Genomic DNA, 71643 nt, shown 5'->3' with positions numbered 1-71643 from the left:
TTTAATAAAAATTGTGATATTTCTTTCTACTGTTTTGAATATTTAGACATTGTAAAATTCATGTGCAAATGACTGCCTTATTATTTAAAAATTGACATTTTTGTAATTGATTATAGTATTGTTGTGAAATGTTTATTTGTGAATTGATATTTCATAAATTGTGATAATTCCGTATTCTTGAATTTTTATAAGAGTTTTTCTATACATATTAAATTGGCAATTATGCTAGAATGCCTTTACAAACTGCTACTTTTCTAAATTTGAGCCCAAAATATTTGATTGGTTATTTTAGAAATGTTATGGAAAGTGACTGTTATTAATGGTTTCAGTGAAATTCATATTAATGATTTCAGTGATATATTGAGTACATGATATTGTTGCTTTCGAATGTTTAAAGAGATTTAGAAATAATTTAAGTATGCAAGTGGACTCATCCGGTACGCCGGTGAGGTATAAGTGGACCTATCTGGGATGCCGGTAGGGATTAAGTAGACTCATCCGGTACGCCGGTGAGGTATAAGTGGACTTGCAAGGATTAAGTGGACCTATCTGGGACGCCGATAGGGATTAAGTGGACCCATCAGGACGCTGATGGGGTATATAGGTGACCTACTTGGGATGCCAGTAGGGTATTTTGTGAAATCCTTTGAATTATGCACTACTGTTAAAGTGTTATATGCATTTCAATTATTTGGATTATACTTAATTATGCATTTATTGAAAGTGAAACTTTTGATGCATTTCTGTTAATAGATTTCATTTTGGAAAATATTGATATCTTTCAACCATGATTATTTTTAGGATTATGATGATCACTTACTGAGTAGCCAAACTCATCAAACTATGGTAAACATTTTTCAGGATAACTGCGGCTTGATTTTGAGTACTCGTCAAGGGCAACTTTGGAAGATATTGTAGTTGTGTCTAAGCTTTTTTCTTTGTTACTTTGTAAGAATTCGTCAGTGTAAATTTGTCCTATCAAGAGATGTATATATGTTTTGACTGTCACATCTCAGAAATATCAGTATTGTAAATTCTTGAGGTGTGACAATTATGGTATCAGAGCAATAGGTTTAATATTATTAAGAAAAGTTTAAAAAACAAAAATGTACTTAAAATAATAATGAAGTTGAAAGAATATGAGAAAAAAAAAAATATCCCTATCTTTTTCAGTAATCAGGTACACAAATTTAGAGGACTAAATTTTTTTAAGGGGGGAAGAATGTAATAATTCTAAAATAAAAAATAAAAATAAAAAATAAAAAATAAAAAATAAAAAATAAAAAATAAAAAATAAAAATAAAAAAGAAAGAAAGAAACTCTTAATAAGTGATGGTCTATATGAGCATGATGGTCCTTAGGGACCATCACTGTTTTCAAAATCTTTTGGTTCCTGCCTTGCCACGTCAAGTGGACGTGGGCTTTAAGCATATAAGGGGTATTGTAACGGTTACACCTCGTTTATGAGGTGTCACTTAATAAAATATTATAATAAGGTGTCGTAAGAGTTTAAATACGAAAGGCGAGGACTCCCACTCTAGAAAACTTTTGAAATCTTTCCCTTTCTGGTCGAAACACAGTGAGCTCCTCTCTCTAGCCGAATTTTTATCGGAAGCTCCCTTTCAAATATTTTAGGTCAGTGACATCGTCTTCCTGAAAAATAGTCTGTTTTTAATAAATAGTGATATTTCCGTCCAGGATCTTTATTTTATAAGTTTTGTGTGTAAGTGACATCATCTTTCTGAAAAATAGTCTGTTTTTAATGAATAGTGATATTTTCGTCCAGGATCTTTATTTTATAAGCTTTGTGTGTAAGTGACCTCATTGTCTCGAAAAATAATCCATTCTTTTTAAAAATGAAATAAAATAATTATTTCTGCTTATTATCATGAATTTTAGGCGCGATAAATTTTATGCGCACGTGACCTCATTATCTTGAAAAATAATCTTTTTAATAAAAATTGTGATATTTCTTTCTACTGTTTTGAATATTTAGACATTGTAAAATTCATGTGCAAATGACTGCCTTATTATTTAAAAATTGACATTTTTGCAATTGATTATAGTATTGTTGTGAAATGTTTATTTGTGAATTGATATTCCATAAATTGTGATAATTCCGTATTCTTGAATTTTTATAAGAGTTTTTCTATACATATTAAATTGGCAATTATGTTAGAATGCCTTTACAAACTGCTACCTTTCTAAATTTGAGCTCAAAATATTTGATTGGTTATTTTAGAAATGTTATGGAAAGTGACTGTTATTAATGGTTTCAGTGAAATTCATATTAATGATTTCAGTGATATATTGAGTACATGATATTGTTGCTTTCGAATGTTTAAAGAGATTTAGAAATAATTTAAGTATGCAAGTGGACTCATCCGGTACGCCGGTGAGGTATAAGTTGACCTATCTGGGACGCCGGTAGGGATTAAGTGGACTCATCCGGTACGCCGGTGAGGTATAAGTGGACTTGCAGGGATTAAGTGGACCTATCTGGGACGCCGATAGGGATTAAGTGGACCCATCAGGACGCTGATGAGGAATATAGGTGATCTACTTGGGACGCCAGTACGGTATTTTGTGAAATTCTTTGAATTATGCACTACCGTTAAAGTGTTATATGCATTTCAATTATTCGGATTATACTTAATTATGTGTTTATTGAAAGTGAAACTGTTGATGCATTTCTGTTAATAGATTTCATTTTGGAAAATATTGATATCTTTCAACCATGATTATTTTTAGGATTATGATGATCACTTACTGAGTAGCCAAACTCATCAAACTATGGTAAATATTTTTCAGGATAATTGCGGCTTGATTTTGAGTACTCGTCAGGGGCAACTTTGGAAGATATTGTAGTTGTGTCTAAGCTTTTTTTTTTGTTACTTTGTAAGAATTCGTCAGTGTAAATTTGTCCTATCAAGAGATGTATATGTGTTTTGACTGTCACATCTCAGGAATATCAGTATTGTAAATTCTTGGGATGTGACAATATTCATACAATATGTAAGAAAAAAACTAAAAATAAAATACTATAAGGCGTTAGATCTAGATCAAACGGTGAGTGACTCACTTGATCTTAAATTGAACAGCTAGATGAAGGGGAAGCATATATTTTATATGTTGTAGGGGATGTATAAAAACCCTTCTCCCAAGAGCAAGTACTTAATTGGTTAGCTCTTTACAATTTACAATACTATATTCATCTTAAGTTCGATTCCCTACCAAGAGTAGGATCCCTCTCCCTGTCGACTCACCCAAAAAAAATCTTCCACTCATACAAAAAAAAGAAGAAAATGGCACAATAAAATATAAAAATAAAGCTCGGTCAAATTAGAGAACTATTTAAAACTGCACACACACGCTCCCACGTCGTCATATGTTCGGGGGAGGGCTTTCCAAAAGTCGTACAATTCTTTGCACCGACCGTCCTCGCTTTTTTGGGGAGTTGACTTCACATCGAAAAGGGTGTTAGCGCTCCTGGCGGTGGCAACGGGTCGAGTATAGGATAAGGACTCAACCCATTGAGTTCAAAAGTTGGACCCATATCCATATGTCGGGTTTCGAGTCTAATCGGATCCATTACCACTCTCATAATGAACTTTTTTTTTTTGTTTGTATACTTTTTATCCTCATATGCTCATATTATTGTAAGCAATGTTACAATCATCCACCATTAGATTTCAATGCATTTAAGATGACTACAAGTTCTTATTGTATACGATCTTTAATACACCTAAACAAATAGGGCATTAAATATTTTATCTCCAACAGCAGATCAGGTCCAATTGGATCTAAACCCAAACTCAAATAGTATTCAAGTCAAGGTTTTGGATTCGAGCTTGACCCGTCGAGTCCAAATATTAGACCCATACCAAACTTGTGTTTAGTATACCCGACAGGTCCTGAATCGGTTCGAGTCTAATGCCATGCGTTAGGCCTCCCATTGTAATCAACCAACCGTGAGGAACTCGCATAAAGAAAGGGTAGGTGCACTTACTTCCTAGGAGTCAATGCTTTAAAATCAAGAGCAGGGCCAGCGAGATGGATTGACCAGCTAACCATCAAATCATAAGTTTTTTCGGGCCATTATAACTATCTTTTCTTCAATTGGCCATGATAAAACTTCTATTGCTATTGGTGAGCAAGGAAAACGTTACTGCGTAGGACATATGCGCTTCTCCATCCATCCAACTGTCCAATTTGGACAGCCGTCCAATATAGATCAAGTGAGCCACTGATCATTTGATCTAGATCCGACATCTTAAAGTTTTTTATTTTTAATTTTTTTCTACAAATCATATGAATATGAAATTTGTTACTTGCCATCATCTCAATCGGACCCACCTAAAACATATTAAAAATAATTTTTTGATAAAACAATAATGTCCAAAATATATCTTCAAACTTTCAAGGATATTTTGGTTAGCTTAATTATTAAGAATATTTGTTTTATATTTTTTACAGGTATGACCTAAGAGATAGTTAGTGGACACTCAAAATTTGGTGTCCAAATAGTTTGTAAATGAAAATTAAAAATAAAACAGCGTAGAGACATTGTAATTGGGGTCATCTTAGCCATCCATTCAGAATGGACGATTGGATAAGGGGAAGCATATAAGTTTTATGCAGTAAAGGTAGCATAGAAAGCTTGCCTGGTGAGAAAAAGGTTTCGAGCAGGCCTTGAAATTGTGTCTGGGTCCGGGTGTATGTTTTGGACCTGGTGGGTTGGGTTTTAGATCCAAATGACTTAGACCCAATCAGGGCTAGGTCCAGACATAGGTTCAACATGGACCTTATTGGGTAAGGTCAGGTCTAGGATGGGGTCAACCTAACCCATTAAAAAAGTACACTAAACATATATTAAGTAGTACATAAGATTTTTTTTTTTAATTTTTAAACTTGGGTCCAAGTTAGATTTAGGTCCAAATGACTTGGACCTAACCCAAGTCCAATTCGGGTATGGGTCCAAGTCTCTTGGACCTGACCTAGTCCGGGTTTAGGTAAAACCTAGTCGAGTTGGTATGGCCAGGCCACCACTACATATATACAACACAATAATACATTATATGCATGGGTATAGATATTATAACAAAATAAGGAACAAATATCCATCATAATAAATGAGATAACTTCTTGGGTATTGTTAGCATAAGGCCTAGGCTTTATGTTAAAAAATAAGGCCACACCTCTAAACCGCATTGACAATGTAGATTGGGCATTAGAAAACCTTGACCTAAAATCTATTACTTGTCCCCCAAAAAAAAAAAAAAAAAAACTAAAATCTATGTCAACCCTTGATGATGAAATGGGTGCGGTTTGTATAGAGCCGAGGCTCTAAAAAATCCAAGTAAAATCTATTACTCAACGCACCTTCAAATAGTGTTGAGAAATATGGTTTTAATACTAGAAATCTTAGTGATAGCGTTAAAATAGTGTAGATCAAGCAGATCAATGAAAACTTGAAAATCTTGAAAATTGACGGTACAAAAATATGTTACAAGATGCACTATTTTTAAAACTTGAATTTTTTTCTCATATCCATGTATCTTGATGTCGAGATGATCAATTTGAGGATTTTTGGGCATCAAAACAACATCTTCTAGTGAAATTTTTGAGGTGGGCTCTAATTTGAGTGTTTAGAGTGTCGGCTCTATATAAACTTTTTCCTAATGAAATTTGATATGGTGCCCTAAAAATAATGCACATCTAATATATTTGTAAAAACTTGAAAATAAGATGGTTAAAATAACGTGTTAAAATATATGTTATTTTACCATTTGAAATCCTCTTTCCTTTTAGATCCATAATTGTCGAGATTGAAACAATTCAATACTAAAAATACATTTTCCGTTGGGGTTTTGAAGTGCAGCTTTACCAGTGAAATTTTTGAGGTGGGCTCTTCTTCTTCTTCTTCAGCAAGAGTGGAAGGTTGATGCAAGCCCTGGAGTACCATATATCATAGTCCGTTGGAGAAGGGAATGCTTTCTTAACCATATACATTTTATGCCAATAATATATTATAAGTGTGTTTGATAACTTTTTTTTTTGCTATTTTTCCAAGAAAATTCCGGTTGTTGAATTTTTTAAAAACGAGGAGGAAAGTTAAGATCGGTAGCCTAAGAGCTGATAACCCGTCTGATAGCTTGTGGTATTAGTATTTTGACCTGTTTGGTACTGGGAATGTTGGAAACTGTATATTTAAGTTCATGATGTAATTGACTTATTCATGACTGGCATTTATAATATTTCCTATGTGGATTTTCAACCGATCTAGATGTAGATATCAAGCATGGTCTGGTGCGACATAGCTTAACTGGATAGGATACAGTACTGCTAGTTGATGAATTTGCCATATTCACATTACTTAGACAATTAAGTAGTATGAAGTTATCAAATGTCAGCTGGAATAAAATACTAAAAATTTGACACATCGGCTAGAAATCCCACTATCTAAGTTAACATTTAATAATTTAACAAAGAAACAGATGAGCATATATATTAATGTACAAAGGAATATCATTTATGCTCGAATCAAAAGGTTTGCAATTAAATGAATTGAACATGACTAATTTCAAAGTGAAAATTAAAAAAAGGGTGTGGTTTCTATAAGGTTGCAACTTTAAACAATCCAATTAAGGTGCACCTTCAAATTTTATCATAACATGTAATTTTGATGTAAAACATTCATGGGATTATCTTAAAATCTATTTTCATCTCTAATTATAAAATTTTAAACTATAAAATTGGTTAAAATCAAGTAGATCTATAAACATTTGAAAATTTTGAAAATGAACAGTTTGGATAACGTGTTACAAGATGCACTATTTTTAATACTCAAAATCTTTTTTTTTTTCATTTTCATACATCTCGATGTCGAGATGATTGATTAGAGTTTTTAACATTACAACAACCTTTTCCGATGGATTTTTGAAGTGCATCTGTAATTCTACATTTTAAGGTTCCAACCTTATGTAAACTTTTTCCTTAAAAAAAATAGCTCCAATTTGTCTATTCTAAAAAATATAAATCTAGTATTCGTAGCAAGAAAAGGTGCAAAATAAAATATTGACATTTGAAGTTTAAAGATGGAGGGAGGGAGGCAGAGAGGGAGGGAGGCAGAGGGTTCTGAAACAATTCATGAGGTCGATAATTGACCTACATTTGTACTATGATTTTCTCCCCCTCAATTGTTCTTCAAAATCATCGGCTTTTTTACTTTTTTTTATGAACTTTGTAGTGAGCTCCGATTGCTCCTGCTTCTAGCTGGGTGGTTGATAAATATATGGGAAAAAGTTTATATAAGGTTGCAACTTTAAAATGTAGAATTAAAGATACACCTCAAACATCCATCGGAAAATGCTGTTTAAGTTGAAAAACCTTCTAATTGATCATTTCGATATTGAGATGTAAGAATATGAAAAGGAAAAATGATTTTGAGTCCTAAAAATAGTGCATCTTGAAACACATTATGTAAACTGTCTATTTTTAAGATTTTCATACGTGATGTACTTGATTTTAAGTTTTTAACCATTTTGGAGTTTAAAATTTTATAATTAGATATGAAAATAGATTTTTAGATAGTTCTAAGAATTTTTCATACCAAAATTACATATTATGATAAAATTTGGAGGTGAATCTTAATTGGATTGTTTGAGGTCGCAACCTTATAGAAACCACACTCAAATATATGCGAATAACTTATATGCATGAATTCCATCGTCAACATTAGAGGCATGTTGATATTGGCACTTGAAGCTAATCCCTTACCATTTTTTTTTTTTGGTCTTTTTATGTTTATGCTGCACGCTGAGAAAATACACGAGAAACCTCACGGATAAATAGTATAAAATTTACGGATAAATCAGGAACTTTAATGATTGTACTAAACATAGTACTCATAAAAACAATGTTACTGAATAGGTAGTATGGATGATAATTCAGGAAAAAAAACTTACCCAAGGGATCAGTAAAATTTTACCGGAAATGTATTGATAATAGTAGATTTTTGGTTAAGATTCAATTTTTAACAGATATTCTTTGATAAATCTGTTAAAACATTTACTGAAAATCAGTAAATTTTCAGTATTACAAAAATATCAACATTATGGATTATTCATTGTTATTGAAAACTCAAAAAAAAAAAACGAAAAATAAAAAACCCTTAACTAAAAAATCAGCAAATTTAGTAATAGCATTGAAATATCAGCATTATCGATAATTCAATGTTACTGACTAATCAGAATCACTGAAAACTTACACACAAAAAAAGTAATAATATCACCCACAAATCAGTATTTAACTTAAATTAAAAAATTCAACCTTGTAGACACCCATTTTTTAATTTGGTAAATTTCTAGTATTTTTCCACATTAGCCCAAAGTACTTTCGACCATAAAAATACCATGATCCATAGTCCTCATTCCATAATCCCTTATCTCTTTAAACCCTTATTTAAATTTGAAAAATAATCCAAACAAGGGATGAAGATCACGTTTAATTTTGAAAATAGGCTGATAATTATCCAAAAATGCGTGGAAGATAACAAGAATCAAAATCCCGTGATTCTGGTGGACTTTGACCAAAGCGACACAAAGTGTGTTGCTCATACCTGATGGCCCAAAGCGACACTCTCTGTGGTTTCTAGATCCTTTTGTGTCTATTGATTATATTTGGTCAACAATAGGTTGTCTACACAATTTGTGTCATCTAGTCAAGTTTGACCAAAATGATACACTTTGGTCGCCCACATACTCACCCCCATAGCTTCAAAATTTGAAGTCTAACCAACTAGATAAGCATCCCTAACCTTCTCCCAATCACTCAAAGTTCTATAAAAGAACATGAGTCCGACCTCTTATGGGTTGACCAACAAGTTTACTTAGAGTCTATGAGTGGAGATAGATACCTAGAATCCTAGGATCATAAACTCCTTAGAGAGACCCAAAACTCAGCTTTTAACCATAAGAAAAGAGGAGGACAAGAAGAGGGTGCCTACCCTTGGTAGGAATTGAGTTTAAGACGTAGCGTTGCAAATTATCAAGCGCAAACCAATTAAGCCCGAGCTCTTTTTCTATGTTAGTTTAACTACGTTTCTTTTGGTGCGGAGATCATGCCCGCCCCGCCGATGATCTCAGGGAGGATCTGTTAATTTGGATAGATCAACCCCTAGATCAGAATTCGACCGATCCCACGACGTCTCTACTATTTTTAATCAACAAGTTTATAGTGTTAGATCAGGGTATTTTCACTTGAAAATCTCTTAGATTTGCATTGTAACTAGTTTGGCACCCACCGTGGCGCATGTCGAGTTGATTTTCGCACCAAAATCGTCTTTCTATTTCCTGTTTTTATTCCAAAAAACCATAAAAAAGTGACTGAGTTCAAGTCTAGGATCTTTGAGTTGTCAAGATCCCTGACAAGCAAAAGAGACACACTTTGTGTCACCTGGGGTGCTTGTGCGACAAACTTTGTGTCATTTTCTTCAAGTTTCCCGAACCTGTATGACAGACCTAGTGTCTTAGAGTAGTTAGCCCAAGTACCCAAATTTCGGCCCTTTAGGTTGATTTGTGGGGGCGACAAACCGTGTGTCGCTTTTTCCAGCGACCCTGAAATGTTTGATGGTGACCCCAACCCTGTGTTATAGGTCCCTTTGATCAATTTTGCGGTCTTTGAAATAAAAAATAGTCACAAATCGTGCCACCCGAGAGTAAATGATATTAGCTTTGCAGGGTACTTTATTTTTTTTATTTTTAATTTATTATTGTTTATCATCTACCTAAAATTTATATTCAAATGAATTATTAATTTATTTTTATCTCTAAAGTGTTTTTATCATTCTTCTATCTTATTACATTTATATGCATAGGATTAAAAGATATCTCTAACTTTAGTGAGTATCTAAGCATATAATCCATACCGTTCTAGACATCCACAAATGTTTAAGCATATAATCCATACCGCTCTAGAAATCCACAAATGAACCAAAGTATCGATAACCAGAATATGGGGGCATGCCCCTTCATATTAGAATAAATTAATGAAAAAACAAACTTCCAGACTATGGCTTTTCAATTAGCCAAACATAAGCAGAACAATCTTGATCTTCTAAATAAAACAAGGGCTGGGTTTATGGGGGACAAGGAGTCCTATCCTTATCTGGGTTTGAGACGGTGGTGTAAAGGGGGCCAGGGAGTTGCTCAATCCCTCCAGAGAAGAATACATGTTACATACGCAGATGTGTTAAGGGTTGGGGACACGGCGGCTAACATGACGAGGCGATGTGGATAAGAGCGTCCTGTACAAAGGTCTTCTCTGGTTCAAAACTTTTAGTCGATCGAAGCGGGGAAGTGATTTTGAAAGAAATGAAGGAGGTGGGCTTTGCAGGCACGTTAAGCTACTAGTAGTATACAATCCTCTAAAAAATATGAGTAAGTGGTTTTGCATAAGGTTGCAACCTCAAACAATCCAAGTAAGATGCACCTACAAACTTTGTCTTGAGATGTAATTTTGGTGTAGCAAATTCTTAGGATAATGCCAGAATATATTTTGATATGTAATTATAAAATTTTAAACTTCAAAATGGTACAAATCAAACGGATCTATAAACACATGAAAATATTTAAAATGGATGGATTAGATAATGTGTTGAAAGATGTAATATTTTCGGGACTTGAAATGTCCTTTTTTTTTTCATAACTATCATTTCCACATCAAGATAATCAAATTCGATGTTTTTCTAATACCAAAACAACATATTTTCAAAAGATTTTAAAGATGCGCCTTAATTCTACATTTTAAGGTGTCAACCTTATACAAATTTTTCCAATGTTAAAAAAACGTTTATATATGTCCATGAGAAAAGGCTATTGGGAAGCTAAAAAACCCTCAATTGATCACCTCCACCTTGTGATTTTTGGATATGCAAAAAAAAAAAAAAAACAAAAAATTTCATGTCATGAAAATAGTGCACTTTGGAAACACAATATAGAAGCCGTCTATTTTCAAACTATTTAATTATTTATAAGCCTGCTCAATTTATGCCATTTGTAGAGCTTTAAATTTTATAATTAAGTAACACAACTTTTCGTACCAAAACCACATCATTCAGCATAGTTTTGAGGTATCCCTTCCACAAACCTAACCCAACTGTTTGTCTCGGAAAGTATTTTGATAAATATCCCTTCTGTCCACACTATTAACCAAAATTCCTAATATGTCTAAGTGAGAAAAACCCTAATTGTTCTTTCTGGTGTGTGCCGTTGGCTCAAGAAGTCTCGCCCCTGTTTCTTCGAGATCCTCCTGAAAATATCGCCGGAAAAAGGTTTTCGTCGAAGTTCCTTTTGAAAATCAGGTACCAAGCCGAAACTTTTCATCTGTTTCAAAGTTGGTTTCCTGATTCTATTCACTGAGCTTCACGTGTGTTTTTCGATTCTGATTTCTGAAAGCGACCAATGCCTGGATTTTGGTAATTTATAGAGAATCACACGATATATAGATGATTTAGTGGGTTTTTTATTTTTGATTTTGATTTTATGTATTTTCGATTACGAATTTATGTGGCGATAAATGAATATCTGAGAGATTTTCTCACTTGTGAGATATAGTGCATTTCTTTTATTTTTATTTCTATTATTCAGGGAAAGGAATCATTTTGAAGTTTTGATGACATAGGGAAACTCTGTAAGTTTATGCGTTTATGTAGGTTTTACTTTATCTCGTAAAGTAAATGTGAATTCCTTCAATTTACTTTCAGAAGATGGGTTTTTCTATTTTCTAGTTCTATTTTAGCTATTTGGATTTAGTTAGTTGCCGTATATTTGTTTTTGTTGGAGCCAATGTGGGTAGTCAAGTAATGGTTTTTTTTTTTCCAAACAACCTATTCCTCTTTTTCCTCTGTGTTTATAGGGTTTCTTACTGTGTTTCCTTATGCAATGAGCTAGTGATAATATGTGACTTGACCCTATGAACCATAGATAATTAACTAATAACTAAAATGAGAATTTAAGATGTGTTTGCAAGAATTTTCGATTCAGTTGGAAGGAGAAAACAGCTTTTCCATCTTCTAAGAGTACTAGAATTATGATTTTGTAATCGAAGCTAAAACATCTTTGCCATCTTCTAAGAGTACTAGAATTATGACTTTGTAATCAAAGCAATTCCGGGCAAAATCATATCACAACAATAGAAAATGTGTATCTATAGATATTCTATGTTGAATATTATGGTTGCACCATCCATGACCTTTGTGAGAGAAGCTAGAAACATATGATAAATTTATTGGGTTTTTTCCTGGTACCTCTTTTATCGTGTGTGTGATTTGGGGAAGATGCAGCTTTGGAAGCTGCATCTTTCCGAGGTTCAGAAGTGGCGGCTTCCATGGGGGCATGGAAGCACACTAGCCCCATTTTCATATTATTCTGGAAGCTGCGGGAAGTAATGGCTTCCAAAGTACCATAGAACTTCCCAAAATTAAACACATGAAGTTTTACAATTCAATCTTGACCTCAAATTGATGTTTCATGGTCATGGTTGTCTTCAACAATCTTCTAAACAGTCCATTTTCTTTTTTTTCCAAAATTTGCTTTCATGCCTCCCATATTCTGAAGGAATGGTTTGTTAATGTGCCGGATTTTCTGCAGTGAAAATGGCTGACAACAAAGCCGTTACTATTCGGACTCGAAAATTCATGACAAATAGACTTCTCTCAAGAAAGCAGTTTGTGGGTGTTGACCTTTTTACTTTATTTCATTCTTGTTTTTAACTTTTGAGGTCATTAACCAATTGATTGTTCTCTTGGTTTTTTTGTTTTATTTTCTGCAAGGTCATTGATGTTCTGCATCCAGGAAGACCTAATGTATCCAAGGTATTTCATTCCCATGTTCTATATGTATGTTTTTTCTTGGAAGAAAAAGAGTCATTTTTCCTACCCATCTGGAGAAAAGGTAAAAGAATCAATTTTGCTGCAAACTATTCGTTGGTGTTTTAAGTAGTCGTAATGGTTATTTTGGAAGGCGGAGTTGAAGGAGAAGTTGTCAAAAGTGTATGATGTGAAGGACTCAAACTCGATCTTTGTATTCAAGTTTCGAACCCATTTTGGAGGTGGTAAGTCTACTGGCTTTTGGCTTATATATGATACAGTTGAAACTGCAAAGAAGTACGAGCCCAAATATCGTCTTATACGAGTAAGTTGATGATTTTTTGTCACTTAGTCTACTTGTTTGGAAGCTCCTTAAAAATTCTTATTGATATTGGGGTTTTTCCCCTTTCTTCTTAAATTAGCCTTATTGTATTGCTTCTTTTTTGTGTCCTAAAGAGTTCGATTCTATTTGGGGCCCCAAGGACACATTTCTACGTGTATATACACATAGATGTGAGTAGGCATGGATATGTAGCACCCATATATAACTTGAACATTTATGTATACATGCATGCAATTGCATGCGGATACACAGTTACGCACAATATCACAGTTACCCCTCAGATTTTCATTACCAATCATTTTATTTATGAATCATCGCACGCACACATTAAATGTCATAATCACCTATTATTTTCTACTGCTAAACATACTTACCCCCATGAATACCCAGGTTGGGGTTGGTAGGAGATATTCTTGAAATGCATTATATGCCTCCCATATATGTTATATCAGTGTTGTAAAACTCCGCCATTTGACTCAGAACTCACCCAAGTCAAATCTCCTTCGTCCTAGTGTATCGGTACTGATGCAAGTACTCTGAATTATTACTAAAGCAAGTACGTTTTACCAACTATTGTAATTATTATGTTATGATATTATTTGAAGTTGTAACCCTGCTCATAGATTTAGATTTTTATAAACGTAAATACCTGCCTTCCATTTATATATGCATATTCTTGTGTCATGTATAAGCATCCCTTTTTTAGAAACTTAGATATGGTTTTCTAGCCTACTATCTTTAACACATATGAATTTGTTTTCGTATTTGTTACAATTGGTTGTGAGAGGGAAAGATGCCCTGATGATTGGGTTTTGGGATGATCAACAAACTGACAACGTTGATTGGGTGGTTTTCAGGAAGGGGCTTAGAAGTTGAGGTTCTATTTTGGGGGGGGGGTCAGAGATTTTGTTTGGAGAAACTGAAAATCAAGTGTCTGGTTCTTTGGTAAGTGGTGGTGCAGGGATGGGCAAGCTTCTCTCCCCTTTGGTAACTGGGGAAGTTAGTGCTTTGTTGGGCAGTGGTTAGTGGATTTGCATGTTGAGTGATTTAGGACTTTCTCTTCTATGCATCTAACGACTTTCATGGTAAACCATACTATTTTTTTTTCCCAAAATGTTAGTGAGGGATTTGAGCAGGTAGCCGACCTGTTGTATTTCTGTGTGAAATATTATATACAAGGAAATAAAGAGACCTCAAGAGCTCACTATGTACAAGTGTATTTATGTTACCGAAGTCTCTAAGCCTAAGAGGCCAATAGCCATTGATTTTGTCAAAATAAAGCCCCTGCGTTTGATTTAGAAAGACTTAAATCATGATATTCTCTCTCTCTAGGATCCTATGTTATAGACACGGAGTCCATTCTATGATAACAAATTGGTAGTTTTCAAAATAGGCAGAATAATTTGTTCATTTTAGAAGTAAAATGTTTTGATACTTGTTTCATGAGCGAAATAAAAAGGGAAAATATCTCCACACACCCTATTTTTAAGTTTCATTTCTTAATAAACCCAAAGTTTTAAAACCTATCTTCTAACCCCTGGACTGACTTTAGTCCCTTTAAACATATTTTTTAGCCGAAACAAATATAGAAAAGACATGCTCTATAAATCCCATCCTCTCTCTCTTCATATTCTCCAAACTTCTCTCTCTCTCTCTCTCCCATGTGACTTTCCCCAAACACCTTCTCTCTCTCTCTGTATTTTCCTTCATTCTCTCTCCCTGTGTTTTACCCCTCTTTCACTCTAAATTTCAGACTGAATTTCATCTCTCTTAATTTCAGACAGAATTTCATCTCTCTCTCTCTCTCTAAATTTCAGTCCGAATTTCATGGCTATTGGAATCCACCAAAATTTTTGTTCAACTTGCTCTATTTTCAGGGTATATAACTCTCTCTCTTTGCATTGGCAAATAATTTCTGAGTTCTCATCCTTTCCCACTATACTCTTTGTTGCACACATCCACATTAGAAAACATTCAAAATTGAAGATACAACAGCTCTAAAACATCCAAAGATATTACAAGAGAATCAAAGATGGAAGAGTGGGAAGGCAAAATGGCAAAACTCAGAGGTTCTCTACCCAATTAGAAGCTCTCAACAATAACAATAACAATCTTATTCCTAACACTAATACGAATATCAATAACACCACCAGCACCAGCACCACCAGCACCACCACTACCACCACCAATAACAATACGGCTGTGGTGACAGCCATAATTTTGGTCGGAAATCAAATTCCGGCCACCCAAAATACTTTATCCAGTGATTTTGCAGTCAACCAAAATGGTGGAATAAGCTTCTCTTCGGGCTCATCATCAGATTTTGGCCAAAAAAACTCGATTTCTGGCAATACCCACAAGCGAAAATACAGGGAGATGATGGTATTTTTTAGACCCTCATGAAGCAGGGGATAGAGAAGCAATCGGGGAATTGTAACAGAAGTTTTTGTAGACTAGAGAGAAGAGAGAGGAACAGAGGGTTATGAGCGAGGAAGCTTCGAAGAGGCAGAAGATGGCTAGGTTTAGTAATAGCTCATGAGAGGACTTTATCAGCTTCCAAATCTCAGTTATGCAGGAGACACGGAAATATAATGTAATAATGGCTGCATCTTTGGACGCTGATCTCAGTTATGCAGGAGACACGGAGAGAGAGAGAGAGAGAGAATGGGGAAATATGAAGAGAGAGATAAGGGATTTGGGGAGAGTCAAGAGGAGAGAGAGAAGTTAGGGATCACGTGAAGAGAGAGAAATGATAGGGTTTAGAAAGGGTATGCCTTTTTCAGATTTGTTTGGGCTAATAAAATAGGTTTAAAGTGAGTAAAATTAGTTTAGGGGGGGTTAGAAAATATAAGACCTAGGATTTCTATGCCCAAAGATAGGTTTTGAAACCTTGGGTCTATTAAGAAATGAAACCTAAAAATAGGAGGTACATAGATATTTTCCCCAAAAAAAACTTCACCCAAGGAAAAATTTGACTTATCAGGGATGAACACTATCGGTTTGATTGCCTTTTGCCATTGGAAACCTACAATGGGAAAAGAATATTTATTAATTACATGATGAAAGCTCTAGAACACATCATGCAGCGTCAAGGCATGTTTGAGTTGATTCAATTTGCATTCCCATCGACTAGTCTAGTTGGTTTAGTCAGACCATCCTTGTGTCTGACATCTGACTTGGGACATGATGAGCCTGCTTGGGCTGCTTCATGGACATTTGCGGGTCTACTCCGAGTGAAAGGAAAGAAAGCACATTCTTTTAATGCAAATTATGAGAATTTTTGTGCTTCAGTATAAGTGTATCATTTTCGAGGGATATTTTAGACTCAATTCTGACAAAAGCAATAGGGGAATTAAAGGTTCTGCGGGTAGGTGAACTGGTGGAGTTCTTAGAGTTATGGGGGCAGATAGAGTTTTTAGTTTTTCTTGCTCTCTTGGTCATACCAGTGTGATGATAACAAAAGGTTCTAACTTCAAGCAATCAATAGCTCTTTGTGAAATATCTCACGTGGTCCTTAATTATGAAACAGATGGCTTTAGCCATTTGAAATTCTCAAAAGAGGGTTATCCTTGTAGGATACATCAATTATACATCTGGATTTTGGCACGTCAAAGCTCGACTTAGATGGAAGCAATTGATGGTTTTTGTTTCTGTTGTGCAGGTGGAATTTGAGAGATCATGGTGGTTGAAATGTTGGTCTTTTGTGGGTCCCCTTGTGTTTGATTGTTCACTATTGCAGCAGTGGCAGAGTGCCCTCTTCAATGGACGAATGGAACTCCTGTGAAATAGTTATTGTGACTCTTAACTATGGAGGCAATCCCTTGAGGGCCTTCTGTGGTCTTTAAAAAGAGTGGTGCTCCTTGTGGTTTTTATTAGATGATGACCTATTTCTCTGTTTCTTGAATTTGAAATCCTTATTATCAAGAGAAGTTCAAGATGATTTTGACATGTATATACGGGTCAGTGATCCGTACAAATTGCCAGATTCTTTTACCTGACTTATTATAAAAAAAGAAAAAATATTAGTTATTTCCAATTGATAATTGCATTCTGATTTTATCAGGCCTCAATTGCTTATGAGATATCTAAAGGCTTCTTACTCCAACTGTATTAGAATGTCTAGAACATTCTCTTTGTTTCAAACAATAGTTTCTGCTAGATTTCTTTTGAGTAATCAGGTAGAACCAATTTCTACATGAAATAGGGAAAGGGGCTGGGGTCGTGGTGGTAGCACCCCACACCTTAGTCACCATATTGTGGTTTTCATTCCCACCATTAACACGACCCTACTAATATCTTCAAAAAGCTAACTCCTGATCTACTTGAAAAAACGGGTAGGGGCCTGTCTTCCCCACTGAATTACCCAAAAAAAAAAAAAAAATCTACCTGAAATTTGTTGTCGCAAGTATAGCACTGTCCAGTTCTGGGATGGAGTATGGTTGGTGTTGGAAGAGAAAAAGACCTACCACTTGAGTCATGTCATACTCTGGCCGGTCCCACTGTCTTTCGACACCATCCATTTATGGATCGACTGTGTTGCTAGGAAATACTATAATTTATACAGAACTGTGTCCATCCTGATCCTTCATCTTCTTTTAGCTGAGAATTACCAAAGTGCAGGTAAAATCTCTTCCTGATCATTCTTCTTCCCTTTTTACCTTGTCCTCCAGCTTGGGTTTTTTATCCATTCAGAAGCCTAGGGGTGGCAATGGGTCAGGTATGGGGTCTGGTCTTGCCGGACCCGGACCTGGACCTGGACCTGGACCTGGACCTGGACCCGAATAGCACGAGATGAACCCGTGACCCGACAGGTCCAGAGTACCCACTACCTGTATGCGTACCTGGAATGAGGTTATGGACCCGGGACCTGGATCATTACATGGATATTCAGGCTGTGAAACCCTAGACCAGAAATTCCAGCTAAATTCAGGCCATGAAACCGAAACCCTAACCAAATATTTGTGGGTTCTCCCTGCAATTGGATCTCAAAGTGATGGCCGTGAAAAATGGGTCTCAAGAGATGGATTTGGGTTAAGCTAACCCTGATAAGGAGATTCAAGAGGCTCATTTGGAGAAGATTGGGGATTGGGCATGGCCTAAGTCTTGTGGGCAGTAGAGAGAGGAGGAGCTTGATTAGCAGGGAAGGAGAAGATGTAGAGAGCTTATAGGTTGGTTAGGAGAGAAAAGAGCATATGGCATTGAGGATGGTGGAGTAAATGGTAGTGGCGCTGAATCTAGCTGTGCCATCAACTATCTTAAGGGAAACAGAGCCCACTGTTAGAGAGAGAGAGAGAGCGAGCTAACTTGCAGTAGGGTTTAGAGTGAGAAAGGTTGGATTAAGTAGCAGGAAAGTGATGCAGGAGATATTTAGTGTGAGAAAGCCCCTCTAAAAGAGGCTTCTCTCTCTCTCTCTCTTTGTCTATCTATAGACAGGCCAATTTCCTGTAAAATAGGCCTTCTCTCTCTAGGACGACTCCCTCCAAATGGGGAGGTATACATCAGCAACAACAAGATTGAGAAGAGGATGCTGGGATGGATTCACTAAACAGGCTCTGGTACAAGAAGCAGCAAAAACCCTCTTCAATTTGCCCAATGCTGAGGCCAAAGAGGCATCGCTCCTTGCTCTGGCAGAAGCTACAAGGAACAAAATAATCAATCTCGATGAATCTCGCTGTGCTCAATCTCACTGTGAGGAACGAGAGAACCTCGAGCTTCTCTCTGTTGTTCCTCTCTCTATTTTGGGTTCCTTTTCTCTCTCTCTTTTACTTAGTTAAATTAATGTATTTTTTTATACATAATAAATCTGGGTAAGGGTCCCGGTCCGGGTCTGGGCGGGCCCACTAATACCCGTACCCGAGAAACTTCGGGTCCATTTTGAAGGATCCGGACCCTACCAGCGGGTCCAAGGATTGGGTCCATACCCGGATCCGGGTCGGGTATACCTGACGGGTACCGGGTCTGGTCTGGGTTCATTGCCAGCTCTATAAAAACCTCAGAAGCCTTATTTTCATACCTTGGTGTGTCCCTGCTCCCTCAATGGTATCCTACCATGTTTGTTCTCTGACCATCTGACCTCTTCCTTCACTTCCACTTAGCATCTTTTTGTACTATAAAGATGGAAACAAAAAAAAAAGAAGAAAAAAAAAAGGGACAAAAGGAAGATAGGTCACGGCGAGAGAAAAGTTGCAATAGATGTTATGGTGTTGCAAAACCCCTTCATGAAATTAAGAACTTCTTTAAGTCAAATATTGTTGTGGGTATAATTTTGAACTAGGAATGTCATTTTGCTTGCATATTGATTTACTGATATTGTGCTCAATTACTTAATATTGACATAAAAAAAGACTTCATTTTTGGGCTTTTTAGAAGAAATGTGGCACTGAGAATAAAATTAGGATTTAGGACATTGAGGTGGAGTCAAGAACTGCAAGCAACAGGTAATGTGGTCCCGCCCTAATCAGAATGAGGAAAAGAAGAGAATGTCGACCCCTTTTGCCCTGGGGATTTGTCGTAGAAGAATGTCATGGAAGAAGACCATCCTTTTGGGTGGTTGTCTGGTTCTCCATAAGTTTCTTGGTTGCTAAGTGAATGTCACTTGACAAGTTATAAGAGGATTGACTGGCTAATTATCAAAAAATAAAAGATAAAAAAATAGAGGCTTGAGTTGCAGGATTCTTGGACTGAAGGTGTAAGATCTGGAGCACTACCTCCCTCCTATATGTTGTTCATGACATTTTGCAGTTTCAAGGTGATATAAGTCATAAATGTTTCATGTGTTCTACCTATGAGTTAAGACTTTGGAGTCTAGAAAGATTGATCACATAATGATTACAGTTTATATGCTTATAGATGACCCGACTAATTGTGGCTTATATTCTACCTACTTATGCGTGGCTTAGTTAAGGGTATACATACAGGTGATTTAATTCCAATTGAAACAAATGCTCTTGAAATTATGCGAATACTAGTAGCCTAAGAAAGGGTTTAGTTTCCTTTTCCTGGGCCACCTCTTCCTTGGCTTCATATATGCTTGATTTCTTTTCGGCTTGAGTGATCTGCCTTGGAACTTAAGAATACTTTCTTCCACTGCTGTCTTTCACTGGAGTCTGAAGCTGTCGCCATATTAACTTGTTTGTGGAGCTTCATTTGGTGGTAGTGGGTGGACTTTCCATCCATCATAGACCCCTTGAACTTGTTTGAACACATGATCAGCTAAACTCGGAAGAGCATTTCATTAGAGAAATAGTTCTTTATCGTTGTGTGTGTATCCATCCGTGTGTGCACCAACATGAGTTTGTCTTTATGATTATTTATTTTGGTAAGCTAGGCGAATACCACACAAGGGGATGCCCAATGCATTTTCAATTCTGTTGGTGTTACATGAACTATAAATGCTTGCTTGTTGATCATATTGGAAATATTGATACAACTTCATGTGTACAATTTGAAGATTGCCATCTGAATGCCATCCATGGGAAGGTACAAAAACATACAATGTTCACAGTATATCTCCCACAAAAGGGCATCCACCATCTGATCTACCTGACTGATGCCAGAAGTGGAGGCATTCTGGTCTGCAATGGACAATATGGACTATGAACGGACCAATGATTTATCTCCACCATCCATGGGGTAGGATAGGTAGTACTGCCATTTTGTGGATGGTATACAAACTGGACAATCTCATTGTCTGTGGTAGTCTTTTCCTGTATGTATTGTTTCTCTTATTTCTTCTGTTAGTTCTGCTTTCTTTTTGTGGATCTCTGACTAGAAAACGTGGTATATGGATAGAATGGACTTGCTACCAAGGTTGAGAAATCGAGGAAGCAGATGAAGGAAAGGAAGAACAGGGCTAAGAAGATCCGTGGGGTCAAGAAGGTGGGGCATACCCTCCTTTCTTGGGATAATTATGAATGTGCAAATCTCTTGTATTTGTTTCTACTCTTTTTTAACTATCACCTGTTTTTTTCCCTTTTAGGATGTATATGTAAGTGTTTTGTGCATCAGGGTCCACACCTAACATTTGCACTGTCCAGTTGTTTCGGATATTGGATGGTGCAGATCATTCTCTACCTCCCCTATCCGGATCTGTCCAAATTGAATGGACAGTGTAGTGGGGCATGCACCATATTTGGCTTTGTCAGGGCCCGTATACAAAGTGGGTCCACACACATGTATAAACAAATGAATCCAAATAAATGTTTTTGCTTGTTCTTCTCTGCAGACCAAAGCTGGAGATGCAGCCAAAGGTGGGAAGAAGAAATGAGGTGGCAGCCCTACCGACTTCAGCCAGTTTTGGGAGCTAGATAGAAGTTTGATTTGTGGAGATAAATTTGACTATCAGAAAAGGAAACTGAGAAAAGTGTAGTCATATTTATTATACTTGGGGGTTTAATGCATTTGGATGGATGGTGTACATTTGAGAAATGTTCAATTTTAACATTAAGGATCTTCTATCTAATAACTAATATAGAATTATAATGAACCATTGGGTCATTGTTCGTAGAATATATGAGTATGAATGGCTGTTCATCTGCTGGTTGGGCCAAAAATGGCTGTAACTATATAACAAATATTAAATGCCAAATCTGTGTTTAGACAATGTATAAATGTGTATGTCATAAGGTATGCATGGCGGACATCCACCCTAGTTCACGCAATTGACAGTGGAGATGATTCACAGCCCCCGTGACGGACTAACGGGCGCTACAATTCAGTCTCGGGGGCAGACAATGCATTCTGTATTATGCAGCGGGCACATTATGTGTAAGCTATGCTTGGCCAATGGTTGATTGTGGCTGATGGTTATTAAATCCGGGCCAGGTTGGGCTTTTAATGGGCCAGCCTGAATTGGCCTGAAAAGCCCGAAATTTCTGTCTCTGACCAGGCTGGCCTTTTAACGGGTCAGCCTGAAATGGCTTGAAAAGCTCGAAAATTTTCTCCCCAAATCTATCTGTGGGAACAAGAGAAGTAGGTCTCTCTCTCTCTGGGAACAAGAGAAGTGGGTCTCTCTCTCTCTAACGGCTGCAAAATGGCATGGTAAGAAGCTACAACTGCAAGGATGGCTGAGAACCTCTTGACTTGAGAGTTCACGACCACTCTATGGATTAAGCTATCATAAATGTCAGTGCTTCATGCCTGTGAAGGTCGTAAAATATTATCACTCCGAGAGAGAGAGATGCAAAGGAAAAGAAATAAGCAAACTAGATCACCTCTATAAACCCTGTCGTCTAATTTTTGATCTCTCTTTCTCTGACCCTTGCAGTCTTATTTTCTACTTCTGTTTCCCTCCCCATAGAACCGCACCATCATATTTTTAACCTCACCTCTCTCTCTAGCAAAGTATCTCCCTCTGACGAGTTTCTCTCAAATAAAGGTGAAGGTGAGAAGAGGGAGTTTTGGTAAATGAGTGGGCAAACAGGGCTAGGGTCGGCGGTGGTTTTACGACGGAAGGAATTTGCTTGATGATTTTCTCTCTCTAGGAGGCTCTCTCTCACTCTCCATCCGAACCTCTCTCTCTCTCTCAAATCCAAAAGTCACTGTACAAAAATATCCAAATCTCCTGTAATTTCTCAAGTGATGGGGTTGGGGCTTCTCACACGAAGCCAAAGCAAATCATTTTCACATCAGTGGTGGGTTCTCTGCAATTGTGGAGGTAAAAAACTAGAGAGAGAATGAATTTGGAGTGAGAAAAATTTTGAGAAAAATTTTTTTTTAGAGAGAGAATGAATTCTTAGAGAGAGAGAGAGGGCCGTGGGGGTGAAAAACCTTTTTTAAAGATAGAAAGTGAATGGATTTTGAGAGAAAGGGGGATGGATTTTTAGGGAGAGAGAGGGCCCGGTAGGGTGGGGAATGAGGTGGGTGAGTGGCCACTTGTCTCCACCCATCTTCCCAATACTTTTCATTTCTTAGTGTTATTTTTGGTTTCTAAAATTTTCAAACATGTATAATATTTTGATAGAAATTTTTTGTTTGGCTTACAAACAAAAACGTTTGAAGAGAGGTTTCAATAAAAATAAAAAAAAGAAAAATGAAAAAGAAAAGAGGCTTCTAATCGGGTCGGAGCCCAGACCCAAGCCAAAACGCACTTCCACGCCGAGGGCCAAGCCTTAATAAAAAACAGTTTTCGAGCTGGGCTGGATCGAACAATAATGATTTCAGGCTGGGCCAGGCTGGCCCGACCCTGGCCTGTTGGCAGCCTTACTTATGGCTAGTATGGGATGGCAGGTGGGAGATCTTCGTCTAGTTTGTATTGGGCTTTTGAAGTAGTTTTCCTCAATGGAGTCTCTCCCTCTCTCTCTATGCGCTTAGCATTAGAGTTGATTTCAATGGTCATGACACTGTAGGCCACAATGCAGGAATATGAACCCTAGACTGTTAGACTAACTGGTTTCTTTTGCTCATTTTACATTCTTTAACTTTAAGACAGTATTATTCATCACAGTTAGGAACTTTGCTTAACCTCTAGGTGGTGTGTGGAAGCTTTTGACAGTGGATTCTAAACAACTTTGACACCATTGAGATGAGGGTCAGCCATGGTGCGATCAGCTTGCCAGGGGTTTGTCACAGACAGAGAGAGAGAGTATAATTTCGTTGTGTTAACATCATTGATATCTTTCAGAGGAGCTATTTATATGAAACAATTACATTTATCATTCTACCTCTCTACATTCACATGGGTGCGATAGGCCTGCCCCCGAAAGAGGGCTCTATGATACAATGGTAAGTATTGGGGAAAAAAAGCTTAAGGCCCAGAACTTTCATTTGGATCTCTCACCTCTCTCTCTCTCTCTCACTATCTCTTCTTTTGAAATTGAAGTGATAAAAAAATAAGAAGGAAATTCTATTCTACTACGAACTGTAATTTACACACTGGATCTCCATATTCTTCCCTCCAAAGAGACAACGATAATTGATACATCGTCATGGTATCTCCGACGATCACCATGGGGAATTTCCAGTAACTCGTGCAACTCCATCCCTGTAGAGAAAAGTAAATTTTAGTCTTTTGTAAAGGTATGTTTGGATTTTCAGTTTTTGTTTTTTCCCTCTTTTATGTATTTGTGTGTGGGTGTGAGTGAGTGTATACCAGCTTTTTTGGCTGCACGGCAAAGGACTTCTTCAACCAGGTGTTGGGCGGGATCTCCATCCGGTGAGTTGTCAATGAAGAGTTCGACTTCAGCAACTGCCTCCTCATTCGTGAAGTACTGATAAAGCCCATCTGAAGAGAGAATCATGAACTGATCCCTCGGTCCTAATCTATGATGGAAGAGCCATGGCTCACAAGTTATGTATGGATTCTCACCCACATAGTCTATTCTGAACATCTCTAGAAGCGCATCATTCCATTTAGGCTGCAACAATGAAGAGAGTCACCACACCACATCCAACTATGCCCACCATGCATGCCTATATATATAATATGTGCATTGGATTTTGATTCTAAGCTTAAACTCGGATACATGTATGTATGTATGATGGATGAATGCATACATGATCATATTTTCCTTGTAATGACATCTGATTTAACATCAATGACTGCATTAGATGGGAACACACATCAAAAACTTCCATCATGAGTTCCACTCCCTGGTTAGTTGTCCACGAAGAAAAGCAGATTGTTGATGCGTGTGGACGTTGATGCACATAAAAATGTAGTAGTTACAAACTCGTTATATAATGTACGCTAATTATAGAGGAGGCTAGATAATAATTATTTGATAATGTTAGTTATAGAATACATATGCCCCGATAAAAAGGCTGGGTTGTGTTAGATAGACGGCCAACGTAAAATTTTGTCAAAACTTATCATGAATCCTGATCTTACAATATCATGAGTTATAGAATACATATATATATATATATATATTTGTAATGGCTTCATGGATCTATGTAACAGTGTAAATATTTGCCATGAATAGGTGCATAACATGATTGACAGGGTGCATGTATGTATGCGTATGCATGTATGTACATATGCATATTTTTCCCTTCAATGTTTGAAATAAATTTTGTATGTAAGAAAGCATAAATGGAGTATGCTTACATGTACATGAATCTATTCAGAAAATCATATGGATGTCCATACATGCAGGTCTATGAATGAGGATGAGTGATGACACATACATACATGAATATACATATAATTTAGGTTGGAAGGCATGCAATGAATATATGGTAGGTCTATGTGAAACTCATGCATGATTTGTTAGTTTGTCTTAGTTGGTAGTGGGATGAATAGAACGCCTACCTGTTTAAGGAAGCCTGCACCAAAAGCTCTAGTGACTTTGAGTGAACCTTTCACCCTCCCATTGAATACAGCGCAGGAGTCATCCTTATGCTCTCTTCTAATTCTGTCGACTTCCTGATAATCGATACAATCGAATGAAGCTCAGTGAAAGGACGGAGTTTTAGAGATTAAGAAACCAAACAGGTGATCTCTCTATAACCAAAATCTTAGAACATGGTAAACTTCAGAATTTCATAAACTGAACGGACGACCACCCCTCTATCAATGACCAACAAGATCAGAAAGCTCAAAATGATGAAATTTTAGAGTTCATTTAACTAAACAGGGTATCTCTATCTCTCTTTGATGAAAGGACTAGAAAACAGGGAATCTGAAAACAATAAGCAGAGAAGCATATATACTAAAACAAGCAAATTCACAATAAAGTTGCAAGCTTTTTGTAATCATTTGCATCAAAGGAAGAAGAATGATAAAGGAAAAACCCTCTCTCTCTCTGTCTCTAATAAAAAATTAATGTAGAAAAACCGACCTCTGTAACGCAGGTACTGTGATCCAGGGTGAGTTGAACTGCCTCCAAACTCGATTCTTTCTCTCCCAAAAACCATTCCTCTTGCGAGCCTTCGTTGATCGGTCTCCGAGCCAGAACGCCTCTGCTATCCCCAACATTCATCAAAAACACATCCTCCCCTTTCATCAACATGACCAAAACACAAGATCCCATTAGAGCGAGCTCTGGATTCTCCATAACATTCTCATCAGCCATCTCCAAATACCCATATTCTGTCTTCTTCAAAGCCTCTTCCAAAGCTCTCAAAACCTCAGATTCATCGACTCTCTCCCCTTTCGACCGGCAATGCCCTTTCTCTCTCATCTTCTCCACTGCAAAAACCGAGTAAGAAGAGTTCTCCAAAACCGCTTGTCTAAATTCACCTTGTTTCCCATCTGGATTTTCCACCGTGTCCGCAAAGCTACAACATCCATGAGATTCTGACCATAAAAGACCCTTGAGCTCTCTATGAACAGCTGAATATAAATTACAGAGCAAGAAATCAGGAGCATCAGGGCCATTAAAACCATCATAAATCCCAACAAAAAGCCATCCGTGCTCCTCTGATATTACCACATGAACTCGATCTTCTCCTGCTTTCCCTTGAGCCCACTGTAAATTCTGGCTCTCAAATGAATGATCGTCTTCTAAGCTGAGGTCACTACTCAAATTAACACTACTACTTATTGTTGTATCACTCTCTTTCATTGAATTAGGGGTTTTCAAATTACCCAAAAAAAAAGAAGGGGTTTTCAGAACTTTAGGGGCCATGACCAAAGAATTAACAGATTTAAGAGGTGTAACTATTGAGCTCTTGCTTCGAGCTAGAGCTCCTTTAATGGCCTTCTTGATCGCAGAGCCATGGCGGCGAAGATGCCTAGCTCCACTATGAGAGAGGGACCTCTGAAATTGTTCGATTGGACCCGAACAGAAGTTTCGATCAAGAGGACCAGAGAGAAATCCTCTCTCTATAGGACCCGAGAGAAACTTTCGATCACAAACCCCACCATTAAGATTGCCAGAAAGAGCACCCGAAAAGCTTTGTGGGTGAGCAAGCTGCAGAGGAATAGAGGCGAAAGAATCAGAGCTCTCGAAAACAGAGGATCGATCAAAGCGAGAAGCTTGCCATGAAGGAGCAGTAGAGAGAGGAGTTGAGGTATTGGCACTAAGAGAGGCTCCTGAAATCGATCGAAAAGTAGTTGGGGCCGGCCTCAAATTATTTGTAGTTGGGGCTGGCCTCAAATTATTTGCTGTTTCCTCAGAGTGAACTTTAGAAGACGAAAGTCCATTGGGCTCCGGCCTTATATAACAAAAGGAGTGGCCTAAACCTTCGTCAGAAGAGGGAAGAGGCTCTTCTGGTTTTGACGGCCGGATTCCAGTGAAACAGGTGCAGAATTTGTTGCCCATGGCGTTTTCGGGTGAATGTTACAGGCCAGAATTTGGGATCATCGCCAGAATTTAAAGAAACAGAGACCAAAAAACCACAAAATATGACAAAATGGATGAATTTAACAAAATGGATGGAGACGCATGAGCTAGAAAGTTGAAACAGGGAACTGAAGATTGTGTTTGTGTAAATGGAATTGGAGAGAGAAAGAGAGAGAGTTGGGCCTAGGAGAGAGGGACTGTGTTTGCTCTGAGTTGAGGATCACTGCTTAATGGGAGTTGGAGAGACAGAGACAGAGAGAGAGAGAGTTGTTGCAGAGGAAGGGTGGAGAAGAAGAAGTGGCGTTGACATTTTTTGCTTTTAGTGTTTTGATTTTTTTATTGGTTTGAGTTTTTAATTGGAATTGTCCATTTTTCCCTTTTTTGTGTTGGAGTACGCTTAAAGGGTTAGCGTTGACAAGTAGTAACCCCTGGGGTTGGTCTACCTCTCAACCAGACGGCAGCTCCACTATTTAATTCCATACCCAAAAGTCAAACAATCAAACCCTAACTTTAAACCGTCCGACCTTTCTCCAACTTCCTCTACTTTCGGATTTGGGCCGGGCCGGGCCGGACCGGGAGGCCTGTTCTAAACAACTAAGGTCCGAGAAAAATCGAACCGAAACCCTAACCTCACACGTTAAATAGACCAATTCCTGGGTGATAAAAAATGTGTTTAAAGAATATAACAAAATTTAATAAAGTATAAAAATATATTTAAACCATGATTAAACAAAGCACATCGAAATAAAAAACAAATAAATGATTTTAAAAAATCAATTTGTGTCCAGAGGCATTTTTAAAATTTTTTAAAAGATAGAAAAAATGTAAAAAATAAGCCCAATAATTTCTAGTGCCAAAATAGTAAAAAATATTAAAAAAATATAATACAAACAAAATTTTTTATTTTTTGAATACCCAGGCGGTTCACTAAAACAGGTCCAAATGAGAACTGCCCAATGGAGGGTTGACGATTTGAACCACCCGATCTTTCTTGCACTGGTCTAAGCTACATACTATAGCCAGAAAGCTGAGCTAGGGCCAATGTTTGCCCGGTTTCACCAAGCCATTCTTTGATTTTTTTACATATGTTTTTGGCCAGCCCGGGCCCTATGGGGACATGGGCAAGTTAGGGCCACGCCCGGCCCGTTCCATTCCACCCTAGCTTTTAGGTTAAGGCGTTCTCTTACGTTGCCTCTTGTTTCTCTTCCATTCTCTCTCTACTTCCTAAATTAACTTCCTCTTTCTCTCTCTCTCACTAACTTCATTCAAATCTCTCTCTCTCTCTCTAACTTCATTCAGAGCCAAAATCGTGCAACTGCTATTTGAGGATTATGACGACTTTTTTGAATTGGATTTTGTTTCTGGCTGATGACACATTAATTATTTATTATTTATATTTTCTTGCCTGTTATTTTGACTAGAGTGTACGAGGGAGATTTTATGAGTTATTAAATGCATTTTTGAGTGCAGGAAAATCAATGGTGGGGATCGGTCCTTTCTTTGTGTATGATGCGCGTTGTGACCGTTGGATTGGCTGGTAGGGTGCGTGGTTACGGACATGGTCCACATCAGCCGTGCGATTCATTTAACGCTTCGAACAAGTCAACGACCCTCTAATGCATACCAATCGAGTTTCGCCACGTGGATGGACTCTGTTTCTGGGCACGTGTCACCTCACCCATTAGGAATGTGAGAGAGAGTGAGAGAGAGGGCGCACAAGGGCTAGAAGCCAAATAAATTGAATAAATTTTAGAGAGAGAGAGACGCATAAGGGCTGGAGAGAGAAATAAATTGAATAAATTTTTTTAGTAGGATTCTCTAGAGATAATCAGAAGTTGATAAAAAAAAAAAAAAGAGGTAAAAAGGATTGGGGTTTTTCTAGCGAGAAGCATTTGAGGCTATGACTTTCCTTTTTTTTTTGTCAAAAGATTTTCTATTTTTGTGGCAGTAAACTATTCATCTAATCCATCGGATAAAATTCATTCTCGAAATATTTAAAAGATCTTAAATTTTGGGGATGTAATTTTTAGAACCCATTGATGTTTTTTGGATTTTAAATTTTGGAGATATAACATTTAGAACCCATTGATCATCCTCAAGAAAAGAACAAGAATTCCTCCCACCCTCTATTTACTAAAGGAAATCACAAGATTGCACAATGACCCTTCAATTTTTAGAAGGAAAATCTTAGAAGTTAAGAATGCAAAACCTTTTTTTTTTTTTTCTTCGAGAATAATCATCTAATGATACTTCGATCCCGAAACATTAATTAAAAAGAGAAAAAAATTCTAAAGTGGCTATTTTGTCCAAGAGAGTTATTATATAGCATGCTCCACTCTATACTTGCTATCTATTTTTTTTTTCTTTATTTTTTTTGAGCATGTGGCACTGATTTCTTGAGAGAGAGAGAGAGAGAGAGAGAGAGAGAGAGAGAGAGAGAGAGAGAGAGAGAGAGAGAGAGAGAGAGAGTTATTATTGTTTTTTTAGGAGGTGGGGGCTTAAAAACAAAATTGAAAAATGAAATCGATAGTAAGTGCATTAGGGTGGAGAGGAAGAGGGGCAAAAGGCATTTGTAGTGGGGGAGGGGAATTTCATGATTGTTTCCAACACTGACCAATTTTCTTAGAGAGAGTCAACATCCCATATCATTCCCACCACACCCAAATAAATATTTATTTCCCCATCAACCCCAAAGTGTTTGTTATATTAACCCACAAAGGTTTCATACCTGATTCTCTTACCCACAATAATAAATTCTCTGGAGATTTCAAAGCAAACATCATTCAAGGTGGCAAGTGGATTAAACCTTGGAACCCACCAACCCCCCACCTTTTCTCTCTCTTCATTCAACCCTTTTCTCTCTCTAAAAATCTCATCCTTTCTCTCTCTAAAAATCTTGGCATTGGCATTGGCATTGGTGGTGGAAGGCCACAAAATACTAAAATACATTAGCCTTGGACTTTGCTAAGGAACCTTCCAGTCATGCTTGGATATGATGGAACACTTTCTCTCTCAAGGAATCATCTAAAGAGCATTTTCTCTCTCTAAGAATCGTCCAAAAGAACAATTGACTTTCTCTCTCTAGGAGCACTGGTGGACGACGTGGAAGCACCAATGAGGAGGCCAGGGCTCCACCAAAAGAAGCCAATCTTTTAGGGTTAGTCTGTTACCATTTCACCATTACTATAATACGTAGTAGATAGTGGACTCGATGGACCGTGGAGATATCCCCACTTGGCTGTGCTCCCCCTTCATCTAGGCCGTCCATTGAAACTTAGACCAATAAATAAAACTAAAGGTGACCCACCATTGTCGAGCATGCATGTGTGAGATGTAGATCAGAAGTTCATGGTTTGTCCATTTCGATCCTGAAAATGTGAATTGGACCCACGGATACATATTGCTTTCAACCACTACTTCACCTACTTCAAAGTTAGAGAGAGAGAGAGAGAGAGAGAGTCTTATGTTTAAGCCTCCACCCAACTACTTGTCTATGGTAATGTTGTAGAGGGCAGATTTTTTTTTTTAAATTTAATATAAATAAATTCGATATTGATATATATAGAAATAATAAAAAATGAAAAAATAAAGCTTTCAAAAAAATATAAAAACCTTTTTCTATATAAATATTTATTTTCTCAGGCTGAATCGGCCTCGAGCAAACTTGAATCTAAGCAAACTTGAATCTAACTGAAGCGGCTTGAGGAAACAGCTGTACCAAATTTCTCATCAATTTGGTTTAAAACTAAAATACAAAGTCTTCGAGCTCTTCGATCAAAGCGAAGCGAAGCGAATTGAATTTTATAAGAAAGACCCTTAGGTTTAAGGCTCCACGATCGTTATATGAATGCTGTTGCGAGCTCGTAAATACAAGCCGCCGTCCAACCACTCGTATGTCCACACCAATGAGACTGCACTTAAATTTAGCCCATGTCAAATTCCTTTCGTACATTTATTTGGACGGTACATATGTATATTTTTCTCGGTTTTCCAGACAGGATTACGAGAGTGTTTTGAACTGTTCATTTCAATTGAGCAATGTAGGTCTTGAAGCTTTTTCGTGAATGTATACCTATATTTTAAAAAAAAAGTATGGAATGAGATCATTTATTATTGGTATAAAGTGATCACATTAATCTTGAGCATTGGATATGTAATTGGGTAGCTATAATTATTTTATTAATCAAGCTCATAAAAGAAAGACCTATATAATCTTATGCTGAGGATATACAATTTTTTTTGTTTTTTTAATATTAATAATCACTCCTTTATCATTTTGGTAATAAAATCACTCACAAGTGGTCTTATTACAAACAATAAAAATTCCAAAAATAAATAACACATCAATAAAATAAATCTCAACTACTTGATGCCATTTCTATAACCTAATACTGTGCTTGATAATATAAAATACAAGAACAAACAATTAAAAGAAAAGATGCTGGATATTACCTCAACCAGACTTTTTACACCCCACACCTAGTCACCACATCCAATGGCGTGGGATCAACGGTCCAGCTTCAATCTCGAATCGGGAAAGCTAATTTCGGCCAAACTAGGTAACCACCCTTAAATCTCTACAAAATACTAACTCCAAAATAATTAAACTCAAACCCTAATTTATCCCAACTCTTAGAATAGATTATGAGAGAGAGACTCTCTATGTTGGGGCGCGCCCCTTAGGGTCCTTTTTAGGAGAGAGAGAGAGAGTAGAGAGAGAAAATAAGAGAGTAGAGAGAGAGGCGTGGCCCTTAGGGAAGAGAGAGAGAGTTTATAGGAGAGAGGTGTGTTCAGATGGGGAAGAGCACCCTTATTTATAGTGAAATTTAGGTATAGGGTTTTTTTAGCGTTTCCCATAGTTTACCTTTTTCTTAAAATTGAATATGGACCGCTGATCAAAGTGACTTGTAGGGTGAGAGATCTGAGCCATCCAGTCCATAGATGGGCCATCAACATTATGGAAGGTGCATGAACTATTATCCTCATTTCCTTAAACCATTTTCCCATCAATATATTTAGATAAATTAAATCCATTAAAGGTATAGTGCATACCATAAATGGTATATTCCATCTCATATTTTTCATAAGAATATTTCAATAATGTCAAGTCAAGATATTTCTTCAATAATCAAGATAAGATATGGTCAATATTTCCTAATCAATATTTGACCACATGCTAAAAGATGTAGTTACCATATTTAACAAACTTGAAGACAAAGCAACAAAATAAGGTATCCAAGGGTGCGGCGTGCCACCCATGTATGGCATGTGGGGCCCCACCTAATACCCACATGGTGGGCCAATGTGCACAATGGGTCCCCTGTATTTTTTTTAAAATAAATATTTTAAAATTTAAACAAAATGAATTTTAAAACATTATAACTTTGTAAATTAAGAACTTCATTTTTATAAGTCCAAAATAAAAAATAAAATATCAAATGACTTATAAAAATTCAAATAATAAATCTAAAATAATTTAATAATAAAATCAACACAATTAAATTAATATGATGGGAGGTGGATCCATATGGTTTAGGAATTCAATCAACGATCACGGGGTACTCCACTTTCAACTGTGGACTGCAGACCACACTTGCTTTATCGAACTGACCCAGTGTTTTTCATGACCCACAGTCCAAGCAGGGGCTCATTAGCGGATCACCAAAGTCTGGTCGATGAGCCAAGGAGTCGCAATCCCAGTCTGTGGATTATAGGTCCTCCCCTAGAGACAAGTCAAGGTCACCACGACCTGATGTGACCACAGCTCTATGACGCATAGGGGTATCTCTCGCACATGCATGTGCTTCACCCAAAGGTGGATATTTAGCATTCTCAAACTATCTATCTATATGCATGCCCTGTGATGGAACAAGGATGATGTTTTGGCCCCCCGTCTCTGTAAGCCTACCATCACATATAAGGGTCACACAGTCCCTCGGCTTACTCATCTAGGCATAAGCTCCGACCTCATCAAGGGCTAACCCAAAAACCCTTCTCGGTTTATTTTTTTTATGCCCAGGTACCTTGGGTTTTCCAACCAACTGGCCTAGATCGTCAAGCATAGTCCGTTATCCGTAAATATCATTTGCTTAGTATGGTCTTCGAGGGACCACACTCCCACTGAGTTTATGTTCCACTATAGTAAATGTTTTCATTGCACACTCATAAAGCCTTTAAAGGCCACATAAACCCAGCATCTCCCACTTGGTCTTTGAAAGTCTTACATTGTCTCTTCCTCCCTTTCTCTCATCCCCATCTCTCTCACATGTCTTACAAAAATATTAGGGATAACTCCCTTAGTCAGAGGGTTTGCAATCATTAAATATGTAGATATGTAGCTGATCCGATCTCTTTCAATCTCACCTCATTTCTCAGGTGATAGAAGTATGGCTTGATATGCTTGGAAATCTTGTGAAATCGAGGTTCCTTAGAGACACAAATAGCCGTCGTGTTGTGGTAAAAAATTCGCATTGCCTCACAACGTATAGGATGGAAATTAAGTTGATTAAGAAAATTTTTAATCTACACAACCTCCTTGGTTGTTAGACAGCATGCCACATACTCGGATTCCATGGTGGATAAAGCCACAATATCTTGTTTCTTTGACTTCCAAGAAACCGCACCCCCTCCAAGCATAGACACATACCCAGGTGTAGACTTCGCATCATCTGGATCCTCGCGATAGCTTGCATCTGAATATCTCTCTATTGCTATTTCAGTTCCCCCTTTATATGTGAGCGCATAGTTCATGGACCCCTTTAAATATCTGAGAATTCTTTTTATTGCTTTTCAATGCTCCTCTCCTGGGTTGCTTTGGAAACAGCTCACCAGACTCACGACGAAGGACAAGTCAAGCCTTGTTCCCATCATGGCGTACATAAGAGACCCAATTACGTTCCTGTATGGCACTCTCTCCCTAGCTCTTATATCCATGGCTTCGGTAGGATACATTTTATTACTAAGCTTCGTCTTTTTGTCAATTGGGGTTGACATGAGCTTACACATACTTATATCAAACTTTTTCAGTATACTCTTACAGTAGGTTGTCTGGGAAAGTTGGATAGTCTTCTCTCTCATGTTTCTTATTATTTTGATGCCCAATACATATGAAGCTTCTCCAAGGTCCTTCATATCGAAGAGTTGTACAAGGAAATTTTTTGTCTTTGCTTTTAAGGCAATTGAGCTCCTAACAATTAGCATATTATCAACATATAACGATATAAAGACCACATCACTCCCACTGACCTTTTGATATATGCAATAATCTTCATTATTTGTAGAGAATCCTGCAACAGCAAGAGTCTCTTGGAATTTTATGTACCACTGTCGCGATGCTTGTTTCAGGCCATTAAAGGATTTATTAAGTTTACATACAATGTTTTCTTTCCCTTTCTCTTCAAATCTCTCAGGTTGGGTCATGTAAATATTTTCTTCTAAATCCCCATTTAGAAAGGCTGTTTTGACATCCATTTGATGAACCTCAAAGTCAAAATGGGCTACTATAGCTATAAGGATTTAGATGGATAGAAATTTGGCAACAAAGAAAAAAGTTTCCTCATAATCTATCACTTCTTTCTAGGTGAAACCCTTTGCAACCAACCTAGCTTTGTATTTTTCTATTTTCCCTTCAGAGTTCAACTTTTTTTTGAAAATCCACTTACAACCAATGGCCTTAAATTTTTCAGTTAGGGGTACTAATTCCCATACATAGTTTTGGTTAATAGAAGCATACTCATTTTTCATGGCTTCTACCCAGTATTCCCTTTCAGGACAGGTCAAGGCTTCATGGTGAGTTCTAGGTTCTAAAGCTGGATCTTCTCCAAGGTAGACAAAATGTTCTAGGTAAAGAGATGGCCTATTGACTCGGTTGTTTCGTCTTGGTTCAGGTAAATGTTCACTTTCTTTAGGGAGTTCAGAAACAGGTTGGGTTGGTTTAGAAGTTTCAGGTTCAAGGTCTCGAACTACATCTTTGTTTTTGGTCTCCTCATAAAAGTTGGCTTGTTTTCTACTCACCCTTGCTTCACGAAACTCTTCCTCAAAGAAGTGAGCATCACAACTTTCAATAACCGTGCCAGTTTCAATATTGTAGAATCGATACCCCTTACCATGATCTGGGTAATCAATGAAAATTTATTTGACAGTTTTGGGTTGCAATTTGGTTCTAATTTGATGCGGGATGAGGACATGGGCTGAGCAACCCCAAACTTTCAGGTGTTCAAGGGAGGGAGTACGACCTGTGAAAATTTCGTGAGGAGTTAGCGATGTAGCTTTTGTGGGAGTCCTGTTAAGGATGTAACATGCCGTTAATACGTCTTCTTCCCAAAACTCCAATGAGAGATTTGCATGCCCCATCATACTCCTTACCATTTCCACTGAGGTCCTATTCCTTCTCTCAGCTACGCCAGTTTGTTTAGGAGTATTATTGATGAATGATTCCATTTTCAATGCACAATTCTTTGAAAAGTCAGATGAACATTCTTCCATTCTAATCGGTTCGAAAGACTTTAATTTTCAGGTTGGTTTGATTTTCTACTTGGGCTTTATATTCTTTAAATTTTTCTAGGGCTTCTGATTTTACATGAATGAAGTACACATGGCCATATCGTCAGTGATCATCTATAAAAGAGACAAAATATCTTTTTCCACTTTTGGTGGTCACATTTATAGGTCCACATATATCACTATGAATGATTTCGAATACGTTAATAGTTTTTTTTGCCTTGGGGGTATTTTTCCTTATTAATTTTCCTTGCGTACAAGACTCACACACTTTCGATAAATCTCCCTTATAATTATGAAGAATCCCATCCTTTTTTAATCTTTCTATTTGTTTGATATTAATGTGTCCTAACCTCATATGCCATAGGGTAGCATCTAATTCATTAGGGGATGAGACATAGGCAACGTTATCTTTTATTTCAATGGTAAATAGCCCGTCTACAAGTCGTCCAGTCATGATCACATGTTTCCCCTTCTTGACCACCACTTTTTCCCCAATGAAAGTGGTTATGAATCCAGCCATAGACATCTTAGGAACCGAAATCAAACACTTCCTCATATCAGGAACATAAAGTGCTTGTTTCAGGATCAATGTGTTCCCACTATTTAGTTTCAGCTCAAAATCTCCAATTCCAAGTATATAAGTTTTCTGATTTCCTCCCATATAAATATGCTGCTGTCCTTGCCCAATGGGAGTAGAAGAACGGTAACCTTCATTGGTGTTTGTGATATGAGCCGTAGCCCCCGAGTCAAGACACCAAGAAGCTTCTTTGGGGTCAGCTAGCATGGACTCGAAAACCATACATGCCAATTCCTTGTTAGTTCCATCAGATTTGTTGGACCGACAATTATTGGCTATGTGGCCCACTTTCTTGCCAATAAAACAAGTTCGAGTCTCTCTCTTTACTCGCTTATTTCCAAAATCTCTTCTTTTGAAATATCTTTTATTCTCAAAAGTATTTCTTCTGTTTCCTTTCTTAAATTTAAAAGATGGTTGAGATTTTACTATATGCACAGCATCCCTTGAGGTTTGCCTTGAACTCCTCATTTTTTCTTCAGATTTGATGGTCGTAATGAGTTCTTCTAATTTTGGTGCGTTTCTTCCAGCAGAGATGGAATATATGAAAGTCTCCCATGAATTAGGAAGCGAATACATTAAATGAATCACTTCCATAGATTCATTGGGCTTCATGCCTGTATCTTCCAAATCTCTTACTAGCGCACGAAACACGTACACATTATCTGTAAACTTGGTACCTTCTACCATTTTTAAATCATTGTACCTTCTCATAGCCATAATTTGCTTCATGAGAGAGGGTTCAACATACTCTCGTTCAAGTTTATCAAAATCTTACTTGCAGTATAGATTGACTCGTACTCAGAAGCATACGAGTTAATCATGGCACATAAAAGAATGTGTTTGCAATTCAAGTTCCTCCTCTTCCAATTGGCGTACTCATCTTTGATTATTTGAGATGAGTCGTCAGTTGGACGATGAGGTCTGTCTTTAAAGAGTAACTCATGCAAGTTTTCTTCATAAAGCACAAATTTGATTTTTCTTTTCCATGAAGCAAAGTTGGTCCCATCAAACCTTTCAGTTTTCAGGATTTCAGAGATGAAGGTACGAGCAGCCATTACTTTATATTCTCAAAAATATAAGAAAAGACTCTTAATGGCAATCAAGTAAAACTAGCTCTGATACCAATGAAAAAAAAACCTATGTAATCTTACGTCGGGGAATTTTTTTTTTTTTTAATAATAATCACCCCTTTATCATTTTGGCAACAAAATCACTCACAGGTGCACTATGGGCCCCCATGTATTTTTTTTAATAAATATTTTAAAATTTAAACAAAATGAATTTTAAAACATTATAACTTTGTAAATTAATAATTTCATTTTTATAAGTCCAAAAATAAGAAATAAAATAATGACTTACAAAAATTCAAATAATAAATCTAAAATAATTTAATTATAAAATCGACACAATTAAATTAATAGGATGGGAAGTGGATTCATATGGTTAAGGAATTCAATCAACGATTACTTGGTACTCCACTTTCAACTGTGGACTACATACCACACTTGCTTTATCGAACCGACCCAATGTTTCCCATGACTATAGTCCAAGCAGGGGTCACTACAGTCTGGTTGATGAGCCAAGGAGTCACAATCCCAGTCTGTAGATTACAGGTCTTCTCCTAGAGATAATTCAAGATCACCACGACCTGATGCGACCACAGCTCTATGACACATAGGGGTATCTCTCGCACATGCATATGCTTCACTCAAAGGTGGATATTTAGCTTTCCCGAACGATCTATCTATATGCATACGATGTGATGAAACAAGGATAAAGTTTTGGCTCCCGTCTCTGTAGGCATACCATCACACATAAGGGTCACACAGTCCCTCGGCCTACTCGGTTAGGCATAAGCTCCGACCTCATCAAGGGCTAACCCAAAAACCCTTCTCGATTTATTCTTTTTTATGCCCAGGTACCTTGAGTTTTCCAACCGACTGGCCTCGATCGTCAAGCACAGTCCGTTATCCGCAAATATCATTTGCTTAGTATGGTCTTCGAGGGACCACACTCCCACTGAGTTTATGTTTCACTATAGTAAATATTTTTTGTTACACACTCATAAGGCATTTAAAGGCAACATAAACCCAACAGCTCAAACTTAAAATTTTTTTTTCTCAAACTTTGTGACACATCCAATCTATCAAATTTCACATCCGATGGTAATAAGTACTTGTGACCACCTTGTATAAAAGTAAATTGTCTAATTGTATACAATCCCATTTAGAAAAGGGTGAAAGTTTGTACAGAGCCGAGGCTCTAAACAATCAAACCAAATAGCACATTTAAATAGTGTCAAGAAATGTGGTTTTTATATTAGAAATATTTGTGATAGCCTTAAAATATATTTTTATTTTTAATTATAAAATTTAAAGCTTAAAAAATAGTGCAGATCGAGAAGATCTATGAAAACATGAAAATATTGAAAATTGACGGTTCAAAAATACATTACAAGATGCATTATTTTCAAAACTTGAAATCCATTTTTTTCTCATGAACATACATATTGAGGTTTAGATGATCAATTTGAGGATATTTGGATATCAAAACACCATTTTCAAGTGAAATTTTTTAGCCGCGCCCTAATTTGATTGTTTAGAGCCTCACACTTATGTAAACTTTTTCCTTTAGAAAATGGTTAGACGGGGTATTAATCGTATACTATTGAAGTAAGACGCATCTAAAAAGACCATACGAAAAAATTGTCCTAATACTCTAAATTGATCATCTCAACATCGAGATGTATAGATACGAATAAAAATAGATTTCAGGTCATGTATATAGTACATCTTTTAATAGTTTATCTGGACTGTCTAGTTTCAAAAATTTTAAGTGTTTATAAATTTGTTCAATGTGCATCAATTTTGGAGCTTTAAATTTCCTAATAGGTAACAATAAATTTTTGTGTTATCATGAAGCTTTTCCACAGCGAAACTGCATCTTTTGGCATAGTTTTGAAATGTACCTTACTTCAATAGTAGAAGATGGACACCTTGTACAAACCTAACGTGTCTATATTTATAGGGTAATAATGTTTTTATAAGATACCCACCTTATACTGTACAAGTAAGGCGGATCTCTAAATTTTGCTGGGAGATATAGTTTCTATGTTGGAAGTCTGTGAAAATCCATGTTCAATACTAATTATGAAATTTAAAATTTCAAAAGCGGCGAGATGCATTATTTTTAGACTTGAAATTATTTTCTTTCTTTCTATCCATAGATTTTGATATTAAGATGATCAATTGAAAGGTTTTCCAACTTCGGAATACTCATTTCTATTTGGATTTTTGAGGTGCATTTGCTTCTATGATATAAGGTTTGCAACTTTATACACACGCATATACACACATACTACACTGCCATAATTAAGAGGTGGACACACGTTGTAAGAATAAAATGGCCCTTATCGTAAACGATGTAGTAAAATAAGTGACATAGTTTAGAGCACCCTGTGTTATTGGGTAAAGATAGTATATTGACAAGAACTTTTAACATTTCCCTCTTTAATAACTTTTAAGTCACATGATTTTATCACATACATCGCTTTTCTATTTTTTAGAAATTTATACATGTATGGAGTTTTATCCTATCTCAGAATCACGAATCACGTACGTGGTTCCCTTTTTTTAAAAAAACTTAAAATATTTCTGTTTCTTTGGGAACTTTATATACTTTCCACTTTTTTAAGGAACTTAACTTAGATACATACTATCCCTTTTTAAAGGACTTAAGTTAGATGCATCTCATAGGTCTTTTCCCAACCTTACTGTGAGGGAAAGTTAGGGGTAAAATTTTCTCAAATTTTCATCTGTCCTAACTTTCCTTCTCAAATTTTCATCTGTCCTATCATTTTGATGTCCTAACTTTTAACTTCAAACATGTTAATAAATCTCTCTCTCTCTAGCCCTCACATGAGCTATATCTCTCTCTTCTTACCTTGGCCATTAAAGTGAAGAAAAAGAAACAAACCCAATGAAGTTATATTACTCTCTTTCATCCTTTCAAAAAGCTAAAATGTAAGATTCATTATTCTTATTTTTTGGATAAATATGTTCTTTATTCTTATCAAACTTAAATGTACTCTTTTATTATGTCACATGTGTTTAGTTTCTTCAAGTAAAGGTTGGTTCAATTATGCTTGTTTTATTATTATTATTATTATTATTAAATATTTTATTATGTCATGCAAGTTGGAAGAATTTTAACCAAGAAATGGTTCCCCCTTAATTAAGTTGGAAGAATTTTGACATTTGAGTTATTTGGGTTTTCTCCATGTTGTACACTCAATTAACTTTAGCGCAAATGTAAAATAACAAAATAGGATGCCCTTCTTTTTTAATTTTCATTTACAAACTTATATCAGAAAATAATTTTGGCAATTTATTTTTAGGGAATCAAAAAATAATGCCATTTTAAAATAAGGCATCTGAATTGTTTTTCCATTACCAGTGTAACATTTCCACTATATTAACTATACCATTTATGAAATAGTAGCATTCTTACACCAAAAAATGAATTACTCTTTTTTTTAGTTTTTAATCTCGTAGAGAACTTTCAGGGACTTTTTTTTTTAAAAAAAAACATATTTTTTAGGGAAGCTGAAATAGTAATAGATGGACAAATATCACAAGAATAACAGGGGAGCTAATCTCCATAAAGGTTGTAGCCATGTGACCTTAAATTATATGATATAATTATTGCAAAACTATCATTATACAACAATGATAATTTTGTATAATTATTTATATTTTGAATAATTATTTATTTTAAATTACGTGTTAATATAATAATATTTTGTATATGAAAACATTAATGCATGAATACATTGAGCCCAAACCCTTTTTATATGTCTTGAATAGGCCACTCTCACATTCTTATTCTTTAACCTCTCTAAATAAACATGCCATGTTCATTTAAAATAAAAAAAAGTAAGTTTGCTTTCTCTATGTATTTCAATTACTTACCCAAATAATTATAATTTGTATTGAAATTGGCCTCCTAGGTGCTATGCACGTAAATCCTATATATATAGGGAATAGCTGAGCTCATTCGACTGGTTGAAAGCTATAGTAAACGTTCAATGACCCATATTGAATCTGAGCCAATCCGATTGTTTCGTATTTAAATTTTAAAGTTTTTATATGAATCTAAATCACTTGAAATTTGAAGCATTTACCATTGAAAAATAGCCGAATCTAATAAAAATATTAAAAGTAATTCGTAAAAAATAAATTGATCAAAATATCCTAGAAAGTTTTAGGGATATTTTGGTTAACTTCCATTTTTTGAATTATATTTTAGTATTTTTATTAGGTGACTCTTAATGAGAAAAGTGGACGCATCAAATTTCATGTATTTTTAATTTGTAAAAAAATATTAAAATTATAATATGAAATATAGTCGTGATTATCAGATCGGGCCCTCTTCTTATATATATATATATATATATATATATATATATATATATATATATAGAGGAAAAGGCTTCTGTGAGCTAATAGGCTCACAAGAAAAAATGAGCCCAATAGCCCAGATTGAATCTAACCCGATCTAACGATCACGGATGCTCCATAGTGTTTGAATTTTAATTTTTTTTCTATTAATCCCAATCGCTTGAAATTTTAGACGCGTGTTGATAAAAAATAGATGAATATTAAAAAAATATTTTACATGGAAAAAATAACCAAAATACCCCTGTAAAGTTTTGGGGGTATTTTGGTTATTTTTAATTTTACGGATTATTTTTTTTATATTTTTATTAGGTACGACTTGATGAGAAGAATATTCATCCAAAATTTCAAGTGATTTGTAGAAAAAAATATTAAAATTTAAATACTCTCAACCGTCAGATCGGCTCAGATTCAATCTGGACCATTGGGCTTATACTATTCTGTGAGCTAATGGGCTCACCCTAACATCATATATATACATATATATATATATATATATATATAAACTGGTGCATATAAGTCAAACGTTCTAGATTGAATTTGGGCCGATCTGAGGGTCATAACCTCATTTCGTATTTTAATTTTAATTTTTTTTACAAATCCAAATCACATGAAATTTTAGACGTCTATTATATATATATATATATATATATATATATATATATATATATATATATATGTATAGAGAAAAAAACTGGTGCATATAAGTCAAACGTTCTAGATTCAATTTGGGCCGATCTGAGGGTCATAACCTCATTTCGTATTTTAATTTTAATTTTTTTTACAAATCCAAATCGCATGAAATTTTAGACGTCTATTCTTCTCATCAAGGCGCATCTAATAAAAATATTAAATTTTTTTTCGTAAAATATAAATTGACCAAAATATTCCTAAAAAGTTTTGGGGGTATTTTGGCCAATATGGTTTTTTACAAATTATTTTTTTTGATATTTTTATTATATTTCCATATTTTTAAAGAACACATGCTCAAAATTTTAAATAATTTAGATTTATAAAAAAAATTAAAATTAAAATACAAAATGCGATTCTAATAATTGGATCGACCCAAATTCAATTTTGGTCATTAGACTCATATATACTTGTAGGCTAGTGGGCCTACGATATATATATATATATATATATATATATATATATATATATATATATATATATATATATAGATAAAATATGAGATTAGCCCACTAGCTCATATGAATATATGAGCCCAATGTCCCAAATTGAATCTGGGCCGCTCTGACGATCACAGATGTCCGGTAATATTTAAATTTTAAATTTTTTTTTTACAAATCCAAATCACTTGAAATGTTAGATACGTGTTTATAAAAAATAGGTGAATCTTTGAAACATATCAAAAAAATATTTTAGATAAAATAAATTGACCAAAATACCCCCAAAAAGTTTTAGGGGTATTTTGGTCATTTTATTTTTGTGAACACTTTTATTTTTATGTTTTTATTAGGTGTGCCTTGATGAGAAGAACATACACCTAAAATTTTAAGTGATTTGGATTTGTGAAAAAAAAAAAAAATTCAAGTACGACCAAATATCCGCGATCGTCAGATCGACCCAGATTCAATATAAGCCGTTGAGCTCATATGTTCATATGAGCTAGTGGGCTAATCTCATATTTTCACACACACACACACACACACACATATATATATATATATATATATATATATATATATATATATATATATATATATATATATATATATATATATATATATATATAACGAGTCTATTTACCTTTGATTCAAAGTGGTCACATTAATCTTGACCATTGGATGTGAAATTAGGTGGCTGCAATTATTTCATTGACCAAGCTAAAACTTCAAAAGAATTTTTTTTGAAATTTGTGACATATCCAAGCTATCAAATTTCACATCTAACGGTTGTAAGGAATTATGACACATTGTATAAAACGTAAATGGTCTCATTGTATGCAATTCCATACATATATATATGGGAAACCGTTTATATAATGCATGTAAAATATACAAATAAGAGTAAATCAAACATAAAAAGATTCTTTGAAAAAAGGTCACATTATCATTGAAAACCCTAAATATAAAAGTAAATCAAACATAAAAAATTTATTAAAAAAAGGTACACCAACATCGGAAAACCCTCAAATTGATCATATCAACTTGGAGATATATGGACGTGAAAAGAAAGAATTTTAAGCACTGTTGTCAGATTCGCTTTGGATTTTTCTTCGGTTTGGTGAGAAAAATGAAACAATTCGGCGCTTCGGCCGATTCGGGGGAAGACTTCATATTTTTTTTTTTAAATTTAATATAAATAAATTAGATATTTATATATAAAATAAATATAAATAATGAAAAAATTAAAAAATAAAAAAAAAGAGAAAAAGATACATTTATATAGCTATATCTTTGCTTGCCGAAGTTGACCCGAAGCTTGACCGAAGCAAACCCGAAGTGGTGCGAATTTGACCGAAGCAGCCCAAAGCGGTCTAAATATAGCCGAAGTGGTAGCACCAGACCCAGCTTCTCTTCGGTTTATACCTAATCTCCAAAGGCTTCGGCCTCTTCGACCGAAGGGAAGCGAATTTGATACCATTGATTTTTAAGTACAAAAATGACAATCATGTAATACGCTTTACAGATACGCTTGAAGTGCACAACTATGGATCTGTAAATTACGGAAATTTACATAAATATGCCTTACATTGTTTGAAATTCAAATAAACCCAGTAATTTAGATTCCATATTAATATTCTATTTTTTAAGAGCCTATTGAATATTTTTATTTTAGTTTTTATTCATCATATTGAGTTCCAACTTTGTGTGCCAGTACTTCTCACTACAATGCACTAATGAAATTATAAATAATAAATTTAAAATAAATTAATTATAAAAAACTACTAAGATTTGCATAGAAATTCTGGCAGATTAGAATTCTCATAAGCCTTAGTTCTAAGTGTTAAGGATCTCGTGTCGTCGACTATAATGATTTTATATATCTTAGAATTGTTCCAAAACCATCTAAAATTTAATAGGCCCTAAAGGCTTTCCAACCGGCCAAAAAGCATTAAAATTTGATCTATTGTTAAAAGATATAAGCTGGGGAAATTATTTGGAAAAATGACATACTAGTCCCCCAACGTCAGCCCCTGCACCTCATGCGTGAACTTTGCGACTCATGCGACCCATGGGTCATCCGAGCTTTGCGCATCGAGTAAGCCCACTGGACCTAAAAGCGGGTCAGACAGTTTCCGGAAGCCTTTGGAAAGATTTATTTGACGTGTTTTGGGATCAGATAAGGCTAATTTTTTACCATTTTACCCGTCGAACAGGACTCCAACTTGATTTCCAGAAATGTCAACCTTGTCCCTAGGCCTAGTCTATATAAACCCCTCTAAAAATACCAGAAAATTATTTATAAATTCTAGAAAAATATAAAAAAATCCTAGAAATTCCTCAAAAAATCCCATAAAAAATATATAAAATTTCAAAATTTTAAAATAAGAAAAAAAACCAAAAATTTCCGAAAACCTAACAATAGTAGAAATTTGTTAAAAAACTAGGAGCACTAAAAGCTTAGGAAAAATAAAACCCTAGAGAACTCCTTGAAACTAGTAGAAGCTTTTAGGATAACCCTATATCTAGGAACCCTAAAAGCTTTAGAAACTCTAAGACTCAAGTCTAGGAGATTCTAACCAATTTTCTAGCAATTTTTAACAAAAGAAAGCATTCAAACAAAGTGAAAGTGCCAGCCTCATCCGAGCCCAAGACTCTGGATTTCAGGTTCCCCAGAGGTATGTTATCTACTTTTCTCTATTTTGATATATTATTTCTTATTTTCCTGATTTGTTTTGTAGCTTAGAAACTTTTACTTTGAAATTGATACCTTTTTAAAGATCTAGTAAGCTTCAAATTTATATTTGCCCCTGCTAATTGACATAGAAAGGTTAAGATCTCTTGCAATCCTTATAGCTTGGGTGTGCCACAAAATTCAAAAAAATTTATTTTGAAGTTTGAGCTTGGTCAATGCAATAAATGCAGCCATCTAATTTTACATCCAATGGTCAAGATTAATTTTGATCACCTTGTACCAAAAATAAATGATCTCATTATATATTTTTTTATATTTATATATATGCTAGAAGATATTATGCTCTAGGGGGTATATTGTCTATTTACTCCCTTCTATAAAAGACTAATTTGGGGACCCCAAATTTTGGGATGTAACATCTTCTCATAGATTAACCTCAATAAAAAATTTCCTAATTGCACCCTCAATGTGCTTGAAAAAAATAATGTATCTAATTTAAATGTTAGAAAATTCAAAGTTCAATATTTTTCTTTCGAACATAATTATCTAGTGATACTTAGGTGATTTACAAAATTCCAGATTAAAAAAAAAAAAAAAATCCTTCCAAGCGAATCTTCTAACCAAAGGAGTAGATATACACTATGCTCCCGCAAGTACATAGTATATGTGTGAGAGAGAGAAGAGAGACCATTGCAAAATTGTCTCCTATGCCAAATTGTCTTTTCTCATGTCCACATTTTATGCCCTAGAAATCATGTGAGCACAACTGCCAAAAGACAGTAGCGTGCGTTATATAGTACTGTGGGCCATGGCTTGCTAGCCCACATACCATAACGCTGAAATGTGTAGGGTAGGGCCTCGACTCAAATGGCTGAAATTCCATAGCTCCTGTAGCCACATAGGACTGTTGGTCCTACATAAAAAGGAATTCCATGGGTAAATAGCAATGCAATTGCAACCAATTTGTATTATTTCACTTGGGCTAAGCCCAAATATGATGTGCTTACTTTGAATAGCCTTTTGACTCACGTGATTCCAATTGATTCTCATTTCCTTTCGAGTCTTTTTTATGTGGTCCATTTAAGGAATTTGTACTTTAGCCTCCCCTTCCTTAGGAATAAAACGCACACACTCTCTCTGTCTCCCTTCATATATATATATATATATATATATATATATATATATATATATATATATATATATATATATATATATATATATATATATGGGTACGGTTTGTTTAGAGCCGAGGCTCTAAACAATCAAAGTAGAGCACGACTTCAAATAGTATCGAGAAATATGGTTTTAATACTGGAAATCTTTGTGATAGCCTTAAAATATATTTTCATCTCTAATTGTAAAATTTAAAGCTTAAAAAATAGTGTAGATCAAGCAGATCTATGAAAACCTGAAAATCTCGAAATTGACAGTCTAAAAATGCATCACAAGATGTACTATTTTTAAAACTTAAAATCAATTTGTTTTCTCATGTCCATGCATCTTGATGTTGAGATGATTAATTTGAGCATCAAAACAATCTCTTCTAGTGAAAATTTTGAGGTGCACTCTATTTTGATTGTTTAGAGCCCTGGCTCTCTCTCTCTCTCTCTCTCTTATATATATATATATATATATATATATATATATATATATATATATATATATATATATATATATATAGGCAAGGTTTCTATGAGTGCATGTAGAAATGAGTCACCTCTTAAAAATTTATTTTTGATATGGATTTTGTTGGGTTTATGTGGTTTTTAAAGGCCTTATGAGTGCTTGTAAATGAAATGATATAGTGGAATATGAACTCAGTGAGAGTGTAGTCCCTCGTGGATCATACTAAGCAAACGATGTTTGCAGATACCGGACTGTGCTTGATGATCTAGGCCAGTCGGTTGGAAAAAACCCATGTTACCCGACCATTAAAAACAAACCGAAAAGGGTTCTAATGGGTTAGCTCTTGATGAGGTCGGAGAATATATCCGGATGAGTGAGCCGAGGGACTGTGTGACCCTTGTGTGTGATGGTGGCCAACAAAGATGGGGGCCAAAGCCTCATCCATGTGTCATCATACGGTATGCATATTGATAGATCGTTCTGGAAAGCCAGAAATCCACCTTTTAGGGTGAAGCATATGCATGTGCGAGAGATACCCCTATGCACCGTAGGAGCTATGGTCGCATCAGGTCTAGGTGACCTTGACTCGTCTCTAGGGGATGACCTGAAATCCACAGATTGAGATTGCGATCCCTTGGCTCATCCGCCGGACTTTGGTGATTCACTAATGAGCCACTGCTTGGACTGTGGGTCATGGAAAACACTAGGTCGGTCTGATAAGCAAGTATGACATGTAGTCCACAGTTGAAGGTGGAGTGCCCCATGATTGTTGATTCCTAAACCATATGGATCATTTTCCCATCAAATTAATTTAATTGTGTTTGTTTCATGATGGAAATTATTTTAAGATTACTTTTTGAATTTTATGAACCCCTGGATATTTTATTTATAATTTTTGGATTTATAAAATTAAGGATAGTGATTTTACAATTGTTTAAATATTCAAATAATATTCTAAAGTCTTTTTATTAATAAATATATAAAAATATCATGGGGGCGCATTATACACATGGGCCCGCCATATTTATAGAAAGTGGAGCCCATGAGTGCCTCCCTAGGGTGGCACGCCCTACCCTTATTCTCTTTCTTATTTTTTTGGTGATATGGCATCTGGCCATATGGTTGGAAGATATTGGCTTGATATATCTTTGAAAGATTTTGTGGAAAGATTGAGTAGACTTGTGCTATTTTATGATATGCACAATATTTTGATTAAATTTAACTTTTTAATTTCTATTGATGAGAAAATAGTTTAGGAAAGGTGGATAATGGTTCATGCACATTCCATAATGTTGATGGCCTATTTATGGAATAGATGACTCAGATCTCTCACCCCACAAGTCACCTTTGGTCAACGGTCTATGTACAATCTCAAGAAGAGGCAAGCCGAAGAAAACCCTAAGAAACTCTAATCTTATTCAAAGCCTATAAAAATGGATTGTATCTACTAAAACATCTCCACACTTTATCTTTCTATCTTTCTCTCTTAATAAAGTTTATCTCTCTCATGTTTGATCTCTCTCTCCCATATTGTGAAAGAACCTAAGAGTTTAGGTTATGGAGTTTTCTCTCATATATCTCAAATATGGATTTATGGCTAAGGGTTTTAGGGTTTAGTAAAAAGATAATCAATCTCTCTCAAACTAGGTTGCTAAGAGAATTTACCTAAGGTTTGAGTTTGTGATTAAAGGGGTTCATGTTCTATTGGTGTGACTTGGTGGAAATTTGCTTTCACGGTTCGAGATTGAAGCTAGACCGTTGATTCCGGCCCATCAGATAGTGGTGACTTGGTATGGGGTGTAATAAGCCCGGTTGAGGTCATCTCCGGCAGTAATCCTTTTGTTTCTTGCAATCTTATTTTTTATTCTCAAGCATAGTGCATAGTGGTTTCAATGACATCAAGGTGTTAAGATCTTGGTTTTATTGTTATGTTGATTTTATTTTGAAATTTATCTTATTATAATAAAGACCACCTGTAAGTGATCTTTTGCCAAAAGAAAGGGGTGGAAAAAGAAAAAGAAAAAGAAAATGTATTCCCCGATAAAAGATCACATAAGTCTTTCTTTCATTGGTATCAGAGCTATTGATACTTGATACCATTAGTTGTCTTTTCTCTTTATTGAGTTTAGATGAAGCTTGAGAATGAGATATAAGAAAGCTAATGACCTTTGTGGTCAAGAAATACACCCACGGTTAAGAATTATTTAAAATATTCCAACACTGAAAAAATACTATGCATAATGAGTATTCTGGGCTATTTTGGAGTAGAGGTATGAATAAGATAATGATGCATTTTTCTATTATATACTTCAGTGATATTTTTGTATTTAAGAGTAAGATCTACCTGAAAAATTTCAGTGGGAGTTCCTAAGGGAATTGAGAGTTATGGAATCATCAATGAAGGGTGTCAGTTTTGACCCAGCAAAATTTAGGAACTGTCAATTGAGTTCTGTGATTTTTCCCACCAATCATATGATTTTATTTCTTACTGAAATTCTACTAGAACTCACAAAATTGAGTCTACTTTCAAGCAAAAAATATTTCATCAAGAAATTCCTTGTGATTTGAAAGATATGATCAATTTATTGAAGGGTGCGTAAGTGCTGTTTTCTACAACGAAAACTATTTCTATGACTTGAGAGTCATGATTTTATTTCTATAGTTAACAGAATGTTTTATGGTCCACACTAAATTTTTAAACTTTCATTCTGAGTTTATTTTTAATAAAATTTATTTGAAAGAGAAATATCTATGGGAAAAGAGGAATAAAAATTTTGGATTGAAAAGAGGACATCCTGAATTTTCTACAATTTGGTATGTTATTCATTGAGATATGAATATCTATATTTATCAAGCCTACTTAATAGAGTGATATAAGGCTTGTGAAAATATATGTGTTACTATTATGTATCTATTATGTGAAAAATTGGTTTGCAAGGGAAACTTCATGATGGTAGAGAGAAAAGACATGTTCATCATGGAATTCTGCAGTATGATTTATTTTATGAAGTGAATGTCACTCATTTACTTCTCTGAAGAAAAATATTAGTTGGGATTCAAACTATGTTGTTATGATTTGGTTTTGAGTCTAGTTTTTAATACAAAAGATTTCAAAAAGAAATTCTTTGAGGATTGAGATAAACAAATTTTTTATTAAGAGGTGCTCAATCTGATTTTCAACTGAAAAAAATTGCATTGTGACTTAAATGTCACTAAAATGAATATTCACTAAATGGTATGATTTAGGATAATTTTTTTTTGAGTCTATTTCAATCCTCAAAAGGATTTGAAGATTAACTCTTTATGAGTTGAGAGATATCATATTTTTATCGTGGGATGCTCAAGTTCTATTCTGCAGTAAATTAAAAAGATGTGGCATGTTAAGACATATTTTTGGATTCCTACTTATGAAGACCTTTTTTTTTTAAGGTTCATTTAAAAAGGTTTTATAGTGTGCTATGAGTATAATTTGTTATAATAAAACTTCAAAGAGATGTAATACAGAGTTAACAAGATATGACCCTCTATGTGAAGAGTATTCGATCTGGGAATAACAGAAAGAAGAAGAAACACAATACCTATAAAAGCATCTTGGTTTCTTTGAAATGAAGGGATATATAGAGGCACTTGGTAGAAGCGTAGAAACGCTAAAGATCAGTGGGAAAATCGAAATTGTGATATTTGAAATAATGGGATGAATAAGAGATTTTCTTCACGATGTAAGACAGGAGAATCCAAGTGCTAAAGAGATGGACACTTCGTGACATGTGAAACTAATGACCAATATATTCTCCATCAGTTGCGTGCACTTCCAATATTACAAAAGTTTGTCAAACAAGTAAAAGCGATGAATCAAGAAAGCCTAGGTACCAAACTACATGGTACGGTCATATAGAGAAAGTGGATTCAATAACTTTGTTTAATATGCTTTGGTTATATTTTGGCTAATTGTTTTATGAATATGTATCGAGTGTATGGACATTAAGTGATAAGTACTAACAAATTTGAAAAAGCCGGTTTTGAATACCTTGTGTTTTTATGCATCCTTGTGCTTGAGTATGAACTACTTAAGGTAGTGATACACATGGAGATGTGATTTGATCAAGGGCTTTGAGCCCTAAGGATGAAACACGAGAGGTGGGTGTAGCTCATTCAAATATGTAAGCACAAAAAAAGAGTTCTGGTGGAACTTGATCTTGGTGACCATCTTTTCAATAATGTCTATAATATGATGTGTTGTATGTGATGATGATCTCTTGATAAATTCTCTATAATTGTCAAAAAGGAAGTATTTTGTCAAGGCTTTAATAGACATTATTTAGTCATGCTTTATTTTGGATATGTGTTCATGCTGGAGGAGGGGGGTGCAGTTTCTTGGAAATCAAAGAAACAAGATGTGACGAAATTGTCCACATTGAAGGCAGAGTACGTGGTGTGCTATTTGGTGATCGAGGAGGCCGTACAGATTACGAAATTTCTTAATCGACTTGACTTTCACCTCGTGCGTTGTAAGGCAGTGAGAATTTTCTGCCACAACACGGTGACGATATGCGTGTCAAAGGAGCCACGATTCCATAAGAACTCCAAGCATATAAAACCATGTTTTTATCACCTGAAGAATGAGGGGAGATTGAGAAAGATCGAGATCCAGATAAACTAAATATTGACATGCCAAATAGAACAACATAATATAATGTTGTTCACCCATGAAACCCAAATGTTTGGTGTTGGCTGTATAGCTACAAAAGGGAGTAGCTTATTTGAAGAACTCTTTTGAGCCCATGAATATACGACCCCATGCGATGAGGGTACGTGATGGTCTTTTGTGACAACAGGGCCATGATTCGCGATGCGATGTGAAAGATGAGCTACGACCATTTTTGGGATGAGATCCAAACATCAAAGAGAAAAATGTGTTGCTTCTATAAATCTTTTTGTGAAAAGATTGATGGCAAAAGTCATGATTAATGTATTGAGAGAATAAGTAAAAATGCTTGAGAGAGATTGTAATTGGGAGAAAGAGATGAGAATGAGAGAAAAGTGAGAAAGAGAAAATGTAAGGCCTTCAAAGGCTAAGTGGCAGATGTTGATTTATGTGGCCTTATGAGTGCTTGTAAAATGAAATGATATAGTAGAACATGAACTCAATGGGAGTGTGGTCCCTCGTGGACCATACTAAGTAAACGATGTTTGCAAATACCGGACTGTGCTTGACGATCTAGGTCAGTCGGTTGGGAAAACCCATGTTACCTGGGCATAAAGAACAAATCGAGAAGGGTTATAATGGGTTAGTCCTTGATGAGGTCGGAGAATATGCTCGAAAAAGTGAGCCGATAGACTATGTGACCCTTGTGTGTAATAGTAGCCTACAGAGACAGGGGCCAAAGTTTCATCCATGTGCCATCACACGGCATGCATATCGATAGATTATTCGAGAAAGCAAGACATCCACTTTTTAGGATGAAGCCTATGCATGTGCGAAAAATACTCCTATGCACCATAAGAGCTATGGTCGCATCAGGTCTAGGTGACCTTGACACGTCTCTAAGGGAAGACCTGAAATCCACAGACTGGGATTGCGATCCCTTGGCTCATCGGTCGGACTTTGATGACCCGTTCATGAGCCCCTGCTTGGACTGTGGGTTATGGAAAATACTGGGTTGGTCTGATAAAGCAAGTGTGGTATGTAGTCCATAGTTGAAGGTGGAGTGCCTCATGAATGTTGATTCCTAAACCATATGGATCATTTTCCCATCAAATTAATTTCATTGTATTTGTTTTATGATGAAAATTATTTGAATTTTATGAACCCTTGGATATTTTATTTATAATTTTTGGATTTATAAAATTAAAGATATTGATTTTACAAATGTTTAAATATTCAAATAATATTCTAAAATTCTTTTATTAATTTAAATATATAAAAAATATCATGGGAGCCCATTATGCAGTTGGGCCTACCATATTTTCAGAAGGTGGGGATCATGAGTGCCTCCCTTGGGTGGCACGCCCCACCCTTATTCTCTTTCCTATTTTTTTGGTGATACGACATGTGGCCATAGGGTTGGAAGATATTGACCAAATATTGACTTGATATATCTTCGAAAGATTTTATGGAAAGATTGAGTAGACTTGTGCTATTTTATGATATGCACAATATTTTGATTAGATTTAATTTATTTAATTTCTATTGATGAGAAAATGGTTTAAGAAAGGGGGATAATAATTCATGCACCTTCCATAATGTTGATGACCCATCAATGGAATGGATGACTCAGATCTCTCACCCCACAAGTCACCCTTGATCGACGGTCTATGTTCAATCTCACAAGAAGATGCAAGCCAAAGAAAACCCTAATCTTATTCAAAGCCTATAAAAATAGATTGTCTCTGCCAAAAAATGTCTACACCTTATCCTTTTATCTCTCTCTCTTAATAAAGTTTATCTCTCTCCCAATTGTGAAATAACCTAAAGATTTAGGTTATGGAGTTCTTCTCTCCTATCTCTCAAATATGGATTTATGGTTAATGATTTTAGAGTTTAGTAAAAAGAGAATCCATCTCTCTCAAACTAGGTTGCTAAGAGAATTCACATAGGGTTTCAGTTTGTGATCAAAGGGGATCATGTTCCATTGGTGTGGCTTGACCGAAATTTATTTTCCCGGATCGAGATTGAAGCTAAGATCGTTGATCCCGCGCTATCGGATTGTGGTGACTCGGCGTGGGGTGTAATAAGCCCGGTTGAGGTAATCTCTGACACTATTCTTTTTGTTTCTCGCAATCTTATCTTTTATTCTCAAGCATAGTGCATAGTTGTTTCAATGATATCAAGTTGTTAAGATCTTGGTTTTATTGTTATGTTGATTTTATTTTGAAATTTATCTTATTATAATAAAGACCACTTGTAAGTGATCTTTTGCCAAAAGAAAGGGGTAAAAAAAAAACAAAAAAAAGTATTCCCTGGAATAAAACATACACACTCTCCTGTCTCCCTTCGTGTATATATATATATGGGTGCCGTTTGTTTAGAGCTGAGGCTCTAAACAATCAAAGTAGAGCATGACTTCAAATAGTATCGAGAAATATGGTTTTCACACTGGAAATCTTTGTGATAGCCTTAAAATATATTTCATCTCTAATAGTAAAATTTAAAGCTTCAAAAATAGTGTAGATAGCAGATATATAAAAACTTGAAAATCTCGAAATTAACGGTCTAAAAATGCATCACAAGATGTACTATTTTTAAATCTTAAAATCAATTTTTTTTCTCATGTCCATGCATCTTGATGTCGAGATGATCAATTTGAGGATATTTGAGCATCAAAACAATCTCTTCTAGTGAAATTTTTGAGGTGCACTCTATTTTGATTGTTTAGAGCCTTGGCTCTCTCTCTCTCTCTCTCTCTCTGTATATATATATATATATATATATATATATATATATATATATATATATATATATATATATATATATATATATATATATATATATATATATATATATATATATATATATATATAGGCAAGGTTTTTATGAGTGCATGTAGAAATGAGTCACCTCTTAAAATTCATTTTTGATATGGATTTTCGGACCTAATTTTTAAAGACATGTAATCTCCAAGATGGAGATCATAAATATGAAAAAGTAAATAAATTTTGAAAATTAAAAATAATAACTCTATTAAGAAAACATATAGACCGTTAGTTTCAATTGTTTTTAGATAGACTACCTATTTGCATCTTTAAAATGGGTGTTTTATATCTCAGGACCGTAACTGTAGAAATGCGGTTCCCACAACATGAAACAATTTTCCATATAATACATATTTGAGAGAGAGAGATCTAACGGGAGAGATAGAGAGAGGAAAAATCAAATGATAACCATATATAAACTGATCACCTCTACTCCTTTGTGATCAGTTTGAAAGATACCCAACTTGAACCAACTTTGTGCTGGAAGTTGAACATGGTTTCACCATGTGAACATGGGGTGGAGGGCAAAGGAACAGGGTTGTGTTGCCATCACCCAAATCATTGCCTCATGGACTATTTTGAGGGTGCCAACCGTAGGGACACAAACACCATGTTTGACCATTTTATCACATGGGAAAGGATTTACATTTGATCCACCCTTTGGTGAAATGGTTAAAATGATCAAAATAATTACTGTCTAGGTTGAATGGACATATCTTGTCCTGACTGGGAATGGCCTACCAGGAAAAGTGTTTGGTGAGTCGTCCCACTATTTCAGTTCCTCAAGGAATTAATACCTGAACCACATCCACCAAATTATTATCAATCCACTTCTGCCTAAATCAATTCGGAGCTTCAAAAAATGAGTTTTGATCTAATAATTTTTGATGAACTTAGGGGCTATTTGATTGGAAAATTTGTAACTGACAATTGTCATTTACTCTCTATAGGTAGTTGACTGTTGTAGTTTGAAAATTTGAACTTATTAGTTCTCCATGACTCACCTGGGTTGATTTGGACTCGGCAGAGTTGTTCAAACCATCCCTATAGGCATGCCTGATGGGGAGGATAGGATACCCTATATATTTATAAATTATTGCTATGCCCCTTGTAGTTAAAAAACAATTAAATGACTTTTTGGCTAGTGTGTACAATTTATTGACCTCACATTTTAAGGTTCAATATCCCCTGAAAAACACCATCCCATAAATAACATAACCCCATCCTTCCTTCTTTTTTCGTTTTGTTTTTTTCTTAAATAAGGGTTTTCAAATAATGATGGTTCAAAAGAAATGTCCATGGAGGGTTTCCTTAAATAAGGGTTTAAAAAATAATGATGTTTCAAAAGAAATGTCCATGTAGGGTGGTATCATTGGAAGTGGTGGCTGGTAGGCAGTTGTGCAGCGGTGGTGGGTAGGCAGTGTATTGAGCAGTGGTGCTGGTGGCGCAGTGTTTGTAATGGTAGGTGATGGTGGTGGTGGTGGGTAGGCAGTTGTACTGGCAATGGTGGCAGAGTGATGTAGGAGTGGTGGCAGCAGTGGTGGCTAGGCTGCGATGATAGTGGTGGCGGTGGCGGCAATACTGGTAGTGGTGGAGTGGGTGATGGAATAGTGGTGGCTAGGCTGTGATGGTGGCAAAGCAGTAGTGGTGGTGGTATGGTAGTGGCGATAGTAGTGGTGGCGCCGATTAGTTTTGCAAAATTCAATTTGGGATCACAATTGTAGCTGTAAAATCAATTTATCGCGAATCAATATTTCTTGAGGTCAAATTTTTGGTGTGAAATTTTCAAAACGGGCCAAAATTACAACTTGGCTACGAAACCAAACAAGCCATAAAATAAGGTCGAAGAAAAAAGCGCAACCTAGACCATGTTTATTTTTAATTTTCACCTCTTGAAGATTAATAATAACCTAGACCATGTTTATTTTTTTTTTTCACCTTTTGAAGATTAATAATAACCTAGACCATGTTTATTTTTATTTTTCACCTTTTGAAGATTAATAATAGCCCAAAATCCAGCTCTAAGCTAGATATTGACACTTAACAAGTGGGTTCTTATGGCACCTAAAGCTTACCCTTGAGTTCAAGAGGCTAGACTCGATGTAACTGGTGGGTCCCTGCACCCAAACCCTAACCTTGTTCAGAGACCATCCAATTTTGATGGTGAGATCTAAGTGTTAGAAAGCTTAAATTACATTTTTTTTTTTTTTTTTGTTGAGAATAATCATTTACTGTTTTTTAAGTGATTCTTAAAATTTCATATTGAAAAAATCGCATAATGAGGGAGTAGAAATAAACTATAAACTATGCTCATGCTCATAACAAAAGAAGTGTGTCATGCTCCTGCAGGAGCATACTATACATTAATTCCCTTGATAAACAAAACAGCTACTTAGAGGACTTTTCTGATTTTTGGTCTTGGGATCCACCTAATAATAGATGATTATTATTATTATTATTATATAAATTGGATTTTGAGTTTTCAACACTTAGAACTTATCTTCCAAAAATTGTTTGCAAGTTGTTCACATTTTGGACTTTTTTTAGGCACAAAGAATGTTTAATTTGAAACTTTTCTTTGTTGAGGTTGGCTTATGGATTAAAAAAATATAGCGTCCATAAAATACTCCTAATTAGGTTTTGCCGAAGGGAGGGAAATGAATAATGTGCTCTCCCATAGGAGCAGCATATCTTCTCGGAAAACTTATATGCCAACTGAGTTTTGTAATACAATACTAGTAACCGGTTTGCAATTATATGGTTGGCACCTTCCCAACCTTACAATATTACTAGAGATGGTTGGGGAGGTGTTACCAAACTCTATGAAACCTAAAGCATAAAATTCCTCCAATTTTAATGTTATTATATTTAAGTGACATAAAATGCTAAATAGAAAGAGATAAGGTTAGAGTTTGATTATGTTATTATATTTAAGTGACAAAATGCTAAATAGAAAGAGATAAGGTTAGAGTTTGATTGGACCGAATCGGTGGTCCAATCAGCAGAACCGCTAACTGGACCTTTGTCCAGTCCAACATGAGCACTAAACTAGTATTTCTAGAGAATCGATCAAGACCGGTTGGACCAATTTGGCAGACAGTTTTGCTGGTTCTTTGGGATGAACGGTTCAATCTTTCTTCCCACCTCTCTTGTTATTTTTTGGCCTGATTTTTTCATTTTTTTTTCCCTCTTTTTTATTTTGATAGCAAATGATATTTTACTTCCAAAAATCTTTAATCCAGAAGATCTCAAAATTTTGGCAAAAAACATCCCCTTAAAGGGTTAAAAGAAAGATTTTCTTTCCATTTTGGCACACATTTACCACTTTTTTCTGTATTTTTGTATTTATTTTAAAACTTTCTTTTTCGCTCTTTGGACCCACATTTTCGCACCCTTTAATGGGGACAAGGGCGTGCCTGGCTCTCTTCTTCAACTTTTATAAATAATGATGTCATAGGTTACATTAATTTTGATATTAGAATCACGTAATTTACTAATAAAACCCTCCAATATTAATTTTTTTTGCTTAAATTTTACAATTATTTTTTAAAACTTTCCTATTTTTAACCAAATTTTCATCAGTTTTAACTAATATTTTTCTTATTTTTCTTGAAGTTTTGAAATTTAATCAACTTTGATTATTTATATATAACAAAGGTCTGAGCGACTGGACCAGTTATTCGTCAAGTCGAGCACGGTCTGATCCTGATAACAATGGGTTAGACCTATAGGGTTTTCGGTAACCCCTTTGCTGTGGAACCAAAAATCCCAAATACCGAGTTCCCCCCAAGATCGTGTACATGATTGGCTAAATACGAAGTAGACGAATATAACTATAAATCGAATGCAAAATATAAAACAAACGTACAAATCGCATCACAACAACACACAATTTACGTGGTTTACCCCATAGGGCTACATCCACAGCTTCGACAAGTAGAAATCCACCATCTCAACGAAAATCATAGTTTTGGGTTACAAGAGATAATACATATCTCTAAACATCGGTAAAATACTATCACTGATCTTCCCTTCTAAACTCGTTCTCCTGACCAAGCAATACCAACGATCAATACCTTTTTTTCCACTGCAATACTGCTACCTAAAAGATAACTTCGAGAGCACCCGAGATATTTTTTCTCTTTAGAAATAAAAGCCTTACCAACCCGAATACTGCCTCTCTCTGTGAGGCTATGTTTCTCTCTCGGAGGCTCATCTCCACTTTGAAGATTCCTTCCCATAACCCCCAAAAGGGTGACTCTCAAAATGATCGGTATTATGCATTCTTTAATTCATATCGAAATCACTTTTTTCTTTTCGAAAAAGCCTTTTTTATTTGTATGATAATACCCTTAATATTTGAGAATAAAATATAAGTATGGTGATTTGGGCTACCATGAAACTCAACAAGAATGGAATTTAAAAATATATATATATATATATATATATATATATAAATAAATAAATAAAAAAGAAGTAGAAGAAAAAGGGAATAAGGCTGCAACATAGCAAAACATTCAATAAAAAACACATGCTAGTGATGGAAAGGCCTATGATGGTTTGCAAGTCCACCTTTTTCCCTGTGCACCAAAAATAATATAGATGATGTGTTTCTATACAGACTTTGAAATCAATCGTTCAGAAAACAAAAAGTTCTAAAATAGAACATGGACTGGAGATCTTTTTCCTTCTTTATTTGTCCATATCCACGAGTGTCAAATGAAGAGATGAACGATTTACAAGCTTTCCAATGTTGGAACACTCTTTAGAATCAGTTCATAAAAATAAAGTAAAAGAAAAAAAGAAAAAAAAAAAAAAAAAAAAAAAAAAAAAAAAAGTGTGACAATCAAGTGAATTCATAGAAATCAGACCGTTTTCCGTTCTGATAAAGGAAGTGGGTCTGTCTGCATTGACAATAGGCACGAATTAGCAATTCATTATCCAAGCCACCAGTCTTTAAAACATTGCTTAGTTGTATCAATCCTATCTTATTCAAGTAGATTTGGGACAGCTGATGGGTGTAGAATCCATTTCAACCAAAATTCTGTTTCCTGTTGGCCAAGTTTCACAGAAACTTATCAGAGAGTAACCAAGAGATGAACTATTTAACATCTCATCCATTTTTTCTTTTAAGATATAGCAGAGCTCATCAAAGGTCATGAATTATGCGTTAGAATGATTGATAGTTTAAGTTTGTTTTGTTAAATAGTCGTTATTTTAAGTGTGGTTCCATAGTTTTGTAGTATTCTTTTAGTTCCATAGTTTTGTAGTATTCTTTTAATATTTATTTGTTCTTTCTAGAGAAGCAAATTACTCCATTAAAATAACAATTGGTAAATTTTGATCTTTTGCATCCATTGCTCAAATCTATGGTGGCATCTTCGATTAAAATGCCTGCTTTTCATGGGAATTTTAAATCAGTGTGCTTATATATCGGCAATTTTTTAATTTGATATAGAATTGTATGTTACGAGACCATTTATTTTTGTTTACAAGGAGGTCACAATTATTCCTTGCCATTAAACATCGAATGAGACGGCTTGAGGTATGTACGAAGTTCGAAAAATATTTTTTTGGACTTTGGATCTAGTCAATTCACATTCATACTCATCCAATTTAAAATCTTACGGACAAGAACGGTCTCTTTGTATATGTTTCTATTTAATATTGTTTTAATTATATTTATTAAACAACGTTATTTCATGTTGTCAATAATGTCATTGTCTTTAACCAACGCCATCAACTCCTAAGTCACATCAAATACTCTTTTATCCCTTTTGCCTCACTTCAATACCAAACAATAGTAGGCAACCACTCCAACATTGAACACTGTTAATATATTAATTCAAATCTTCCAACTCCTTTATGATATCTATGAACCATCCTTTATAGGGTTAAGGTTTGCCAAAAGATGTAGTTCCAGTGAAACCTTAAGATGCCTTCAATTTTCATGTTTAGCCTTAATTATAAAATTGAAAATTTTTAAAAAATATAAAGATCGAGACGATCTAAAAACTTATGGAAATCTTAAAAATAATAACTTGTTATAAAATACACAATTTTTAGGATTTAAAATTTTGTTTCTTAATATTTATAGATATTGAAGTCGAGATGATCGATTGGAATGTTTTTCAAATTCGCAACACTCTTTTTTTTGTAGGATTTTGAGGTGCACAGTGTAAGGTTGCAAACCTTATGTAGACTTTTTCCTTCTTTATATTCATTTCCCCACAAAAACACCTTAAACTTTACTATATTTAAAGTTTTGACACTTCATTTACAACTATGACCTATGCTCAAGTTTGAACCAAGCATATCATTCTAATGAAATAAAAAACATATGAATGCAGTTGGACTGAGCAGTTAGGCACTTGTGCTATAAGATATTCTTGTTTATATTAAAGCTGTGGACTATAAAGAACCACTTGTTTGTATCTTATTTATTTATTTATTTGATAAGAGTACTTACTTTTTATTAATTAAAATGGAATTACAAGTCATTTATCAAAACAGAGCAGGTAAAACTAGAATGAATTTAACAAGGTACATTTTATTGCCAAATCATTTGCAACGCCATTCGTCTCTCTATACACACGATGAAAGCTTATTGTCGAAGATGGCGTTAGATCTATCACCTGTAACCATATGGATCTAAGACGTCAGGGTGGTCTAGATATCTTATTACACCAATTATACATTGAAGGCTTCGATAATCAAAATATCACCAAGGCACCTTTCATTTCAAATTAAAATCCCTTGCACAAGAGAGGTAATTTTAACATAATTGGCGGATCCACAACCACAAGGACCAGCATAGCAAAAAAGAATCATTCCCTCACTATCTCTACAAACACCACCCACTCCTGCCACCCCCCGGTTACCAAGTGCAGACCCATCAAAGTTCAATTTAAAACACCCTGCTACAGGTTGCTACTAAATACTTTTTGGTCTAACCCTTTGGAAACGAAGTGATATGAGGTTTTTCATATTAAACACAATGTCCACTTTAGATGTCCCATATCCTTCTTCAGTAATACAAAACCAACTTCAAACTGTATGCAGAATTCTATTTTTAATTTTTTGTATCTCCAAAGACATTCCATAACAAGCCTTTCTATTACTTTCTAGCCACAATCCCCAAATAATATCTCCTGGAAAAATGTTCCAAATTATAATACCAACTTTGGCAAAACCAACAAGTTTGAGTGCTGCAACAATACAACACCAACGTTTTGCATCTCCCAACACCATATATGATAAGAAAATGGGCAATGAAGAAATAAGTGTGCACAATTTTTTTCATCATTTTACAAAAAGGACATATATTGACTAAAATCTTCCCTTTCTTTTTAAGATTGTCAATAGTTAGAATCGTACTTTGTAACATCACCCAAATAAAAGCCTGCACCTTAAGTGGTGTCCTCCACCTCCAAATTTCTGTCAGCTCTAGTTGATTCCATCTCATACAATAATGAAAGATTAAAGAATAAGCTGATTTTACCGAGAACATACCATCCGGCTCAAGCTCCTATATAGCCTCATCATTCATAGAGGAAGAGATATATACATTATCAAGCACCTTTAGCAATTTAGACATCTGATTAAAAAACCATATGTGGTATACGATTATTCCAAAAAACAGAGTCCATTAACCTCACCAACCTCCCTTACACTCACCATTGGTTGAACACATCTTTGAAATAAATCTGGATATAAAAATTTAAATGCCACATCGGTAGCCCACTTTTAGTGCCTAAAAAAGGAATGTTATCACCTCTCCCCCATAGCATCTTATATGTCTAACCATGAAAGATCGTAGTGAAAGAATCAACTTCCAGACATGAGACTGTCATGAACCACTTATGCTCTCAGCAATAAACTGGTTTACAGGATCCATACCATACTTTGCAATCAAAATCTTCTTCCAAAGATGATGTTCCTAGTCTAAAGTACGCCATCACCATTTAGTAATTAAGGTTTGGTTAAGGAGCTTTAGTTTCTCAATACCCAATCCACCATCCTTTTTGATGTACACACCCTATCCCAACTCACAAGATGAAATTTCTTCTTATTTTTGTCAGACCCCCATAAGAAGCTCCTCGTCAGCTACTCGATTTTCTTGATAATATCTGAAGGCATTGCTAACAATGATATTTAATAAATGGGAAGATTATAGAGAGAGGATTTAACTAGTGTGATTCGACCCCTAGATATAAATTATTTGGCTTCCAAAGATCCAACTACACATTCGCTCTCTTCACAACTAGATCCCTAACCTTCTTAGACAATCTCGAGTCTGCGATAGGCATTCCTAAATGTATCCCTTTTGGACAAACAAATCCCTGGACCGTTCGATGTCAACAACAAATGAATGGGATGGTTTGTTCTGTGGTTGAAGTGTGTAAATTTTTTTGACCTACTTTGAGTGGAGAAACGAAGACCCCAACCGTCCATTATTGACAACATATGGCTAGCTATTTACATCCCTGCAGGATATAAACATGTATTACAAAATATGTTGCTCTACATAAAGGTTGTTTAGAAAAGCAAACACACATGCATGCAAACATGCATATAAGTTTATTGTCAGATGAGAGTCATTCACTTAGGGCACATTTGGTTTTCATGTGAATACTTTTAAAGAAATATCTTGATGTAAAAGAATTTTCCCATGTGATTAGGTGTATTTTCACACCAATAGTTACTAATTGATGTAAAAATATTTCCACATCTAACCACATGAGGGAATTCTTTAACATGAAGGTATTTCCCGAGAAATATTTTCATGCAAAACAAACGTGCTCTTACTTGAAATTGGAGGCACGTTCCAGGGCATAGTGAATGGTATTTTTTTTTTTCCTTTTGGGAACCCAAATTATAAGGGAGAATATCAGTTAAGTGGATAAAACCCCATTTAACAGCATTAAAGGGGTCAAATATCTCATTTAATATTAGAGAATTTACTTTTTAATTTTCATTTCACTTAGGTATCTAAAAAAATATCATTAAAAATACCTAAATTCCCATTGTTCAAGAGTTGGGATCCAAAGCAAGAGCATTTTAATAATTTAACTTGCTTAAGGGCCCCAACCAAATGACGGATTACCTTTCCTATATAGGGTGAGTCAATTTATTGAAATACAGCCGCTTGTTCGTTGCTTCCAACCTTGAATGAGGATAATTCGGGTATTTCCAAAGATATTTTAAAGTGAAGGAAAATTCAAAAATAAAATCTCAAATGTAATTGGGATCTCTTGATGAAGAAGTTTTGACTTCATAATACCTTGCTTTTTGTTGGAATATCTAGATTGGTATGAGATGTCACCTAACTGGGAGAAATATATGTCAAAGGAGATGAAACTTGCACAACTTTTTGAAATTTCAAATGACTTGACCATATGTTTTGGGCTAAAAGGATTAAGGTTTTACTTTTGGGTGAGCTTTGTATAACTGGCAGAAATATATGTCAAAGGAGAAATTGCATCTTTTTGAAATTTCAAATGAACTTGATCAAACCTTTTGGGCTAAAAGGATTGAGGTTCTACTTTTGGGTGAGCTTTGTAGAAGGTGCGTATCTTAAACAATCGCAGTAAGACGCACCTCTAAACATGGTTGAAAAATGCAATTTTCGTATAAAAAACTCTAACGATGGCCTCGATAATTATAAAATTTAAAGGTCTAAAACTGATGCAGATTGAATCATCTTAAAAAAAATTGGCTTGTTCAAATTCTTATCACCCAGTTTGATTAGAACTGGCCGGTTCCAGTTTCGGTTGATTTTAGTGAATTGGCTTGGTATTTTTTAAAAAAATATATAAAATCCAAAAAAAATAGATTTTGTTTGTAATGTATTTTTTAATATTTTTATCATTTTGGCAAAGATTGAAAATTGTTTTTTCCATTCAAACTTATTTTTATATTTTTCCCATCTTTTTTAAAAATTTCAAAAATACCCCTAGACACGATTCATTTCTTTGTAATCTATTTTTTTTCATTAATTTTCAACTTCATTTGGATGTGCTTTGTTTAATCACGCTTTAAATATATTTTTTCATATTTAATTATACTTTTTGAATTTTTTTATTTTTAATACTTTTTTTACTGCTTGGGACTTGCTCAGTTCGGCCGGTTGAACCACTTCCAACCCTATGTTCAGTTAACCATTGCAATTCATTTTCCTACACTAGATAGAGTAGATTTATAAACTTTTAAAAATCATAAAAATCGGTAGTTCAAATAAAATGTAACAAAATACACTATTTTTAAAACTTGAAGTCTCTCTCTCATATCCAATGTCTTGATGTCAAGATGATCAATTGATAAATTTTTTAGCATCGAATGAACCTTTCTCGATAGATTTTTGGGGTGCGTCTCATTTCTATCGTTTAAAGTTGGCATTTTACATTTTATTCGTTTCAGAAAAATAAAGTTAAGATTTTATATAAACTTTTACTTTCTCCTTTTTATTTCTTCTCAAAACGTCGGTCTTCATGATTACGTGCTCTGATCATGGACCAAAGCCGGACCATTAAAAATGTGAAAAATGACAAAAAGAAAAGTAAACTTTCCTAGAGAATGAGAGTACACGAAAAATATGGCCTTTTGATGGGGACTACCAAAAAAGTCGACATTTCCTAGGCCTTTGGGTTCCTTCCTATATTCAAATATGGATATAGAATAGAAGAATTATATTGAAGCCCACCCAAAAGTTTTAGGCCTAGAAAGATCTTAAAACGGTCAAAACAAGCGTTTTCAAAAGATTATCAACATAGTTATTTCCAAATAATTAAATTTTTTTTTGTAAAACATTTTTCTAATAACTCATCTAAATTTGGGCTTTTATGAAAAAAGTTTTACTCCTTAATGAGTTGAAAGATAAGGTTGTGGGGTTCCATAAATATTTTTGCCACTTTATGGAAGAAATTCTAGGGATTTGTTCGGAAAAGAAGGTTGAAGAGTTTTATAAATTTCCATGCAACTTTTATGAAAAACCTTCTCCTCCACTTAAAATTGAAAAATTGGAAAATACTCTGAACCTTCCTTTGTGAGGTGCAGTTTATATATATATATATATATATCGAGAGAAAAAAAATAAAGTCTCATTTTGAATCCTTATCCTGAACGCACTTGTGCATCGGAAATCTCTAAAATCAATTTTTAACAGCAACTATAAAAATTGAAGCCCAAAATTTTTTATAGATCTTATGGATCCGTGAACACGTCCAAATAATGTGTTACCATATATACTATTTTTAGTGCTTGAAATCTAATTTTTTTTTTTTTTTACAACCATAATACTTAAGATCGAAATGATTGATTTGAAGGTTTTTTCGATGCTAAAACTATAATTTTCACTTAGTTTTGAGACGAGGCTTTATTTATTTTAGTTAGGCTGCAGCCCTATCAAACTATTTTCCTTTCTTTATAATGTGTTCGACCTGTTTGAGGGCATGCAAAATGGCAAGCACGCCATACACACTTGCAGGACAAAATCGCAAGCCCTATCAAGTGTGTGCTGGAAGTTGAACAAGGTTTCACAATGTGAACATTGAGTGGAGGGCAAAGCAACATAGTTGTGTTGTCGTCACCCAAATCATTGCAACACGGACTATTTTCAGGGTGCTAACCGTAGTAGGGACACGAACTGTTTGGCGTCCTTGGGGTCATACACCGATCATATACCGTGTTCAATAAGTAGAACAGATTAGCTGTCCACTCCATAATTGACCATTTTATAAAAAAGGAGGAGAGAGAAATTTACATTTGATCCATCCTTTGGTTAAAATGGTTAAAATGACCTAAATAATTACTGGCTTGGTGGAATGGACATATATTGTCATGAGGGAATGGCCTACCAGAAAAAGTATTTGGTGAGTCGGCTGACTTATTCTTCATTTTAGTACAGAGGATTTAAGACCTGAACCACATCCACCAAATCACTATCAATCCTCTTCTGACTCAATGAATCCGGAGCTTCAAACAACCAAGCATAGATCTATTAATTTTTTAAGTGCTTAGGGGCTGTTTGATAGAAATTTGTATCAAGCAGTATTTCTTTAAATTTCCAATGTGTCTGGTAGGAACTTAGTCAATTGTGATGCAATTTCTATATGGCCTAGGCTTTATGAAAATAAAGTAAAGCCTCACCTTGAATCCTTGTTCAGAAAGCACATTGGGCATCGAAAATTTCCATGATGGCTCTAAAATTAATTTTCAATGCTGACTATGAAATTTAGAGCTACATAACAATGCAGATCTTGCGGATCAGTGAACACCTATTTTAAGGAAAAATAGTAGTCTAGATAATGTGTTACAATGTATACTCTTTTTAGGGGTTGAATTCTATTTTTTTTTCACAACCATATCGGTCAAGGTCAAAATGATCAATTAGAAGATTTCGTGACATTAAAACTGCAAATTTTAGTGAGTTTTCTATTGTCATTTGCTCTTGCTACAGGTGTTTGACTATTGCGTTTTGAAATTTTGAACTACAAATTGTTATAATGTAGTGTGTTGGTGGTTGTGGTAGTGGTTATGTGACAGTGGTGACACCATGTGAGAATGGTGGTGGTGGTGGTGGTGGTGGTTGTAGTGAAGCAGACAGGGTGGTGGTTGTAGTGAAGCAGACAAGGTGGTGGCGGTGTTGTTGGTGCTATAGTGTGGGTGGTAGCATAGGAGGTGTTGGCCAGTAGGCGTTGATTCAATGTTGGTGATGGTGGTAGGTGATGATGGTGGTGGTGGCCAGGTAGTTGTGGTGGCAGGAATGCTAGTGGTAGCATAGTGGTGGTGCAACGGTGGTAGCAATGGTGGTTAGGCTGCGATGCTGGTGGTGGCAATGCTCGTTGTGGTGGAGTGGGCGGTTGAATAGTGGTGGCTAGGTGGTGGTGGTTTGGTAGTGGCAATAGTAGCGGTGGTGGGGAGAGAGAGCCAAACAACATCGAGTAGTTTTGCAAAAATTCAATTGGGAGCACAATTGCAGTTGCTAAATCAATTCAAATTTCTGAATCAATAGTTCTTGAGATCAAACGGCTGATGTGAAATTTTCAATCAGGGCAAGATTACAAGTTCCCAAAATAAAGGTACAAAAAAAGTACAAACTATACCATGTTTATTTTCATTTTTTATTTTTGAATGCGGTTTGCATGTTGCAACTTTAAATAATCAAAGTAAGGTGCATCTTGAAACTTTGTTATGAGATTTAACTTTGGCATGAAAAATTCTTGGCATAGTTGTTAGGATTTAAGAACTCTTTTAATGCATAAACATGAATACCAAAAGTTGGATTCCACTAAGATGGTATACTCATCCAGCTAAAAACAAAAAGGAAGAGAGCGTGAGCCATAATATGAGATAAAGCATGAAACACACACACCACAGTAGCACAAAGATTTATGTGCTTCATCCACTAGGGTTACATCCATGAGAATGACAAACTAAAATCCATTATACTAATGAAAGTTACATCACAGATTTTGGAACATAAAGATACCTCTATAACCCTTGACAAAAACTAGTCGAGCAATCTCTTTTAGACCCACTCTCTCGATCAGCACGATCTGCCTATCTCTCATCTTTATTCTAAAATGAAACCACTGTCCCAGAAGAGACAATATCCATTCCACAGCTAAACCACTATCCAGGAGGAGAACCTTGAGAGCAATCAAAACTCTCTCTCTAAAATGTGAAACCACCCAAAGTCTTCATGGAAAACATTGAGAGCAACCAATACTTTCTCTCTCTAAGGTAAAACCACCTAACATCTTCATAGGAACCGCTTCTCTACAAGATATCAGCATCTCAATCTACATGAGTTTAAGGTAAAACCACCCAAAATCTTCATGGGAATCACTTCCTTATAAGAAACCAACATCTCAATCTACATGAGACATATTCATGGCGTTTCTCTCCGTAAGAAGCTCTCTTCTATCTAAGAAGAAGCCTTGCCTCTGGAGTCGAGGGGGCCCAACCTCTGTCTTTAGAAGAAGCTACCTTTCATATATGGTGACCCAAATATGACACACAAATTCTCTACCCTTTCATCATATATATATAAGGTTAGACACCAAGGAGTCCACATAAATAAAAAACTTCATATAGATGTTATATATATCTCAAAACCTAGATATATACCCAATATTCCTAATTTTATTGGGTTTCAATTTTTTTTAGAAAATTTATCAATATTAATCTCAATCTCAATCCTACATAATATGAGATTTTTTTATGTTGGTGATTTTGGATAATCACTATATCCAACAATTTTTATATCTATTTATAAAATTATAAAATTATAAACTATAAAAGTGATTCAAATAATGCAAATCTATAAACGCATAAAAAATCTAGATAATGGACGATTCAAATGATGTGTTGCAAGATGCATGATTTTTGAGATTTTAAATCTCTTTTTTTCTTTAGATCTCGACATCTCAATGCCGAAATGATCAATTAAATGTTTTTTTAATATCAAAATGACTTTTTTCTAACTAGAGGTGCACTTTAATTTTTTTAAGGTGTCAAACTTTATATGAACGTTTTCCTTAAAGTTTTAACGATTAATCATAACCCAAAATCCATCTCCAAGATATGTCATAAAAGTAACAAGTAGGTTCTTATGTCACCTAAATCCTACCCTTGACTTGAAGAGGCTAGACTCTGTAACAGGTGGGTCCCTGCACCCAAACCCGAACGGTGTTTACTTGTGAATTAGAAGTTAATGTTTAAAATATGGGTGCGGTTTGTATAGAGCCTAGCTCTAAACAATCAAATTAAAGCCTATTTTCAAATAGTGTCGATAGTCTTAAAATATATTTTTATTTTTATTTATAAAGTTTAAAGCTTCAAAAATAGTGTAGATCAACAGATATATGAAAATTTAAAAATTTTACATATTGACAGTCCAAAAATGTATTACAAAAATACATTATTTTCAAAACTTGAAATCTATTTGTTTTCTCATATTCATGCATTTTGATGTTGAGATGATCTTAAGGATATTTGAACATCAAAACAACCTCTTCTAGTGAAATTTTTGAGATAGACTCTAATTTGATTGTTTAAAACCTCGGCTCTACATAAACTTTTTCCTTAAAATTTTCCACCAAATATTTGTCATTATTTCTTGCCATGTCACGTGTCAATATAAAACAAGCCCTTTGTAGATAACATGTATATGTATTCTACACTGGCAGGGCATCACCTCACGTTCAATGAAATGGACGGTAGATCTCCCGCTTGTGTACATGCTAGCGTACACAGATGCGGGCAAAATCTGCTTAAGAAATAATCAAAACCACAAGATATTCTACTCCTGCAGGAGTAGAATGTCCATTTACTCCATTGGGTAAATTCCATCTAGAATTAATTTTAGGCCTTCAAATTTTGGGAATGTAATCTTTTCGACCCATAAATTAACCTCAATCAAAAGACAATTCCCTAATTGTACCATTTATGACTTTAAAACGATAATGTCTAAAGTCAAGATTGCATTGACACCGTCTAATTTTTAGATGATGCACTTTAAGTGTTAGAAGGTTCAAATTTCAGTTTTTTTTTAGAATAATCATCTATTCTCAAACTTTCAGATTGAAAAAATCTTCCTTAGAATAACAACATGAGCGTTTATAGCATGCTCCTGAAGGATCATACTATACACTAACTCCCTTGCAAAAGAGCTACTTGGAGGACTTTTCTGATTTGAAACTTTGGGATCCACCTAAGAATCACTAGGGGCATATTTGACTGGCTTCATAAATTGTGAAAGACGTGGCTTTCTGCTGTTTCCAAAAACGGACCATGCCATTTTATGGTATTTCGGCTTCCACTGTCGCATAACAACGTGGGACCCCAAATTGGTGAAAACTTTGATTTTCCTCTCCTAGAGAGTTCCACCAATCAAACACACCCCAGATGATTATTTAAACAAATAAATAAATTGGATTTTGAGTTTTTCAGCATTTAGATCTTGCCTACCAAAAATTGGATGCAACCTGCTTGATTTTGGGACTTTTTTTCAGGCAAAAAGAATGTGGGTCCAAAAGATACTCCTAGTTAGGGTTTGGCTGAGTGAGTAAATGAATAATATGCTCCTCTAGACACCCATTTTGAAACTGGCTAATTTTTTAATTCCTAGAAACCCTATATTCCCTAATATCTATAACCTTGTACCCTAGTCGCCTTCTCATACCTAAAACCCAAACTTTAAACTTATATAATATCATAAACTAGTTATCCTAGACACCCCAGAGTCTAATAAACATAGGAAACTAACCTAGGCGCTAATCCGATACCCAGAAACCTGAAACAAAAACCCTAAAAACCTAGCCTTGTAAACTCCTCCAACTCACTCAAATTCGACCAAATTTGTTTCTAAATTGTAGAAGAGATAACCATATTTTTAACGGTCGAAGAATCTTCCAAATCCGACATCTGTTTGAAAGTTATGGCCCGAACAAATTCGTTTACAGAAAATTTCATTTTGGTCTAGGCTTAGAGCTTAGACACCGAAACTGTGTCGTTTGCTCAGAAATTGTCTGAACGACGCATAATGCTTCATCTGACTCAAATTTGACTAGACGATTGGACGTTCGTCGTCCAGACCCGTTAATTAGATGATTTCAGAACTTTGACAAGATAAATACTGTGAAAAACTTCCAAAAACATGTTTTGGACACGGATTTCAGTGTCGAAAAGGATCAATTCGTAATTTCATTGAACTACCTATGCCATCTTAAAAACCCTATAGGATTTAG

At 35.2% G+C, this 71643-nt stretch overlaps 2 protein-coding genes across 12 annotated transcripts; one reads left to right on the top strand and one right to left on the bottom strand.

Moving 5' to 3' along the window:
• The first annotated feature begins 11059 nt into the window (after positions 1–11059).
• LOC18436073 (small ribosomal subunit protein eS24z) lies at positions 11060–21696 on the top strand. Of its 11 annotated transcripts, none has more exons than XM_088874652.1 (7): positions 11060–11362; positions 11649–11691; positions 12651–12730; positions 12833–12874; positions 13023–13193; positions 21003–21089; positions 21436–21696. In XM_088874652.1, exons 3-7 carry the CDS (start codon positions 12656–12658, stop codon positions 21475–21477), a joined length of 417 nt encoding a protein of 138 aa, XP_088730778.1. In that variant the 5' UTR covers positions 11060–11362; positions 11649–11691; positions 12651–12655; the 3' UTR covers positions 21478–21696. The 11 variants fall into 11 exon arrangements, 8 of the variants coding, with proteins under 8 accessions (XP_088730778.1, XP_088730780.1, XP_088730782.1 ...); XR_016061423.1 differs by lacking the exon at positions 11649–11691 and adding an exon at positions 20662–20852 and having other exon boundaries at positions 11098–11362; positions 13023–13113; XR_016061422.1 differs by lacking the exon at positions 11649–11691 and adding an exon at positions 20662–20919 and having other exon boundaries at positions 11098–11362; positions 13023–13113.
• Positions 21697–23840: 2144 nt separating this feature from the next.
• PLL4 (poltergeist like 4) lies at positions 23841–27825 on the bottom strand. The gene is made up of 4 exons (XM_006846100.4): positions 25991–27825; positions 25462–25575; positions 24301–24565; positions 23841–24192 (listed from the first exon to the last, which is right to left on the bottom strand). The coding sequence occupies exons 1-4, from the start codon at positions 27413–27415 to the stop codon at positions 24077–24079; spliced, it is 1920 nt and encodes a 639-aa protein (XP_006846163.1). The 5' UTR covers positions 27416–27825; the 3' UTR covers positions 23841–24076.
• Positions 27826–71643: the final 43818 nt, after the last annotated feature.

The sequence above is a fragment of the Amborella trichopoda genome, chromosome 8 (genome assembly GCF_054954075.1).
Source record: "Amborella trichopoda isolate Santa Cruz 75 chromosome 8, AtrichopodaSantaCruz75HAP2 v2.0, whole genome shotgun sequence".
In the NCBI taxonomy this organism is placed as follows: Eukaryota; Viridiplantae; Streptophyta; class Magnoliopsida; order Amborellales; family Amborellaceae; genus Amborella; species Amborella trichopoda.
The sequence above is the reverse complement of the archived record's forward strand: the minus strand, read 5'-3'. Positions and strand labels throughout refer to the sequence as shown.

What these genes read in the sequence shown, in the direction of transcription:
- LOC18436073 (XM_088874652.1), top strand. Translation starts at nt 12,656, where the DNA reads ATGGCTGACAACAAAGCCGTTACTATTCGGACTCGAAAATTCATGACA. An exon ending in CCAAATATCGTCTTATACGA is followed by an intron (nt 13,194 to 21,002) that starts GTAAGTTGATGA and finishes GTATATGGATAG; the next exon opens with AATGGACTTGCTACCAAGGT. An exon ending in AGATCCGTGGGGTCAAGAAG is followed by an intron (nt 21,090 to 21,435) that starts GTGGGGCATACC and finishes TCTTCTCTGCAG; the next exon opens with ACCAAAGCTGGAGATGCAGC.
- PLL4 (XM_006846100.4), bottom strand. Translation starts at nt 27,415, where the DNA reads ATGGGCAACAAATTCTGCACCTGTTTCACTGGAATCCGGCCGTCAAAA. An exon ending in GTGCAGGCTTCCTTAAACAG is followed by an intron (nt 24,566 to 25,461) that starts GTAGGCGTTCTA and finishes TCATTGTTGCAG; the next exon opens with CCTAAATGGAATGATGCGCT. An exon ending in CCGTGCAGCCAAAAAAGCTG is followed by an intron (nt 24,193 to 24,300) that starts GTATACACTCAC and finishes TTTTCTCTACAG; the next exon opens with GGATGGAGTTGCACGAGTTA.